This window comes from Rhagoletis zephyria, unplaced genomic scaffold (genome assembly GCF_001687245.7).
Source record: "Rhagoletis zephyria isolate East Lansing unplaced genomic scaffold, Rhagoletis_zephyria_1.1 Rzeph_scaffold_00079, whole genome shotgun sequence".
Classification (NCBI taxonomy): domain Eukaryota; kingdom Metazoa; phylum Arthropoda; class Insecta; order Diptera; family Tephritidae; genus Rhagoletis; species Rhagoletis zephyria.
The window spans coordinates 517,474-589,562 of NW_016157163.1; the positions used below are offsets into that span (position 1 = coordinate 517,474).

The 72,089-nt window shown below is 35.9% G+C and overlaps 4 protein-coding genes across 7 annotated transcripts; 3 read left to right on the forward strand and 1 right to left on the reverse strand.

Annotated features, from left to right (window-relative positions):
- The first annotated feature begins 30,708 nt into the window (after positions 1 to 30,708).
- On the forward strand, positions 30,709 to 52,530 carry LOC108373279 (ankyrin repeat and SAM domain-containing protein 1A). 4 transcript variants are annotated; one of them, XM_017629152.1, is made up of 15 exons: positions 30,709 to 30,952; positions 31,030 to 31,380; positions 39,755 to 40,177; positions 40,246 to 40,900; positions 40,966 to 41,386; positions 43,667 to 43,746; positions 43,807 to 44,175; positions 44,247 to 44,439; positions 44,517 to 45,696; positions 47,640 to 47,884; positions 47,945 to 48,235; positions 48,428 to 48,584; positions 49,643 to 49,840; positions 50,926 to 51,057; positions 52,012 to 52,530. In XM_017629152.1, exons 3-15 carry the CDS (start codon positions 39,836 to 39,838, stop codon positions 52,168 to 52,170), a joined length of 4,422 nt encoding a protein of 1,473 aa, XP_017484641.1. In that variant the 5' UTR covers positions 30,709 to 30,952; positions 31,030 to 31,380; positions 39,755 to 39,835; the 3' UTR covers positions 52,171 to 52,530. The 4 variants fall into 4 exon arrangements, with proteins under 4 accessions (XP_017484641.1, XP_017484650.1, XP_017484634.1 ...); XM_017629161.1 differs by having other exon boundaries at positions 30,709 to 30,833; positions 30,948 to 31,380; XM_017629145.1 differs by having other exon boundaries at positions 30,709 to 31,376.
- A 6,421-nt stretch (positions 52,531 to 58,951) lies between these two features.
- On the reverse strand, positions 58,952 to 60,128 carry RpS3 (ribosomal protein S3). Its single transcript, XM_017629201.1, has 2 exons — positions 59,980 to 60,128; positions 58,952 to 59,691 (listed from the first exon to the last, which is right to left on the reverse strand). Exons 1-2 carry the CDS (start codon positions 60,007 to 60,009, stop codon positions 58,987 to 58,989), a joined length of 735 nt encoding a protein of 244 aa, XP_017484690.1. The 5' UTR covers positions 60,010 to 60,128; the 3' UTR covers positions 58,952 to 58,986.
- A 2,376-nt stretch (positions 60,129 to 62,504) lies between these two features.
- On the forward strand, positions 62,505 to 64,835 carry LOC108373315 (tubulin alpha-1 chain). The gene is made up of 2 exons (XM_017629189.1): positions 62,505 to 62,638; positions 63,333 to 64,835. The coding sequence occupies exons 1-2, from the start codon at positions 62,636 to 62,638 to the stop codon at positions 64,680 to 64,682; spliced, it is 1,353 nt and encodes a 450-aa protein (XP_017484678.1). The 5' UTR covers positions 62,505 to 62,635; the 3' UTR covers positions 64,683 to 64,835.
- Positions 64,836 to 70,790: 5,955 nt separating this feature from the next.
- Positions 70,791 to 71,763, forward strand: LOC108373357 (enhancer of yellow 2 transcription factor-like). Its single transcript, XM_017629237.1, has 2 exons — positions 70,791 to 71,015; positions 71,110 to 71,763. The coding sequence occupies exons 1-2, from the start codon at positions 70,960 to 70,962 to the stop codon at positions 71,333 to 71,335; spliced, it is 282 nt and encodes a 93-aa protein (XP_017484726.1). The 5' UTR covers positions 70,791 to 70,959; the 3' UTR covers positions 71,336 to 71,763.
- Positions 71,764 to 72,089: the final 326 nt, after the last annotated feature.

Below are 72,089 nucleotides of genomic sequence, written 5' to 3' on the forward strand. Positions count from 1 at the left end.
CCAAGTCTAAGGAGGCACTCGCCAATTGAGACCAAGTCGTAAGTGGCGTACAAAGGCTGCAGCAGCATATCAATGCGCGCATCCAAGTGTTCACCCAGCTCGGGTGTGTGTGTGTATTTACCAGCGCCAATTGGCCTCCTGCGAAAGTGTGACAGTGGCGCAGAAAAATCGCTGTCACCTTGATTTATGAATTAAATATGCAAAGCAGCGATATCGTTCATCACACAACAATGGCAGCAATAGTGACAGCAACGACAGTAGCGCAATGGCGCAGCGCCTAGGCACATAAATAATAGCAGCAACAGCACCAATTGTTGTTTACTACTTGTCGCTGTCAGTATTGATGACCTTGTCATTCGACTTGGCTTGTGGTGTGAACTATATACATTTTTTTTGCCTGCGGTACATGACAATTGCATGATCAAATGATGGATATATCGTACATTTATATATGTACATATGTATGTTTATAAGTATTCCAGTGAATTTGGTTTGCAGTTGGGTGAAAGGAGAGTTGCGAAATGTCAACTTGAGCATTCAATATCAGGTAAAATGCAGTTGATCAGAAGTTTTGAAGTATCTATCTATCTGTCTATATACTATATAATACGCGAAGGGACTTTTTGACCAGGACAAAAGATCTGCACGTTCGCTCGATTTTCAAAAGCGTCAAATTAAAGCACTTGGCTTGTACAAACTGGTTTTATTTTATTGAAAGGAGTTGCCACCTACAAAAAAATTGCATTCGAATTATTTTCCTTTTCGGAAAAGAGTTGCCATCTTTTAAAAAATATATTCAAATTATTAAAATGGGTATCAATCGAAATGGTTTTTAAAAGCTTTGTTTTTTAAACTAACAATAGAAGGGTTACCACCTGCTTAATAAATCAAATTCAATTTGATTTAAGGGATTTAACCAGGTAAGAGAAATATTTATCACCATGTGCTAAACGAAAGGGGTTTCACAAGGTAAAGTTTGAAGATTTTTTGAAGAGGATTGCCACCTGTTTGAAATGGCTAACTTAAATAGTTAACTTATAAACAAGTTATATGAAATATCAAAATATCTAATATCTAAGAAATCTTTAGTTTGAACACTAGGAATATTTTTAAGATGTTGGAAGAGAGTTGCCACCTGTATACAAAAAATAATCTTCATTTTTATCTTTATACTCTATCGATAACAAAACAAAATCCATGAAAATATCGATAACAAAACGGATACAAATATCGATAACAAAACCGATACCAAACTCGATAAAAATATCGATTGCAAAATCCATAAAAATATTGAAAGCAAAATCTACAGAAAAAACCGGAAACAAATTCGATAACAAATTCGATAAAAAAAATCGACAAAAATATCGATAAGAAATCATTAAAAATTCCGATAAAATTGGCGATAACAAAATCGTCAAAAAAAAAGATACCGATTACAAAAAAATTAAAAAAGTCGATAAAAATATCGATTATTACATCGATAGGTTCCGAAATTATTGTTAATAATATCGACGGAAAAACGATAACAATATCGTTTAAAATATCGATTACAAAAAAATTTAAAAAAATCGATAAAAATATCGATTTTTATGTCGATAAGTTCCGAAAATATCGATAGCAAAATCGATATAGATTTCTAAGTAATGCATGGAAACTTTTTATACGCTTTCGTTAGAAAATAAACCAATTTTGCTTGGAACAAAACAACATTCTAACTGCGCACGGGCCACTCGCGAAGCCTTAAAATTAAAAGATGATATATCCATCAGAAATTTCTATAAATCAAAAAAAGTTCTGCCATATTACAAAATATATATTGCAGTTTGTGATTAATTTACAACATCGTACATTGATAGAAGAATATTATTTCTTATTGTAATACTCATTTGAAGGGTATGTTGCAGTTTTGCAATAGTATGCATTCAAGGGTTAAAGACCTTAGTCCAGATGTGCGATAAAGTTTTAGCTTCTAATTAAGAACTTATCGGTAAAGGGTGATTTGAAATTTTGATGAAATTAAAAGCCTGCACTATACGAGACTTCTTCACTCAGAAACGGCTGCACGGTTTTAGAAGAAATATGAAACTCGCATCGCTTATAACTCTGACTTATATTTAGAATATTTTCAAGGTTTTTGAAATTCAATTTTGGGGAATTTTAACTCCAAGCGAATTCACTAGTAAAATATATAATTCGAGGGGTTCTTTTCATAGCTGTATTGCGCTCTTATGCGAAGTAAAATAAATTCAATCAAATTATGCAATACTGGTGTCATTGAGAGAGAAGAGGGTTGCCACCTGTTTGAAATTGAAATTTCGCACACACGTGGGTTATGACCTGGATTAAAAAATATACTACTTCCTTAACCGCTTTCCCGATCAAAACCAAATTTGGCACACATTCCCAAGGATGGATGGTCTTAGACACAAAATAATTCCGATAAATCAGACTCAAAATAATTCAGCCTAAATACCTTAACTCGCTTAAAAAATACGCCGCTATAAAAAGTGGGACCAAAAATAAAAAATATAACATCCTTAAATCATTTTTCATTTTGTATAAAAACGTGGGGTGCAAGCCGCAGATATAATCTAGTACCTAAGTACACTGGCGGACATTACAATAGACTCGCCTTACTTTGAAGATTTTTGGCTATATTTCCATGGTTTATTTTAAGCCTAATATTTTTTTTTATAAAAGCCTGGCTAGCTATACAACAAACACCATATAAATCGTCTTTTCAAACTTCACACAAAAATTATAAAAAATTCGACAAATTTTCACCAAATTTTTACACTCTTTATTCAAAATTAAAAAAAAAAACACCATAAAAATCCCCATTTTCAAACTTTATACAAAAATTCGAAAAATTTTTAAACTTTTTATTCAGAACTTTTAGAAAAATTTCTGGTGTGTAGTTTTGTAGCCCATGAAATTTTAGGGTAATAAAGTGCAAGTTTCAAGTCGCTAGAAAATACAGTTGATTTTTGATTTTTTTTTTTTGTGACGATGCTGGGCATTCTCTTCCATATAAAAAATTTTCGAGCACACTTTGTATTGGAAAAAAGTTCGTGACACCGTCAGCAAAAAAAATATGTTAAAAATCTACAGTATTTTGTAGCCAATTGAAACTTGCACTTTATTAAAACTGAATGGGCTACAAAACTGCATACCAGAAACTTTTCTGAAAATTCTGAACAAAAAGTTTAAAAATTTTGGTGAAAATTTGTCGAATTTCTATAATTTTTGTATAAAGTTTGAAAAGGGGATTTATATAGTGATTGTTGGATAGCTATCCAGGCTTTTATAAAAAAAATTTAAACATAAAACAAACCATGGGAATATAGCCAAAACTGTTCAAAGTAAGGCGAGTCTATTCTAATCACCGCCAGTGTATATAAAAATTATATCGAAAACTGCTCACTCAATTAATGGCCATATCGATTTCGTATTTCGTCACATCAAATTTCGCACAAAGCGGAAGACAAAACTTTATAACTGTTCTTCTAACGGTAACGATTCGAGTGCACAATTTTCGTTGTTATGCTTTCTTTTATTTCTTGTTGTTGTTTTATTGTCATAAGCTCTTCCTGCTGCCAGTATAGTAATTACTGCACGTCCATTTCAACGTCCAGCGATCGGACACTTTGGAAAATGTCATCATCAGTGCATGAATGAAAATGACAGCCATGGCAACAACAACAAAAACAACTACAACCTTGCACAAAGAATTATACACCAACAAAATCGTATAGAGAACCATGACCGAATAACTATTGGTGGGCACGAACATTTGAAACAATTACAAGTATTAAATACCTGCATTACTTGCCTTCAACTGGGCGGCAGGTGGAATCCGAAAAACGGAGAAGCGGCAAACATGGGGAACAGGAAATTGCCGGCATCACGAAGTTATAAGGGCATCAAATGTTGTTCGCGCAATTCCATTAGGAATAAGCATTCGCATCCAAAAAAAAAAATCAATGGCTAGTTGTACTTAGTCTAGAAGATGTGTGCTCGCCGGCTGCCTGAGATAAGCATCTTTCATTTAAAACTAAACGCGCACGATTGTGCCACACCAAACCACGCCATGCCACGCCACACACTTGTCCACAGTGCCACTGTAAACTCTATTGGGGATCAGTTGGTTTGCTATGGTCGCCTTTGTCGCTGATCGCTAAAGAGTAGGCTTCTTCAGGAGGCCGGCAGCTGACTTAGTTAAGAAGTGCCTTAGAGCTAACAACGATTCAGGCTACTCTGTACCTGTGCTCTGGGCTATTGCACTGGCTACCTTTCAACTTTTAATGGTGGCGGCGCCTGTTGGTTCATTGTTGTTCTATTGTTGCACTTGAATTGTTGCAATGACTTAAGTTGCGATTGTTGCCGCAGCATCGTGCACCAAATGTCCACAAAAAGGAACAGTTAACAGCACAATGTTGCAGGTAAGACCTTAATGCATCTATATAGATATATGTGTATGAACCTATGTACATACGTACATGTGTGCAGATAGATAAGCATTGCTTTCTTTGAGATGCGGAAATATTGCTAGCAACTTGCCCAGTTAGAAATGCTGAAGTACTAGCGCCCAACTGGCACAGAACAGAAGCCGTTAGTTACTGTTGTTGGCATGGCACGACGTTGTGGTCACCGCTGCTGCTGCCGTAGCTGATGATGATGATGATGAGGACGGCGACATACAATGCACGATGTGCCTTACAGTGTTCAAAAATAGCGCTCAGCTAAGTTAAATCAACCGCCGTAGCTAGGTGAGTAGAGATTCGTACTATTTACTACTTCTCGGTGGGACATAGTTTCAATCCCAGTTCTGCACAACATGCTAAATTTTAGAAAAAGAATATTTTTACAGCTATAGCATTGAAAAGACTACTCGTAAAAAAACATATCATTAACTTCCACCCGACCGTTGCTGTAGATTCGCAGCTTTCTCATCCATTCTGTTTCATAATTTTGGGCGCAGGGAAAAGAGCTTCGAAGCAGTCAGGGCGAGACTTGAGTGTATCGTGCAGTAAGGCACGCTTCTTGTAAAAGGCGACTATATCCCTAGTGAGCCAAATTGCAGTATTGGGAATTAGAAGGATGACGCGAAGAATACCATCTGAAAATCCGAGCATCTTGCAAGAAGAGCTGAACTATACACTAGCAGTACGGCAAAAATGTAAACCATATGATGGATGAACTTCAGTATTACATAAACTGCAGGTGGTATCCACACAAGTGAAAATCCAAATTCATGGACTCAGGAGGCCCCAACGATCATACTAAAACCCACCGTGTAACCAAGGGAACGCATGCTGAAAGAGAAGGTAACGGAGTTGGCTATTCACTCTTCTTCAGAGTCGAAGCCGAGCCCACTACTTGAGCCTGGAAGCAATTATCGGCAAGCGACCGCCGGCCTATCTACATTTTCCAAGAAGAGGAGGAAAGGAGGTGGTAGCAGGTGGCGAAATGCAGACAAAACCTTCCACGTGTCTGACGAAGATCTGCCTGCTTCCGCACATGCCAAGGTACCACTGTCTGCGCAGGTTCTATTTGTCGGAACTAACACAAAATAATGCATTGGGAAAGCAACACTTATAGTCTACATATATGCCGTGCATTGTAGTATTTTCGTATTCTCTTTCGCTCTGATTTAAATCAATATTTTCAACGAATAAATCTGAGCAGATTGTTAGGGGTTTGCCGTTTTATCCACTTCAAGGCAGTAAGGACATAAGGGGGTCGCCATATATGTCGATCACAGTCGTTTGTTTGTGCCATAAGAAGTAAATAACTACTAGGATGAAAAGTAGAAGTCGGACGGCGTCTGAAGTTTGTGCGGAGTAGGCTGTTTACACTTTCTGTCCTTGAAATGAAGGCAGGGATGGAGCAAAGTAGTCTTGCTAAAGCTGGCTTCTTTCGCAAGGATAACCCAATTACAACCGGAGTGTGTGGCTGAGCGAGTATCCATGAAGCTAGATCCAATTCTGTCAACTTTCAGTAGTATCTCCGCCGGTAAAATCCTCGTTGCTAGTGTATGGGCCGAATGTTCCATGCAACCATAGTGGGACAGTAGGCCAAATAAACCGACAGCTCTCTAAGGCTGCTACTTATCTTAGATCAACGTCCTTTTTGACGAAAGCTCGCTCAAACTGAGCACTTTTCTTATCACTTTTGTGAAATTCTGCTGTCAGAATTTGGCCGCTGGAAGGCTGCGCTTCAGAGGAAAGAATGGATGGAAGCACGGCAGTAGTGCGTCTAGGTTTATTTCTACAACAAAGGAAAAATTTTGAAAAAAATGCCGCTTACGTCTTTTTGGCGGTTAGGGCTCGATATATATTTTACTTTTTAAAACAAACAAAAACTAAAAATTTTAAGAAAAATAAATTTAAAAAAAGAAAATATATATCGAGTAGGTTAAATGAATTTAAACCAATTAAAACTAAAAATTTAATTAAATGAAGAAAGAAATATGGGTAAAATTAATAAATTTAAATAATTATTAGAAATATATTTTTCTTTAAAAAACTGAAAAACTTAAATATTAAAGAAAATTATATTAAATAAGGGAAAAAATTAAATAAGTTCCCGAGAAATTAAAAAATATATATATATTTTTATTTTTAAAATAACATAACATAAAATTCAATAATAAAAAGAAAAACAATTAAATCAAAAAAATAAGAAAAGATTAAATAAATTCCTTAAAATTAAATGAAATTAAAAAATATATATTTCTCTTTTTAAAACAGCATAATTTATAAATTTAAGAAAATTCAATAAAAAAAGAAAAACAAATAATTGTAAAAAAAAGGTATCAAATAGATTCCTAAAAACTGAATGCAATTAAAAACATTATTTTTTAACAAGAGAGACCTAGAAACAAAAGATTGTATTGAATTTAAAAAAGATAAAATAAAAATTTAAAAAAAGAAAATTTTATATGAGTTCCTAAAAATTAATTGAAATTAAAAAATACCCTTTTTTAAACAATAATATCTAAAAACTAAATTTAATAAATTTAGATAAAAAAATTCTGAAAATATAAAAAATATATTTGAACACATATTTTTCTTTTTAAAACAATAAAATTTATATAACTAAATTAAAAAAGAAAAAAAAAATGAATGAAACTAAGAAAAAAATTCGCTGCTCGAGGACTCGTCTTCGGAACTCTTCAAACTATCTTACCCACGGGCAAAATACATTTAACTACCTGTGCCAGAATTTCTCTGTTCAGGACAATGCGCCAAACTTAGAGGATTCACTACAACATATATGAATGCCTCTCACATGCTAAGATAAATTTGGTCTGACTTGAATGCACATAATTGAAAACATCCACGACCCATGGCATGGTTGTGGTCTATGTTATACCATATGGCGTCCATTGCTGTCAAATAAGTTAAGGGCTTATTTTTCCGCAGCACGCATCTAATTTAAAACACTGTAGCAATCGCCTTAAGCATATCGCCACCGTTGGACACACACAGTAGCCCATGCATTGCTGCCATTGCGGCAATCACTGCCCGCCAGAATTTCGGCTGCGGCTGTTGCTCCTACTAAAAAAAAAAGCCGACTGTCAATGATATTACTCGCTGCGATTGCTGCTGCTGCTGCTGCTGCATTTCCACCACTTCAGGCAGCTATACGACAGACAGACAGACAGCAGCTGGCGGCTTAATCTTGCACCATTTGCTACTGTTACAGTTGCAGTTACAATTGATAGGCCGTTTTTGATGTACGACTATTCTGACCGCCTGCTGCCCGCCCGCTGCCCTCCTATTCGCTATTGTTGCTGCTGATATCATTGCAATTGCCATTGCTATTGCCACTGCCACTGCCACTGCTAGTGCTAGTGCTGCCGCATTGGCTGTTGTCATTGCAATTGTACATTTTACATTTTGTCGCAGTTGACAGTTGACTGCAGTTGGTCGTAACCCTGCCCTTGTCATTGGTAATAAAAAAGCAAAAGGAAAAAAAGCCGTAGCATATTAATTATTAGTTTCAGCTGGCTGATGGTGGTTACAAGCGTTCTGTGCACACACGACAATTCATACTTTTATATAGAGAAATAACTGTAAGCGCAATAGAAATTCAAGACATTGCCCAACTGCTGCTATACATATATGTATGCATGAAAGCTTCGACACTTACACACAAATATATGTACATTAGGGTGCATCACTCCACATATAAAAAAAAAAAGTCGATACGATTTTTCCGTCGGAATTATAAGGTGGGTTATATTTTGAGACTTCTGCCAAAATATTTTAGAACAATATTAATATTTACGTGAGTTGGGCCGTTTTTTTCTTAAATGAAATTCTTTAAAAAAAAAATCCAAAAACACACACCAGCTGATAAAAGAGTTTAAGATTAGAAGTGCTGCATACAAATATTTAAAAAATTTATCAGCGGAATCAAAATAATGACATTTTTACAGGTATTTTCAAATCGTTCAAGCTCAAGTAAATCTCAATGCGTTTAAGAAATATATTTATTTCAACGGAAGTCTTAAAATATAATAAATTTTACAATTCCGGTTGACCGCAATCGCAACTTTTTTTTTGGTGAGGCATCCTAATGTACATTAAAACATGAAAACAGTTGTCATAATGCCGTTGCCGTGATTTGGCAGTCAGGCAAGCATTGACTGCTTGTGCAACCTAGTCCAGCGAAGAAAAATCGAATGCAGCTGCTGAACTTATCACTTTTTTGCAAACTTTTGTGGGCGGCTTCAATTTCAGCGTGAATATTTTTGAACGATAATTTCTTCGGGCGCAAACGACATTTTCACTTTGGGGATTGACCAGAGGGCAAACTTCTTTGCTATTTTGTATATGTAATCACGTATGTATGTACGTATGTGTGTACGAGTTTTTCTTAATAAAAAACAATTGTATTCTCTCTTCCAGGTGTAGGCTTGGTAAGGACCGCAGAGACCGTTTATTTTTCTTTTACTCTTTGTTCTCTACGCCAGTCGTAATCTGACATGTGCCTACTAAATCATTGCTTTGCCTTTGCTTTTTCAATGCTAGTGCCTTGAAAGGAGTCGTAGTAGGTCGGGAGCCCCGCAACGATTTTCCATGTACTCAGGTATGGTTGCCCCTTACCTCAGACTGGCGCAGGCCGAACAGCTGTAGAGAAAGTGCTTGAGAAAGGCTTGAAAGCCGCTCTGGCTGTCACAGTAGAAGCCTACCCCTTATATACTGTATCTCATTGAAAATTGGCATTTGTTAAACACGAAAGACATTACAGTCATCTCGAAGAAGTAAACTACTTAAAAGGATATTTCAACGCCTCTTAATATAACTACAGCGATTTATGAACGCGAGAGGTTATTTCGGCTTCTCTGAATCGGAATAGGAATATGAATATGAATATGAATATGAATATTATTATGGATATGATTATGAATATGAATACGAATATGAATATGAATATAAATATGAATATGAATATTTATATGAATATGAACATTAATATGAATATGAATATGAATATGAATATGAATATGAATATGAATATGAATATGAATATGAATATGAATATAAATACAAATATAAATATAAATATGAATATGAATAGGCATACAACTGCGATTACGATTACGATGTTTCACATCAAAAAAAAATGTATTTGTATTTTACTTTACCTACAGCTTGCTATAAATTTGCGCGGTTTATTTTCGGAATATCAACTTTTTTTTTAATCAAATTTTGATCGCTATTTTTCCTGATGTCTGACCACCCACCTAGCAGCTATGTTTCTATTGTTTGCGAAAAACACGCACGCAAGCATACAATGGATGCTGGAAGTGTACATATGTCAGCTAGATACATACATACATACATACACATGTATAAGTCCTCATACATATCTTCATACATATATTGTACATAAGTATATCCATTCAGACATTTCTGCCAAATATTGTCATTTTATGCTAAACTTTGTTGTTGTTTTTTTTTTTTTTTTGTGTTACAGTTTTATGATCTTTATTGCTCGTTCGCGGTCAGAGCATTATGCCATTATTGCTGTTCTATTTGTTTAGCAGTTTTTGTTGTTGTAGCATGTATTGTTTTACCCCATTTTTTTGGTCTGTGTGCATTTCATGTTGTTGACTTTTGATTGTCGTGTGATGTTTCATGTTGTTGTAGTCGTTTCTTTTTTTCTATTCTCTGTCAATTGTCTTCTTGCCCATTACTGTTTGTTTGTTTGTTTATTTGTTGCTAGCACAAGTGTCCCTGTTATTGTAGTTGTTTTCATGGTAAGCATTTGGTGCCTGCATTATAGTCATCATTCGTCTGTTCCCGCCTCTTGTGCTATGTTCCAACATTTTTGCCAAATCATGTTCGCAGTTAAAATTCTTGCAATTTTTTCCACTATGGCTCTTGTCGCCAAATAGCCGCTTTTATTCTTTGCAGAGACACACATACATACATATATACTATGTATATACCCTGCAGTAAAATTTAGAGACAGTCTCTTAAAGCGCTAGTTCCGCTCTACACATTTCAGAACCATCTCTGAACTAGTGCAAAACGGCTGCAGAGAGGGACACTTGAAACTCTCGGTGTGTTAGTTGCGCTCTGTTGAGAAGTATGTAAATGCACAAATTCTCACTTCTCGTACAATACGAAAATAGCTCAGCGGGAAGACCTCCGACTCTAATCTCGTTGGTCACGAGTTCAAATCGCGGTAGAGGCAGTTGTGATTTTCAGATTTAATAAATATAAATTGTTGAGTGCCGCTTAAAAATTAAAGAGAAAGTGATCAAATTTAATAATATAAACATCGAATAATCAGATTTTTTTTAATAAAAAACTTATTGTCGCAGATCTGTCCAAAATGGAACCAGTTTCGAATAGAAAAATAATCAAATAATCGAGTTTTAAAATTTTTTCTCAAACAAACTTACTGTCCCAAAACTGTCCAAAATGGAACCAGTTTAGAACTAGCTCGAAAGTTCTGCAGAGGGGGGCAATTTCCACTTCGTAAGACATCGCCATGTAAAAAGAGACAGTTGAAAGCATTGCTTTGGGATATATCGAGAACCAGTCCCGCCTCTTAAAGAGCTAGTTCTGCGCTAGTCCTGAACTATCACGATTTACTGCAGGGTATATACATGTATAGTAAATAAAAACAGTAACAGCAAAAACAAAAGCAGATATAAGAAAAACAATGCCTCAAACTATCAACTCATTTCGATAGTTGTGAACTGAACTACATACATTGCGATTGCTGTTGAGCAGTTTTTTTTTTTNCTTTGGGATATATCGAGAACCAGTCCCGCCTCTTAAAGAGCTAGTTCTGCGCTAGTCCTGAACTATCACGATTTACTGCAGGGTATATACATGTATAGTAAATAAAAACAGTAACAGCAAAAACAAAAGCAGATATAAGAAAAACAATGCCTCAAACTATCAACTCATTTCGATAGTTGTGAACTGAACTACATACATTGCGATTGCTGTTGAGCAGTTTTTTTTTTTCTTTTTAAAGTGCTTGACATATTTTCTATAACAATAAGATTTTTGGTCTATATCTATATATGTATGTATTTTTTTGCGTACGTTTTTTTTTTTCGCCCACAACAAAAGTGCCAAAACAATCGAACAAGTAGTGCAGAAAATCGATTGACAATTATCAATGGGCGATTTGTCAGCTGCCAGGTTACAGCAGCTGTCAATTTCTTTAAACTAGACTGAGCGGAGAATATTTTTAGGATTTTTTTTATATAATTTATCATTTTATTTTTTATCGGTTTGTTCTTTGTACAATGTATCGGTTACAGTCTTAATTAAGATAGCTGAGATCAATGTTATTTAAAATTTACATATCCAACCAATTACTACTTCTTTTATTGGCTTTTTCATGCACGAAACGAAAAGCTTTTGGTACATAAGAAATTTTTATAAAGAAACTTTGCATAAAAATCGACTTTATTTAACGATTTTTATTTGTTAATCTCAAGTTGAAACTCAGCGGAAATGGCTGGTGGACTGATGTTGTCAGTGAGGATCAGCAAGCCATCAGAACCAGCCATACACAGTCGGAGTATTTGGGGAGAGCAGGCAGTCAGATGTAAAGTCGAGTGCGAAATTGTCAAGGTTTCTTGATCAGACTTTACGGGGCTTTCAAAACTTTTCCCCAAAGCCTTCAGTAGGCCGAAACGGCAACCTTCTTCTAGCCGAAGTACAGGATATTTCTCAGTTACTAGAAAAACATGTAAAACGATAAGCGAGCGGTGATAGAAACGAGCACGACATCAGATTCAGAAAGGCAGAGCTCTTAAGCAGGAGCCACCCTTGTGCATGTTTCCTACAAAAGAAAGGATATGGACATATCCAATGAAAACTGGAAAGAAGTCAGCATCTCAGCTGTATTTCCGAAAGTTGTCAGACTATGCCTTGGTCCATCCCCGACAGTACGGTCGGCGTCTTTATACATACAAGTCCGCAGTCGTCTGCAGGGAGGCGCTAAACCAGAAGCAGTATATACGAAGGATCTGGTACCACGTAAGTGAGCCCGTGTCTGGCTCCCTTCTGAGCCTTCTGGCCGGATAGGAATGCATCCCCGCACTTGCCTTTGCACAACTGTAAGGTTGTCTGATTTGGGAGGTCAGAGGAACCGTATTACTATGCGCTGTACTATAAGCGTTGGTAGTGCTAAATTCGGAGTCCCTCAGCGGCCTTTCTGAACCTCTAAGAACACATAAAGAGTTCACGCGGTTTAAGACGCACGTCACTGTTGGGAGTTTAACTTTGCCTACCTAGGGTCCCGCATAAACGCCACCAATAATGTCCAGTCTCACATTGGGAAGAAGCGAAGGGTAACGCTTGCCAAAAGGTGCTACTTTGGGCTCGGTATGCAATTGAAAAGATGGGCTTTGGGGGCTATCTGCAGATTTATTCGACGCAAGGTCTATGGCTCTATTCGCGTGTGATAGGAGTACCGAAGAAGATTAAATTACGATCTTTGAAAAGATACTTCGAATCCGCATCCATGGGTGGACAACGAAAGAAAGGAAGGGTCCAACTGCAGTGGGTCCTCTCTGCATTCTGGTTGTATAACTGGCGCAACCTCTCAAACGAGAGAGACAATTGGCGAAGTATTTTGGTGCCGACCAAAACCGGCGAACCGTTGTAGAGCCAACCAGGAAGAATAAACGATGACGACAGATTTGTGGGGATGAAGATCATGCAAACAAATCTCCAAAACTCTATAGCCGCATGCGTAAACCTTCGTAACCACCTTGCGTAATGCGAGGCTGATGTAGACTCATAAACATCGATATCTCTGAGATCAGCACATCCTAGCTGATGTTGCATAAAGATGCAACTATATCAGTATCCTTCATGCTTAACAACAATTAACTAAAATCATTTACTTTCTAGATCTGAGACAGACACCCGTTTGCAGCCGCACCTCATGGTAGAGCGACGCTGCAGACTTCAGTTGTCCCTTAAGCTGTATATGTGAGAGGGGCTCCACAGAAACTTCCTATCTTTATGCAATGTCCGAAACTTCGCAAGGGTTTGTTACCGCATACGCAGAAGCTTCATTACGCCCCATATCACTCCCTATTTTTGAAGAGTAAACATCTTAGCTCTCGGCATGGGTAAAATTTGCCTTAATCCAGCAGAAAATTAATAACTGTTTCTTATGTGTACAAATGAATATTTTTAGACAATTTCAGGACCACTAGTTTAGGCTTATTTCGGAACCTGTTTAGGACCATTTCGAGTCCAATTCTCGACCATTTGAGCTTGTCCAGAACAATTTCGAGACCGGATCGGGTTCATTTCGGGACCTGTTCAGAAGCATTTCGGGACTGGCTAAGGTCTATTTCAAGACCGTTCCGGATAACAAATAATACTATTTCAGGACTATTCCGGGAATAATTCAGGACTATTTAGGACCGTTTCTGGATTTGTTCGAAATACATTCGGGACAAGCTCACAACTTTTTCAGAACCTGAAGTGGGCCTTATTCAGGATTATTTCGGGGTAGTTAGAAAGTAGTCTTGAAATGATATTGAAATAGTCTTGAACTTTTCCCGTGTTCTGAGACCGAAAAAATATAATAAAATGGAATAACATTAAAATTTAATTTCTAACCTGGCCTACTTATTTAAGCGGGTTACTAAATCACCTAAGGATTTTCCAAGCTGTACACATCACATTTTTTCAGTGCCTAGTATTCAATCACGCCTTTTTCATTTTATTTTACTCCAATTTCTTTCGGACATTTGTTTCACCTACACAAATTTCATTGAATTAGGCGCTGAGTATTCACGTGCGTTAATTGATTTGTTGAAATTGCGTACGGCTATGTTGTTTCATACGTAACAAACCAAAATTATTTCGTTCTGGCTACTTAAATTCGGCTGCCAATAACAGCTAGGCCGCACCGCACTTGTTTTCACTACAAAGTGCGACTACGTGCGCCCTCGAAACCTTGACTACGTACTTGATAAAAGCGCCACAGCATTCAGCAAACCAACTTTTCTTCCATGCGCTGCCCTCAGTCCTCCGCTGCCTGCGCTCTGCCTAACGAAAGACTTAAGCAACAAACTTGCAAAAACGCTTACAATAATGCTTAATATATAGGCATATGTACATATATATATTTATAAAGCCCTCTATGTACATGTATTTGACTGTTCAAGGATTTGCTTATTATATACATAGGTATGTATACATTTGCTTTTGTGTTTGTGCTTAATTTTTCATGGATAAAATTATTTTGCACGCTAATTTATCTTTTAACCGTGCAAAATTTTAGTTTTTGCTTGACTTGCAGCTCTTATTGTGTTTTCCCACTTTGTTATTCTTTTTTTTGGCAATTTAAAAATTTTAATTTAATATTTAATTATAAAATAAATTTTTTGGCAATATTTGTTTGCAAAAACGTTGCTCAACTAAAATTTTTTGTTTCCTGCTAACCTATTTTTTTTACAACAAAATTTTTAGCATTACAATATTACTTGAATAAATATTTTAGTATAGTCACATAAAAGCTAATCAAAGTAGGCAAAGTGTAAAAATATTAAAAAAAAAAAATGCTGCCTGAGATTTGCTCAGCCCGTTGACATATTGTCCATGGCAGCTGGTAATGATTTATTGTAGTTGTTGGCATAGGATATTCCGAAAGCCTAAAAAATGTTTGCATGCATATGCAAGCGTTTACAAATTCCAGGTAACCTTTGTGTCCTACTCCTGCTTTGCAATAGACAATGAAAATTGCTTACGATTATTTTGTAACAAATTGATTTTAGCCCCAACAAATTTTTTATGAAATTATCCAGCCAAAATATTTGTACATTCACTTCTGTGCGGGATTTTTTTATTTCTTTGCGACCATAAGCCGAAATGAAGATTTCTTTCTTTTACTTGGGAGGCATTTTTCATCAAGAACACCTCTTCTTTGTTGTTAAAAAAAATCACATTGTTATGATATAGGTTTTCGTAATTCCATATCGTCCATGTTTCTACGCCATATAGTTAAAGGACTGACAAGAGCGGAGTTTTGTAGAGCACGAAAACAAAGGTTTGCGGGATTTTGGAGACTATTTCAAAATTTTCGAGACTGCTTTGGGACGTCAAGGAATTTCGACAATATATCGAGATTTTAGAGACTACTTCGGTATGTTCGGGGCTACTTCGCCATTTTTATGACTTTCTTAGAATTTTGGAGATATTTAGGATTAACGGGATTGTGTGGACTATATCTGGATTATTGGCACTATTTCGGGATTTTCGAGACAACTTCGGGTTTTTAGGACCTTCGGGATTATTTTGGTATTTCCGAGAATTCTTCGAGGTTTTCGGGACTACTTCGGGATTTTAGGAACCATTTCGATACTACTTCGAGGTTGCTAGATTTTTTGGATTTTCGGTACTGTTTCGAGGTTTTCAGGACCGCCTCGAGATTTTTAAAATTTTAAGACCTATTCAACAATTAATATTGAGCTCGAGGCCGTTTTTTAAATGAAAATTTATTGTGGAAAAGCAACAATAATTTGAAAAAAGGACGAGCACACCTAAAAGTTAAACATTCTAAAAATAGAATTATTAGCAAAAACCAACAATACCAACAACCACATGATCAAGTGAATTGCAGCGGAATAGCTGCGCTTGATTGTGTTGGCATAACAAAAATGAAAATGGTGGAAAAAAGCAAACGATAATTTACAAGGCGTACTTAGCACGGTCCATTGGCAACTGGCTGAATCAGTGGGATCGTCGGTTTGAATCTTACTGAAAGAAGTCTGATGAGGAAATGTGGCGATTTCCGAAATAGCTATCACTTCTACCATTTTTTCAAATTATTGTTGTATTGTTTTTCATTAAAAACGGTCTCAAGCTCATTAAAAATTGTTGAATATAATTGTTATAAAGGCCATAAAAATAACAAAAACAAATTTTAAGACCTATCGATAAAAATATCGATAAAACTATTGATAAAAATATCGATAAATATATCGATAAATATCCTCATATATCTCTAAAAATTTCGATAAGTAATCATTTAAAATTTCGTTAAGTAACCTATAAATTTATTGATATCAAAATCGATAAATACAACGGAAATTCCGAAATAGTTCCGAAAATAGTCTCGAGAATTACGACATAGTCTCGAGGATACCCAAAATAGTCCAGAAAATCCCGAAATAAACTTTAAAATTCTGATTTAGACCGAAAAATCTCTAAAATTCCGAGTAAGTCTTTAATTTAAAGAGGAAAATGGGATTTCAGCACAGCTGTTGCATTTGAAGACTTGCATTAGGGTCAATCCATGTCAACTCGATCAATGGTTAGAATCAGCCATTTTTGATTTTGGGAACTTTTCTTTTATCTTATTACGAAGTTCTGCCAAGGGAAAAAAATATATGTTTACTATCGAAAGGTATGCAAAATTTTAAATTTTACGATTTCCGGAATTTTACAAATTTATTTTTTGAATACCCCAAAAACTATTATAGTTATAAAAATGGTTTAAAAGCTACTATAAAAATTTGGAAAACGAAAAAAATTTACGGATTTTCGAAATTAAAAAAATCGTAAAAGAGACATTTTTTAAAAATTTAGCTGAATTTTTTTTTTTTATACAACTCATCTAACTGATATTAAAAGATCCCCAAATTTCCAAGATTTTTTTTAAGAAATGGGTTTTTGAACTTTGAAAAAAAAAATTCAAACTCCAAGTAAAGTTATGTTAAAAAATTTGCATTTAATTAGAATTTGTTTATAATCCAGAGTTTACAATAATTTTTTTCTATGTTTAGAAATCAGTATCTTTAAAAAAACGCATCATTGAGAGGTATTGTTTAAAAAAAGTTTGCCAAAAATCTATATAAATTGTAGCTTTTACGATATTTGAAATTTCCCAATTCTTTATTTTTTGGCATTTTTTTCAATATATAAAACGACGAGATATTCAAAAAACCAGCTTGTGAAATCCCTGAATTTGGGAAATTTTGAATTTCCGAAACATTTTTTTTTTACTTTGGCAAAACTTTGTTATGTGATAAGAGAAAACTTCTGACCAAAGTTCATCCAAATCAAAAGTGCTCACTTCCAACCATTGAGCGATTTGAAATGGATTGACCGATATGTGGTATTTGTTAAACACTCATATACATACACATGTATGTTTAAATGCACGCAGGTACTGCTATCCTGCTGTTTAACTCGTAAATCAAAATTTTAGCTTCAAACCATTTTAAATTGTATCCAAATTTTAATAAAACACAAAAGATTTATCACCTTTGCATAACAAACGGCAGAGTAAATATTTATAAATAAATGTATAAATAGTACAACAATTTCAGTAAACATTTATTAACTCGATTATAGTCAAAAGGATTTGTGTAAGCGCCCTGCGGCTTATAGGCAATTTGATTTACGTTGCCACAAACTGTTGACATTTATAATAGCAACAAGCCTTGGTATACAGCCTTTACTGCTGCTGCTGTTGCATGCCACAGCACAAATAATAAAAACTAAGCCTTACGGAAGTCGAATAAACACAAAATTAATGCATAATGCATAATTTACATAAATTTTCTGCGCTAGTGCATGTACACATACATAGTTCGTAATACATTTGTTTACATACTTACATACATATACATACATATATGTACATACATTCGTTAAGTACCTTTTTATTTATGCGAATTTAGAGCATTTCGTTTTTATGTTGTCGCCGCTTGAAATATATGAGCAAATTCAATGCAAATTGATTATTCTAATTTAGTGTTTAAACAGCAATGGACATTGAATGCGATTGGTTGCATGTGGCATATGCGCATAAACTGTGCCACACTCACATTAATCATAACAAATGTCAATAAAGCACCGTTAAAAAATAAATGCAAATCACACACAAATATGAAAAGAGGCAAGAAATACTTATGTATATTAAGTGAAATAATGGGAATCATGCAATGCAGGGTGGTGCAAGTACAAATATGTATTGTTCTTTCAAAAATACTGAACATATTTTTTTCATTTCATTTCGAAACGTTGTAAATCTCAAGTAGTCAATTTTCTTTTTTTTTGCGGATGCTTCAAAAAAGGACCAAGAAAGGTGTCTTCTTCTCTTATATAGCACCATAAACGTTTGTTGGTATGGGCAAAGCCTAAAAACATTTCCAATTGCATACTGAGAGACTTGTAGAGCGCAGTCTTTGTTCGTCGAGAGAGAGCTCTCCTTAAGAATTAACTGCTCAGTGCAAGGTTTCATCTGTTGAAAAGCGTTATATTTCGTCCGTTCTCTAGACTGGCATTGTTGTTGGTGTTTATGCTGGACGAACGAAATCTTTCACTACTTTAGAAAGGCGCCACCCAAAGGCGGGTACACCCCAATGTCCCTTGAAATGTTTACAATGTCGCTGACGCCTTTTCCAACGCGTCACCGCGTGAGCTCCCAGTCCCACTTCTAAAATTTAGTCGCTTTTGGCCTTCTGCATTTAGCTACAGAGAGTTAGGGGTAAATAGAAATATGCAGCTGATAATAACGTCATCCGCGTAACCTATACGCAAAGCTGCTCTGTCTTCCAAGTCCATTAGTAGTCAAATGCCGGCATCCGTAGAAGTGATAGAGCACTTTGGGTCCTCAGCACATCACAACACTTCATCTAGCCTTGGAGACCCTATAAATTTCAGAATAGGTGTAGGGAGTGCATGTGTGTCTCTCTTGGCACTCTCCATTCTACGTCAAACGGTCTCACACTCAAAATAAAGCTGCAATGATGTCTCCTTCCCAGAGTTATAGAAGCGACATATTTACGTCACACGACCAGATTTCTAGATTGTTCGAGTGACCTCCGCCTGTAATAAATTTGACGTCGTCGAAGGATGTGTGCCGCTTGACTACTCTCCAATAATTCCACCGAAGGTTGACCTCAGCACACCAACTAATCACAAAGACTTCGGTTTGGAAAATGCTTGGGAAGGTTCCTCCGGGCACAGCTTCGGCCTGCCCCAACTTAGGAGTCTTGGAGCCGTCTACTATTACCCTATTCGTGAATTCTCTGGCGAACAGAACTAAAGTGAGCTGGGAGCCTAATTTGTGCCTGTTCCTTGATTATAAGACCGTACCTTTTTTTTTGTTGAAGGAGACAAAATCAGACTTAGAAAGATTGATATTTAGATCTGCATTCGTACACCAACTTTTAAGCTAGCTTAAGTCCTCTTTGGACGATGCCGATGTTTGGAGAGTGCTTGCGTACTTCCCTCTGGTAAAAATCACTATGCCATTCGCTTACCCTTGACAGCGAACGTCCTTTTTATAGAATACCTGTAGGAGTTCGTCCACCACTAAGCTCCACAGGAGAGGAGGTAACATCCCTCCTTGAAGGCGATAAACTTGCTTCCAGACATCGCTCAGGTCCTTGGGTGTTAGCTGTTACTCTACTTGTTTGTATTAAGATTTATGGATTCAATTTTACTTTCATATAAATTCGTCACTGATATCGAAGTCATTGTCCAAAAACTTACTTGCTCTCTTGCTTATTTTTGCATCACCCTGTATAAGAGATCAGAGTTCTGTCTATGGGTGCAAATATAGTTGGCCGCAGGCGGTAAGACAAAAACCAAACGATTGTACTTAAACACAAGTTAAACTAAGGTTTGACGCTATTGCTTGCTGTTGCACACCTGTTGTCAAAATATTGGGCCAGCTGTAGAATTTGGTTGTTTGCCTTTTTGTTTTTGTTATTGTTTTTGTATTCATACTTGCTACAGTTTAGTTTCCTTGGCGTTGTTTTTGGCGATCATTTAACCTTTATTGTTTCAGAATGATTCTGGTTGCATGCATCTGTGTCGCAACGCTTTGATTCTACACACACAGACACACACACACACACAAATGCTTATATGTGGGCATTTGCATATAGTCGTACGTAGTTACTTATTATTATTATTGTTATTTAAATCTTAGCTTTCGGCTTTTTTGCTATGCAAATCTGTACTTAGCAGGAAATTGCTCGCACAGCGCGGTAATTTTTAGAAGATTGGCCAAATGTTGAGGCCAGCTGAGATTTGGCTTACCTTGATTATTCACGTGTTCTTTTGCTAGTTAGTGGTTATGATTTATGAGTTCTCTGATTTTTGCAGTTTTACTAGCTTAGTACTTAAAGCTACAGGCTTTCTCTTAAGGTCAACAGACACGTCGTGGGATTGACATTTTGGAAAGGAATAGCATTGTCCCGTCAACGGCGTTATAATGAAGCTATATAAGAAACTATAATTTAAGTTATATATCTGTGACCTGAAAAGGTTTTTGTTTCCCTAAGAAGAGCCCCTTAATCATCAATATCCATGCTTCTCTAATATATGCTGAAAGGAGTTCTGTGGTTTATTTCCTAATTCTATGGGGTTCAGCTGTAGAATATCAGATCTGTCGTTTAGCCTTCCTCAGGACAAAGCTAGCTGTGGCTAGAAAAATTCAGTCAGTATGACAACCATGCAGGTATCGATACCTGTATTTGAAAATGGTATCGTAAGGAAGTGTCGATACCCGAAATATATCGGATCTAAAGTATCGATACCTACTCGTATTGGTACTTTTGGCTATGAATGTATTCCGTAAGAACTGATTAAAATTTATTTTTTTAAGTATTAAATTAATCATCATCTGTGAATCCTAAACTCCGAATAATAAATGATAACTAGTGAACCCGCATGGCGTTAAAACGCCCTAAATTTTAATTCAAGAACTATTGCAAATGTTAGTCAGAAATCCTTGTCAAACTAACATCTTCTTATGTCTCTTTCGTCTAACATTTACATGATATATATTTTAATTAAATTATGAATTAGGTTGAATTTGATTTTTCAAAAACGTGGCAACCCTCCTAATTAAAGGTCAGATATAAAGCCTTTTAAAACCCATTTCGATTGATGTTCATCTTTTAGTAATCCATCTATCTTTCTAAGTAATTTGAATGTAACTTTTTAAACAGGTGGCAACTCCCTTCAAACATAAATATTCAAACTAAAGATTTCTTAACACTCTTTCGTTAGATACCCGTATTTTAATATTTCATATAATTTTTATATATGTAAGTTAATAAATTCAACTTTTCAAACAGGTGGCAATCCTCTTCCAAATATTTTCAATCTAAAACCTTCTAATATAACCTTCATCTGTCATTGTGATACATATTCTATTAAACTGATGAATTAAATTGAATCTTATTTTTTTAACATGTGGCAACCCTGTAAATATAGTTCAGAAATAAAGCCTTCTCAAACCTATTTCGAGTAGATAGTTTGAATTCAACTTTTATACGGGTGGTAACTCTCTTTAAACACCTCAAAATTTCTCTCAGTGTTAAAACTATAGATTTCTTAACACTCCTTTGTTTGACATAGTTTAATATTTCATTGTGAATTCGCCTTTTCAAAAAGGTGGCAACCCTGTTCAAAATATTAACAAAATTTTACCTTCTTAGAGTTTTTTCGCCTCGCGCCCATATTTATTTCTATTACCTAATTCCTTTAATTGAAATTGAATTTAATTTTTCAAACAGGTGGCACCCCTCTTACAGTGTGAATTTTGCGTTATTGCCATTTGTGTTATTTCACAACCCCCTCCCCCCCCCCCCCCCCCCCCCCCCCCCCCCCCCCAAAAAAAAAANCAATATCAAAGAACAAGAGATAGCGAAATGAATTTAAAAGCTTTTGAGGTAGGGAATTCAGGAAAAAATTGTGTTGTTTGGTAGACATTGATCTTTAAAATGATTTTTCAAAATAAATGTTTTAAATTGTTGCCCTTTTTTAGCCTGGAACCCGTATGCAATGAAGTTTTTAGAAAGTTTTGCTGTTCGTATTTCAGGGAATTCATTTGCATTGTCGCAACAGCCGAAAAAGTATTTAAAAAGTTTATTAAATTTTTTTTTACATATGTAAAAAATACAAAGATTTTACTTTGAAAGTTATTTTAAAGTTCTGGTTAAATAAAAAATTACCTTGACCTCAAAAGTAGTATTTTTCTTCTTTTGACCTAATGAACTTAAAAAAAAAATAGATTTTAAATCCATTTTTTACTTGTTTTGTGACCATTGAAATGGATTCCTTAATGCAAGAGCAGCAAAAAAGATGTGTTAAAAAAGTTCTTTGGCTACTGGTTTCAGGAAAAAGATGAACATCTTCAATATTTAAAGGCCACTTCGAAGGTCAAGGTAACTTTTCTGTCAAATTGAACTATTTTTCCAGAATTTTTCATCTCAAATGCTTTAAAACACCATTACATTTATTTTGCTACCTCTCGTGTTCTCAAGATATTTGAAAAATAGAACACTCTGCGCCGCATTAGACCGACTTTGCCGCTTCATCGATCCAAACATCACAAAACCACAATATGTGTGGAAACATGGACTTAAATCTAAGCACCATACCTAAATATAATTTCTTTGCGGATGAACCGAATGCGTCTAAAAATGTCAGCTGCTTTGTTTTATCCGGAGATTGGACTTTAACAGTCTATTGGCTAAGGCTCAATCCGAAGCAGCTGCAATAAATAGCTCATTCTTAGTAATCAAGAGGAAATTCTTACGAATGACTGAGTCAATATGAATCAGCCTACAAAATTCCAAGGAATATCTGGCCGCACAATCAAAAAAAATAGAAAACCTTTTAGAGTCCGAGATAGATATTAAGAGCGACGGCTATGGGTCACTGGCCACTTGGTGAACATGCTGGGGAAGCAAGGATGGCTCTAGCATATAACTCTCGATACCGTGCCTATTACCTCGAAGGGAGTAGACAAACAGTCTTACATTACCTTTGCGAATGCCCAGCACTGGCACGTAAAATGCATGGGGATGCTAGGCAAATTCTTTAGCCGTCCAGAATTGTTCTAAAACGTTAGTACGCTAGGAAAATATGGCTTCCAAAATGGAGCTTTCTTATTGTGTTTATTTGAAAGAAATACTAGTTTTTTAATTAGGAAAAACCCTTGTTTTCTACTTAATATATTTAATAGGAAATAGAACTTTTAGTAGAAATGATTTTTGTTTTTTAATAGTGAAATCCTTTGAAATCTGAAAAAGGAAGCATTTTTAGTTTACTGATCATTATTTTAATAAATAATTTCTAAGCCACTAGTTATCTTATTTATTTCTTGTCACAAGTTATTCTTATTATATCCTAGAAGAAATTCTCCACAAAAAATAATCAAATGCATTAAAGTAAACCAAGCACCAGTTCCTCACACGCAAGAAAAGTGACAGTTTAAAATGATTAACTGTACATACTATTTCACAAAAGATTAATAAATGACCGCAAATCAATAACTAACTTGATTACTTGCCACATAATGTTGTCTCACATTGCGATAGCAATAAATCTTAATTGGCTATGAACTTGAGTAATTAATAATAATCAAAATTGTTGATTTCGATCATTTACACCCGGGTGTGTCCCGTCGACCAATCGACCAATCGACAACAAATCAAGGCGGTAGCAAAAAGAAAATATGAATTGAAAACGAAAACGAAAACGAAAAAAAATAATGATTATACCCACGACTATCGGCTTACAAGAGCTAAGAGTTTGATGACAATTTATGCTACTTGCTGTGGGCAAAAGAGTAACAAAAAGAAAAGTGCAAAAAAAAAATGCGAGGAAAATTTTTGCTGTGGCCAGCTGTTGACAATTCTTAATTATTTCAAAACTGATCGGCCAAAGCATTCCCACAATTAAATGCGCAATCGAAGCGAATAGAGTATGCTGGTGCCGCGCAGGTTTGGCAAGCCAATTGCTTGTGGCATATACATACCTCGAATCGTACCGCTGACCACATTGCTGGTCGTGTGTTGTTGCAGCATGCCACATTAACTGCTCTGCCACTGATACGCTAAACACGATTTTGTAGAACAGTTTTGGTGAAGTTTCTGTTTTTTTCTTTTTTTTTTTTTACATGCAATAATCACTTCATTCAGCATTGAACCATTTAATGGTGCTTATGGTGGGTGAAAAATGCGCTAAGCCTGTCATAAAACTGACAAAATACGAATTTGCAATTCCTGCGGGTGTTGTAAAGCTAGAAATGTAGGTGATCATATACATACATACATACATATGTACATACAAACTCACCACCGTATAAACTAGAACTGACTCATTTTACTTCACAGTCACTTTTTTATGTCATTACTTAGTCATCGTAGGAAAATACACTGGTTTTTAACCGCTTACTGTCATCATTTGTTTGAATTGAATATTAAACACAAATGTTTAGGATGCTGCCAGCCCGAGTTAACAGTTAACCCGCGAACCGGAATTGTGTGGAAAATTGCTTTCTAGGTAATTAAGTAGTAAATAGTGATTTGGCTCGATTTGAAAAATAATCGAATGGAGCTTGACTACGTAGCCTATGATTATATTTTTTCTATGCTTGTATCAACAAACTGAACCTAATTTGCATAAATTGCACATTGCTACAAAAACATAAGCACGGAATAACCCAGGAGAAAATTTGTAACTGCTGTGAATTGCAAATTGTGTAAACCAGGAGAAAGTCTGTGACATTTCCGGACTAGTTCAGGACCATTCGGGACTAGGGGTGATCATTTCGGAACTATTTCGGGACCTGTTCAGAACTAATTCGGAACTTATTTGGGACTATTTCAGGACCATTTCGGGACTAGTGCAGGACCTGCTCAGAATTATTGCGGGACTAGTTCATGACTATTTGAGGACCGTCTTGGTACTAGTTCTGGCCCATTTCGAGCCTAGTTCAGGACTATTTGAGGACAGTTCGGAACTAGTTTGAGATCATTTTCGGGATTAATTAAGGACCATTCGGTACTTTCGGACCGTTCCAAGACTTGTACGTGGCAATTCCACGATTTTTTCCACCCTTACGCGGCCTATTTCCGAAGCGGCTCTTTGAGTACTAGAGAGAAAGATTTTGTGGAATTCTTACGGTTTGATTTTTTATTTAAAAAAGCGGGTTCCATGCCCGGCGCACTACCCATCGCTGGGATGTTTTTTTTTTTAAATGCACATTTATATTGCGAGACAGATGTCCATTTGCAGCCGCCTCAATTTGTAAGCAGACGCTGTAGACTTCAATGAACCCTTTAAAACGAATAAGTCGAACTGCTCGAACGGAAGCTCTCTCTTTCCTCCATAACACATTGCTCTGCACGGCTTGGTTATTGATTCTCGCAAATGGGTTGCTTATGTTCTCCAGAGTCTGCGAACGGGAACGCAAGAGTGGGCATTGAGTATGGTTTTCCAACTATAACTGTATACCCAGAAGGACGACTATATCCCATTGCACTCAATAAAAGCTATAAATAAAATAACTAATACTCTGGACTTAAAGTGCATGCGAAAAAAGTACGTCAAACTGCGAAAACCGTAGCAAGCTCTTATTCTATAAGTATAAGAGTAATTCATGAACCATTTAGATCTTTATCTACAGGCAATTTAATTAGTAATTGGAAAGTGACGTTTATTACACCCATTTTTAAAAGTAGAAACAACAAGTAAGAAAGTCTAAGTTCGGGCGGAGCCGAACATTAAATACCCGGCGCAAGTATTAAATATATGTTTCTTCACCTTTCNGATATGAGTAATTACAGACCTATCTCCAAGCTTTCTACTACCTCTAAGCTGTTTGATTAAAGCTTAATTTGTCCTAACCAGCATGGATTCATCCCTGGTAGATCAACTGTTTCTAACTGGGCTATTTTCTCAGAAGACTGCTTATCAGCTTTATAGAAAGGTTTTCATGTCGATGTCGTTTATACGGACTTCTCCAAGGCCTTTGACAGAGTTTCGCATTTAATACTAGTTAAGAAATCAGCGCACCTGGGCTTGCATCCCTCCTTTGGCTGAAGTCCTATCTCTGGAATCGAAGGTTTTTAGTTTTAGTATTTTTTTTTTTTTTTTTCAATTCAAAGACGTATTCTTTTATCGCGTTGGTAGCATTTGGGTCCTCTGCTATTTGTCTTGTTTATCAATGTCATTCAAAGCTATTTTTCATACACAAATTTTTTTACTTTATTCTGACGACCTTAAAATCTATTCGATAGTTTTTAGAAAACTCAAGTAGTTTCCCAGGGGATCAAGTACCTCATCGATATTTTGAATAAGTAACTAAAGACAAAATTTATTCACTTAATCTGTTAAACAAAAAGTGCTAAGCAAAGCCATTTCATTCTCTCGCTTACGGTTTTTAAAATCCGCCACTGATTGTGCCCCCTAGTACATGGCTACAAGTAGGTACTACGTATGACTCACTAACTCACTTGACCACAAGAATGTCGATGGCATTTACATATTTATTCTATTTTCCATACAAATGTTTGCTAAATATTTGTTTGCTTTTTGTGCTACCAACATTTTTTTGTGCTTACTACTCCAACGCCTCTCTAGCTGTCCGTCTGTTGTGCAACTGGCAATGGCGTTCATGCAATGCGAATGCGATTTTCGAATGACTGTTGCAATTAACGCCCCCAATGGGGCCAATGAAATCGTGGGGTGCCGCTTTTTCATTTTTATGACGCCTCAAACTGACAATTTCCGTTACGGAAAATTGCTTGTTAGTGTTATGTCGAAATAATTTGGCAATCATGTTTTGTGTGTGTTTGTTTTTTTTTTTTTTAATCAAGGCGCCGCTATAGAAATTAATTAGTTGTATTTGCAATTGATGAAGCAATTTGGCGCATAATGAAATGGAAATACCAGGCCTTATTTTGTGGGTTTTTTTTCTAATTTTATCGGTAGATAGTTAGTCGTAAGAAACTGAATTGTACAAAACCTTGATTGAATTTGATTACGATTATACGCAAACATAAATGTTGTAATAAGCAGTATAATGAATATTTCTTTAGTTGAGGGGGGTCTTGAAAGGCATACTTGATCCTAATATAGTTATACATATATGTATATGCACATAACTAAACATACTTTTCAATTTAGTATTAAGCAACAAAATTCTTGTCGTCCTCGTTTGGAAACCATTGTCACAAAAGGGTTAAAGAGCAGGAGTAGCATGCAGCTACAAGTACTCAGAGAGCGCATTGAGAACAAAGCGCATGTCTAGACTCTAGATTTGACAGAGGAATGTATGCAACAAAAAAACAGAGTTGGTGATAATCAATTAATAAAAAATGCCGCCAGATAGCGCTGTAGTCGAGTTATTAGAAAATTCATATTTACGGGCAAAATTTTCAAAATAGGGACCTGCTTGGTTGTACTGTCTTTTTTAAGTCGGTTGATATGAAATAATTTAGAAAAAAGTATGGTAATAAACGCAGTGGCGCACAGTGTAGAAAATTAAATTTTTTTTTGTGTTATAAAATTTAGTTATTTTTATTTTGAAGAACGTTGCTAAGGTCAAATTAAATTTTGAGTCAAACAGAACTTAAGATGATCTTCAAATGTAAAATTTTTCACTTTCGGCCTTTTTTTTACATAAAACTAGGCGGCAAATAACAACAACAACAAAATTAAAACAAACTTAAAAAACAATTTAAAATTTATTTTTCAGTCCTTGCGACCATGGAAATGGATTTAATGACGTAAGAACAACAAAATGTATGTTAAGAACTTTTAAAAAAGTTAATTTCATGCTGTGTTCAGGTCAAAAAAGAACAAATATAGATTTTCAATTTTGGTTTCTAATTTTGAAAGTCAAGGTGATTGTTTTATACAGCTATTTTTATGAATTCTCTAACTCAAAACCTTTAAAATACCGTTACATTTATTTGGGTGTCTCGGTCTCGTTTTCGAGATATGTATTTGATATTGTCTTCTTATTTCTGATTTTGTCACAAAGACCTAAAGAGAAAAAGAGTTTTCCGATCGAAAAATTGTTGGTGTAAATATTCACAACGTTGTCGTAAGTGTAGTATTGTTGTATGTCGTAAACTTTAAACGCCTAAAAAACATATTAAGGGGATTCGCAAATTACCATCAAAATCATATTATGAATTTCCGCAGTGTTAAAAATTGCTGGCTGTTAAGCTTTTTAAGGCTATTTAAGCTTTTAAAGTTTACGATATACAACAATACGACACTTACGACATCGTTGTGAATGTTTCAATTGATTTTCCAGAATTCTAAACCAATTCTACGAAAAGGTGTTTTCCCCATATATAATACATGGAAAACTTCATGGGCTTTGAGACATTTCTGATATTATATATTTATATTTTATTTAAAAACCAAAAAATACGTGTATTCTTTTTTCCATTTTAAAAAATTTTAGGGGGTGAGAGCTTAACATTTTAAACTTTTTTTTACCGCCCTACTGTACATGGTAAAAAGACTTTAGGCCTTGCTGCCTATTAATGATACATATATGTAACTCAATCAGATTTTTTCTATTTAATTAACTATTTCCCTTATGCCAACAATCATTTGGCAACCCTAAATATATTTCACTTGTACATCCCCAATTTAGAACATACTTGTAAACAAAACACTCTCGCTCTCGGCCAACTGCTGTCATTCTTGCCATTCGTAGCGCGTGCTCTCGCAGTATGTGTGGGTGTTGAAGTAGCGCCACACGCATTTCCAACAAACACACACACAAACAACCACATGCTCAAGCAAAAGGAAAACAACAACAACAGCGTACGCATGTGTTTGGAGCGCGCCCCAAAACGTCAGCGCACTTGCCACCAAAAGCGGAAGAGCTTCATGCTAACGCTGCGCTGTCACTGTCAACATTACTCTCAGCATACATATGAATGTGAGTGCTTCCATATGCATGCATATTTATGTACTAGTATGTGCCCTGCAGGCAATGGCCCTAGTTTGTAGCTAACGATTAACTAACTACCAGCCGACTAGTGGTAACTATTTATTAACTATTTCCTTTGGCCGTAGGTAACAACTTTTAAATGGCGATGGCCTCAAAATTGTGAGAACTGGTCAACTAACGGGAAAATGTTCCTTAAATTCGGTCCAGATTTGAAAAAAATAAAAATGGGGGCGGGTAGAGGGGCTTTTTCCGATTCTAAAAGTGAAAACCCCAGACCGCGGAGGCTTATATTTAAAAAATTATTAACTTTTAAAGTTACACAATTTTCCATACAAATTTCCTTGATTACATGGAAATTTTGGAACCCAGCTGTTGGTGCTGCCAGATGATGAGAATAGTAAAAAAAAGTCGCGGGTTTTTTAATGAAAATTTTTACTTTATATGGAAATACTGTTTTACATAAAAAAGAGTAGCAGGCGAAGTATTGATTTTAATAAAAATGTTAATTATTAATCGAATTATCGATTTTTATAAAAAACGTCGTAGGCGCGATTTTTTATAAAAAATGTTCATTATTTATAGAAGTATTTATTTTTATAAAAAACTGATTTACATAAAATCACCCGCTTTTTTATTAAAAATGTTCATTATTTAACGAAGTTTTGATTTTTTAAAGCGCCGCAGACATACTCATTTATTCCCTAATTTTATCGAGATTATTATGAAACAGAAGTTTATTGTTAAATATCCCTTCATTTTAGTGTAGCTATTTAATTTTCGAACATCTGGTAGCACCTTTCTATTCACCATTACAGCCATTTTGATTTGTTTGCTTATTTACTTTGTTGAAGAAAAGTAATGAAATTGTTAAACGCGTTTTATATTGTTAAAAAATGAAATAAAATACATTTAATGTATACAAAATACACATGAACATTGCAAAGACGTATATTTATCAAAATATAAGTGTTAAGTGCTCTTTTTATATGAAAATTTCCTGGTGAAACTGCAAAGAATTTAACAAAAAATGAGTTAAATACTAATAAAGTGAAAAGAGTAATAAATAATGTAAATATATACGATTCTTAACATCCAGGCTAAGTTTCATGACAAAATTCGTGATAGTTTTGTGAAAACACCCAAAAACCGATGTAATGGAAAGCCAACCCTTAAAACTTGGTTATTTATCGAACCTTAAAACTTGGTTATTTAACTAGAAGTTAATTATTTTAATCAATTGATATTTTTTTCTGCAGGGTATGTTTGGGGATTTGTGCATATGAATACATATGTACATATATAGTATCTCATAGAACGCACCGTGGCGCTGCGCCGCTGAGATACTCAATCACTTAACCGTGTAGATATTTACTCATTTGCTCGCTCATTCACTCACTGACACGCCAAGCTGGGGCAGCCAGAGACTCCAGTGGAGCAATCAAGATTCAGTCAGTTTCAAGAAGCGTTGCGTTGTGTTATAAGAATATCAAGAAATGTGCAAGCAAATAAAATTACTCATTAGATAAATGTGAATTGCTGCAATGATAATGGGGGAAAAGTGAATAAAAAATGCAATAATTGAATGATATGTACAATGTAAAAAACGTGAATTAAATTAATGATTTCAATTGAATTAATTGAAGTCCAAATCGGCTATAGAGCAAACAAAAGCTTGAATAATTTGTGATTTCTTTCTTCGTAAGCGTATGTGTGTATACATGAGTATGTATGCATGTGTTTGGGTGCGCGTTTGGAATTGAAGTACTTGAAGAAAATCTTTCCTAGCTGCCTACTTGCTGTTGGGATACACTTTTGGGTGGCAGCAACGACGACGACGACGGCAACAACGACGAAGCTAAAGCGCTTGCAACTTATTGTAACTGTTGTTGTTTTTGTTGCGCTTGGATTCTCTGGAGTAGTATAAGCAAAAAATGTGTATGTGCCAGAAAGTGAAACGAAAACGGGAACACGCCTTTTAAAGCCAGCCAGCGAAGCCATCAGCCACCAACACGAGCCACAAGTCACCAGCTAGTAGCTAAGCCAGGCGTAGCAGGGCTGAACCGATAACTGCCAAGTATATACTACGTTATAACAAAAGCGAGGAAAAGGAATTTCAAGCGCAGCCTTAAATGGTAGGTTGGCCTAGAAAAGTTATTTGCGAAAGTCGTTTAGCTGCGACATTCAAATCACTAATAGAATAAGTAATATTTAGTTAGTTATTTAAGCTAGTACATATATGTGTACGCATAGAATTTATGGATGTATAGTCAGTAAATTAGGGTCGTCCGAAAATTCACATTAAGATCAGCTTTTTTTTTGAAATTTTCTTGCAGTCTCCCCAAGAACGAAAAATATCGAAAATAAGGTAACCCGTATTTTTTCTTTTTAAATCGGGCAATATATAATAAAAAATAAATTTTTTCTTTGGATTGCTGTAGAATCGTTAAAAATAAATATTTTTTGGTGGAATAAGTATATTTTCCTTCATAAATCTTCAAAAAAATAAAATTATGTTGCATATTTAACCTTAAAATTGTACTAACTATTTTTAAATAACGCGCGAGATGTGCTTAAGCGCTTACAAATTCATAAAATAACAACGTTTTTATAAAAAAAAAAAATAAAATTATCGGTTTTGAAAAAGTAGTTGGTAAAACTTTAACTTTTAATATGCATCATACCTTCAGGTTTTGAAAATCACTGCAGAGAAATATTCGTATTCAATCAAAACAAATTAGTTTTGAGCGGTGCTATAGAAATTCTAAAAAAAAATTGTCTTTTCCCCATGCGAAATGTCTCGAAAACTTCGAAGCTCAAAACAACGAGTCTCCTTATTTTCTGGGAGGCAACTGGGAAACAAATTCTGGACCACCCTAATGTACATATGTACATAAAACGTAAGTACATACATTTGTTTTGTTCATATTTCTATTTCTAATTAGTTTGAGGTATGCAAATAGCGGTTTGATTGTTTTTGTAGCACATTGAGTGAGCCAGAGTAGCGAGGTTTTGCAGTTATTTGCATAAAAATTTGCAAGTACTAAACAACAAAAACAAATTCAGGCAATTGAATAATTAAAGTACCAGGCAATATAAGGTTTGACCTTTATATGCCCAGTGCGAAAAATACTCGGTTACAGTTGCTATCTCTTAATGCCTTTAAGATACCAAAAAAAGCATCTATGTATAGAAGTAGAAAGTATAGAAGATTTCATTTATGTAGGCTAGGGTGCTGCACAAAAAAAAGTTGCGCTTTTTTCAACGGAATTATAAAACATGTCATATTTTAAGACTTCCGCTATAATATTTGGGGAAAATATGAAGATTTACATGAGCTGGACCGATTTGAAAATACTTCTAAAAATTGCTATAAAACAGGTCAAAGTGAGTTGCCAGGGAACGAAATGGAAGAGGTCAAATTCAGAATTAAACATTGCATTAGAACCAGAGACTACATAGTAGAATGAAGATTCCGACCAATAAGAGTGCCGCATTTCGGTTTACTTCTGATCGTCATACTTATCAAATAAATCCTACTGGGTGCGTTGATAACGAACGCATCACCAGAAAACAATTGTTAAAAGCTGAGCTGCTTTAGTATAGGCAAAAAATGCTCAAGTCTGTTCTAAAATAAATCGTTTCCTGACCTACCGCTTGACAAGAAGTCGGCCCATTACTCCAAGGGCGTCGCCAGGAAGAGACAGCTGCCCGGATTAGCTACCTCGCGCGTCGGAATTGGCTGTAGGGTAGCTTGGAAAGATGCGTACTACTCTGCATGGCACCTTTTCTCCTATCAACGTGCTACGTTCAAATGAAATTTTAATAAATAGGACTTAAGGCAAAAGGCAAAGAGCAAAGAATCTAGATGAAGAAAATAATAAACATAAATCTAAAAATAAAGATAAATATTAAGAAAGAGATGATGATGGGGCTACCGGTAAAATTAAATATGAAGATAGACGAAGAAAGATTAATATACATATAGGTAACGAATATTTTCGGGATTCTCGGGACTAGTTAGGATTTTCAAGACTATTTCGGTGCTCTCGGGACTATTTAGAACTTTCGTTATATTTATCGATATTGTTATCGACAAAAAAATCGATTTCGTTATCGATATGTGTATTTATTTTTATCGATGTAATAGTCGATATTTTTATTGATATTTTTATCGATATAAAAAACGATGTTTTTGGTACATGTATTTATGAACATATTTATCGATATTGTTATTGATATATTTACGAACATAATTATCAATGCTGTTTTCGATATAATAATCGGGTTTGTTATCGATACTTTTGTCGATTTCGTTATCGATACTTTTGTTGATTTTTTATCGATTTTGATATCGGTATTTTTATCCATTTTGTTACCGTTTTTTCGATATTTTACCGATTATGTTATCAATATTTTTCCCCATTTAGCTATCGGTATTTTACCAATTATGTCATCTATATTTTATCGATTTTGTTATCGATATTTTATCGATTATGTTGTCGATATTTTTATCGATATTATAACGAAAAGGGTAGAGGTAGGGATAAATATAGAAAACAGATAAAAATATAACCTTAAGCCTATAAGATTATATTAACTAGCCTATGTATGCATATGTATTTACATTAGGATGGTACAAAATAAGTAAAATCGTAAATATAATGCTCTCACCCCCTAGGATTTTTATGTATCGAAAAAATATACCCCTATTTTATAATTTTTAATTCAATAAATATTTTGAGGTCGCTCAAAGCGCTCAAAGTTGTCCGTGTATTTTCGAAGAAACGGTATGGAATTCTTGAAAATCAAAATTTTTCGATCTGAAAACTGTGGTTCACTTCAGAAGACTTCCAATAACAGTACCCAATTGTTTTTTATTAACCATTTTTTAATACTATAGGGGTTTTATTTATCCCCGCATTGCAATTTCTCACATTTTGTGGGAGTTTTGGCGGACAAATAAAATATAGATAAAATGAAAAAATAGTTAAATAAACAATACCCAAATTAAAATTATTATCTTGAAGGAAAAGCGGAATTTTCCAATCGCAAAATAAGGATTTTCGAGAATTCTATACCATTTCTACGCGAAGTGATCTTTTTCCCATATAAAATACGTGGAAAACGTTAAGCGCTTTGAGCGTTCTCTAAATATTTTTTGATTTCAAAACAAAAAAATACGGGTATATTTTTTTCGGTATAGAACAATCCTAGGGGGTGAGAGCATGAAAATTCCGACTTTACTTTTCCACATGCATTTTTGGACCACCCTTATGTACATACCTACATATATTGGTTATGAGACAAACTAGATACATATGTAACATAGGTTTCACTTCTCCAAATTTACTTTTTTTTTGGTATATTAACCTTTGCTCCTGGCTACGCCCTCGGCCCATTTCAACAATTTGTCTAAGTTTTATTATTTTCCATTATCTACATTCTGGCAAATATTGTTTCATTGCATTCTGGGCCCAGCCCTTTTATCCTATTATATTTTAAATTATTCCTTCCCCGGAAAAGCCTTTCATGCATCAACTGTCGCCAATGGCATTTTATTATCATTCCGGGAATTTTCCGGAAAATTCTACCCAAATATCGGCAAAAAATGTTGTTTTCTCCAATTTGCAAATTTTATGGATGCTTTTCTTTTCTTTTCTTGATAAACAGAGAGCTGTAGCTATTTGCGTGTGACTCTGTGACTCTGTGATGCTGAGTGTATGTGTGTGTATATGTGAATGCGTTTGTATACCTCCACACTCTAGGTCAATATCCTTTGACCCAGTTCGAACAATGTTTTTCCGCATCCGAATGCGGTTTTCACGCCGTTTCTCAACTTTACTATCTATATTTAAATCTATATGTATGTAAGTAGATTCGCCACAACCGATGTCAAATTTTGTGGTTATACGTTGCGCACATTTTCGAGTAATTTCATGTCACTAAATATTTTATGACATCAAATTATTTGCGCTCAAATTACAAAACCATTAGTTGTTCGTGTCTAATAAATCAAAATTACCGTCCATTGCATGTTTTCGCCTTCGTCGTCACAGGACATTGGCTTGCATACGAGTGTCTGTATATATATATTGTGTGTGTGTGTGTGTGTGTGTGTAGTATGTAAATAAGTATTTAAACAAGCAGCTGCTTGACTGCGCTTCGACGCAATCCTCATCGTCGTCAGTAGCCTGGCCAGTCAGTTTGGCTGCCTGCCCGTCTGCAAGCAAAACAAACAACGCTGCAAAGTATGCTACAGTTATTTGCCTACTCCATTTTTTATGCAACTATCTATTTACCAGTCTGACAAGCTGTTTGACTGACATTTACGCTAACTGAATGGCTAGCAGAATAGATGACTGACTATTCGGCTATTTGTCCATTCCGTCGTGTCTTCTGAATGATTATTCTTATCAAAACATGCACAGCGCCATCTGTACACACGAATACAGTTTGCAACTCTATACTCTCAGTCTCTTTTGACGCTACATGCGCGCAGTTGATAGCATTTTTGTTTTTACTTTATTCATGGCTCTCTCTCTCCCTCATTTGCTTTAACACTCGCGCGCCTTGTTGTATGCCACCTTTGACGTTCAATACCGCCAGAGCCACCACCGCCGCGCTAGCGAAATTGTTCGTGCAAATGTCCACTTGATTCTAGCGTAGCGTAGAAAATCATGTTGTCACTTTTATATGTTGGCTCGTGTCCCATTGTCTGTCGTGTGTTGTCGTAGCACATTTTTGGGAGTTGTCCCATTGATGATGCCTCGCATTTGTTAGCCTAGCTCATGTGTTTTTTGTTGTCTTTTAAATGGTTGTTTCTGCTTTAGTTGCAGTTTCCTTTTTTTTTATCAAAGAACACCTAACCTACCTTCTGCTTGATTTGAGTATGTTTGCGCAGGTTGTACGCACGACAAATATGTGCATATATCCACACTACGTTATGTGTATGTTCCCTATAAGTATGCTTGTATTATGCATATATGTAACTTAAGCGCCTTATTGTACGCTACGTTGGCAGAAATCCTTTTTGATGGAAAAAGCAACTGATCTAAAGGTGTGCTGATGTTATTATTTTTATATGATCTTAATCGTCGTATCGGTTGTAGGCTTACTAAGTTTGTGTGTATAGGTTTAAAGTACTTCATATATACAATAGTCCACTTAAATACATACACACAGATATGTATATACGTACAGATTTTCAGCTACATATATACATATATGAATTTAGCTGAATATTTTTATATTAGGGTACATCACTATCTATAAAAAAATCGGTACTATTTTTCTATCCAGATTATAAAATGTATTTTATTTTAGGACTTCCACCAAAATATTTCGGAAAATAATACGATTTGCGTGAGCTATACCAATTTGGAAATATTTAAAAAAATTCAGTTTTTATAAATGAAATTAGTTTCAGTGATACAAAAGCGTAAGCTTAAAAGTGAAACTTACGTTATTTATCTAGTTTGTCTCATAACCAATAAATGTACATAACTACATACATACATACATATGTACATCTGCTTTTGCTTAAGGTTATATTTTTTGTCTTTTTTCTATCTAGATCTATACCACTACCCCTATTTGTCCTAATTACATTAATGTTATTCTGTTTTTCTTTACCGTCATTTTTTCTTTATACTCTATCAATAAAAAACTCGATAGTAACATCCAAAATCATCGATAACAAAATCGTAAACAATATTGGTAGCAAAATCGATTAGAAAATCGATAAAAATATCGACAACAAAATTGATAAAAATATCGATAACAAAATCGATAAAAATATCGATAACAAAATGGATAAATAATCGAAAACAAAGTCGATAAAATATCGATATCAATATCGATAACAAAATCGATAAAACTATCTATAACAAAATCGATAAAAATAATGATAACAAATATCGATAGCACGTTCAATAAAAATATCGATAACAAAACCAGTAAAAATATCGATAAAAAATATCGATCACAAAATCGTTAAAAATATCGATTACAAAATCGACTATTATATCGATAAGTTCCGAAAATATCTATAGAAAAAACGATAAAAATTTCGACAACAAAACCGTTAAAAATATCGATTATTATTTCGATAAATCCCGAAAATCGGTAAAATCCCAAAGTAGTTCCCAGACGTGTCTATTTATATCCTTTTCTCTATAATTAACTTTATTTTACACTGTAATCCCCATTTCCATAGCAAGAGATGATATCTGCTTACCCACCAGATCATGTGACAGATGATTTCTCCACTGATGCAGATCGTACTAATTTCCTGGACTTTGATGAGTCGATTCAGGTTAGAAGCCTTAACCAAGGCGCCCCTGCATACTAAAGGAGAATCGATCTAAACACAGCTGTGTAAGTCGAGCTCAACTCCCACTTTTTACCTCTTGCACGAATATAGGGCTACGGACGCCTTCTCATAACGCTGGAGTATGTTCTTCTTCCAGCTCAGTTTTCTATCGAGGATGATGCCTATGAATTTTGCTATATTCGTAAAGCTTATAAGACGTCAATTTTGTTTCGGCGGAGTCAGTGGTGGTTTCTTGTATCTTCTCGTAAAGAGGACAAGTTCCTCTTTCTCCGAATTGACGCGAGATCTCACCGACTTTTACTGTGATCAACCTGCACAAGAGCATCTGCCTTTATAAACTACTTCAGAGAATCGTCCACCCTCCAGTCCCCTCAAGGACTCTGTTATGGCCTCTGAATTTATGTTCTTGATGTTTAGAAGGACTCAATAGGTTTCAGAAATACTTTGGCGGAAGTATTTCAATATAATACACTTTATAATTCCGGAAGAAAACTCGCAATTTTTTTTTTTTTGGGAGGCACCCTAGTGGAGGTATGTATATACATATATGTATGTTTGTATAATAAACACATAAGTAGGTTTACCTTTCTCCACACTTCACTTAAATAAACATTTCTGAGTTGTTGAGTTGTTAATAAAGTGAACTTATTTACAATAGCACGCCTACAAAAACAGAGCAACATCAAATGTAAACATTTTTCGGACATACACATACTCCTACACACATGTACTTCAAAATGCCATAAAAAAAAATTCACGCGTGCCACTTTATTATTTTTGGTCGAGTTTTTTGTGTATTTGTTTGTTCCTAAAATCTACATATTTATGTCTTTCGGTATGTTAAATATTTAGTTACTTTGTGGCACGCAAACTTTTATTTTTATTAAACACTCATCGCTTCATCAATGCCACAAAGAGTGTGATATACATACATACATACATATTCACCTATGCTGTGTTATAGTTTTGTTCTGCAATCATATTTATTTTCGTCCGCCTAATGGGTTAATTACATATTCTCTTGGCGCCTTCTGCGTTGCAGACAGCCTTTATTATCCACAAGGGAAGCCTATAGACACACCCTAAAAACAAATATTCTATAATGAATTAATATTTAGGGAGTTGCATGCAATTAATTGATTGCCGACAAGAGTTTTAGGTGATTCTTAAATTATGCTACAGCGAAAACGGGCACTAAATTTTTAGGAATATATGTATGCAACGGTGTATAAGTAGAATTGTATATTTACATATGCATTTAGAAATGAAATGGAATTATATGCACCTAATTCGTTCTTCGAAAAGGGCTTCCTTTCGAGAATACTGCCGTGGTATTGATAACTTGAGTCAAATAGCTAGGCTGGTGAAACTGCACAGAAATGATCAGAGTTCCCTCAAGAGGTCTGATACCTCCTACGCGCAGATAAGGGTTGAGGCTCTACTGACGAAAAGAGAAAGATAATGGTTACACATTTCCCTGACGCGATAGAAGAGGGAGGGTAATACGAAAACCCCAACTTCAATTCTGTGTCTTACGATGCCAAAAGATATGCAATTGAAACCTTTCATAGCTGTGGAATAAACTTTCAGAGCTGCAGTTTTTGTGTCCAGCCGTACGCCCTAACCAGACGGGTGGAGCTTCTGTATTTTTTAGTTCATATCATGGTTCAATCGTAAGTGATGTGCGCCTTCCCCACAGAGGTGGATCAAGCAAGCACGATAGCTCTGGCGGTAGTAAGCAAGAGGCCCCCAATTTGTGAGAAGGCTACTAAAACCGGCTTTCGGTTTGGGCCGAGATGAGAAAGCTTCGCCAGTTGGCCTCTCTTCTTTGCGGATTTGCGCCAGTTATTCATCCCAAGTGCGGTAATGCTGCACTTGTTCCTTCCATTTAACTCGTTTCAAGAGAGATAATGCCCATTTTGACTGATGCGGATCGTAAGGAAAATTGTAAAAATAATTTCCGTATTAGGCGGCCTTGGATATGCAACTTTGAAGGTTTCTTAACAACGTCTGTTTCCAATTACATTCCGAAAATTGCGAATACATACATACGTTTTACGCGCGGTAGGAAGTCTTGGGTTTTATCCGTACCAATAGTTATCAGAACTAATGTTGGTATCTCGTCAATCATTGGTTTAAACTTGCTAATCCAACTAATTGTTTTATCTTTACTTTCAGGTTTGAAGCCTATTTACTAACTTTCGCACTGCAACATCAACAATCAACACACGCACATCAACTTAGTAGTTACTAGTCATTATGGGTAAGGACCAAGAATTTCTGGACGCCGCGCGCAATGGCAACATCAGCTACATCGAAAAGGTGCTCAATCAACGCGCCAAACGCGCCGGTCCATTGGCCAGCTTGCGTCGTGGACCCGGCGTCAATATACAAGACAGCGGCGGCTACTCAGCGCTGCATCACGCCTGCCTGAATGGCCACAGCGATATAGTGCGATTGCTGCTGAACAATGAAGCTTCGCCGAATTTACCGGATTCACGCGGCTCATCGCCACTACATTTAGCTGCTTGGGCAGGTCATCAGGAAATAGTGAAAATGCTGCTGAGCCATCCATACAAGCCGGCGCAGCCAAATTTGCAAGTGAGTACAAACGTATATACAAATGCGTGAGTAGATGTTTTCTGAAGCACTTTCTCTCTTCTCTACAGACCATCGAGAATGAGACGCCATTACACTGCGCCGCGCAGCACGGTCACACGGGCGCACTGGCGGTGTTGTTGGCACACAATGCCGATCCAAATATGCGCAATTCACGCGGCGAAACGCCTCTCGACTTGGCAGCGCAATATGGTCGACTGCAGGCGGTACAGATGCTGATACGTGCGCACCCCGAACTCATCGCGCACTACAGCGTAGCAGCGATTGAGGGTGTGTCCAACAGTGGCGGTGGTGGTGGTGGTGGTGGTGTTGTGGGACAGCAACGTCCAAAGTCACGCCATTCATCGCCACTGCCACACTCTGGCTCAGTTTCGACGCCTTCGCCTTCATCGCCATCGATCACCTCCTCGCCAGCGACGCCAACGCGAAACATTTTCCCGCACACCTGCCTCCATGTGGCCAGTCGAAATGGGCATAAGAACGTTGTTGAGGTGCTATTGGCTGCTGGTGTTAGCGTTAATCTGCTTACGCCATCCGGCACGGCGCTGCACGAAGCGGCATTGTGCGGCAAGGAGTCGGTGGTGCGTACGCTGCTTAGAGCAGGCATAGATTTGAATGCAACCGATGCGGAGGGACGCACCGCTTTGGATATACTAAAAGAATTTCCACCGCATGTGACCAAGCATATTATTGCAGTCATAAATAGTGAGTGCAATTGGCTAAAATCGCAGACACATCTCTCTGAAATCCTTTCTCACAACCACTTTCAGACTTCCGCAATCAAATGGATGTGGACGATAATGATGAGGTGGTGGTATTCCGTCATCAGCACCCACCGCCGCCACCACAGCGTCAAAGCAGCAGTCTCAGTCACTATCAGAAACAGCAACACAACAATCACTATCACTTCAATTCGAACAATCATTTACTTAATCACGCACATTCACTGCAACAGTCTTCCACCTACACCGGCAATAGTGGTGGTGGCGGCGGAAATGGTGGCAGTGCTGGTGGTGGTAATAGTAGTAGTAGTGGTGGTAATAACAGTAAACATCGCTATGGCACAAATTTCAATGGTGGCAAATCACTGGATAGCGGTCTTCAGCCTGACCATTATGGCATCGGCGGACGCGGCGGTGGCTACTACGAAGTGAACTCGCCAGTCCACAGCACCTCCAATAACTCACAGAAGTATGTTAATAGATTTATTTTAAGATATTCGCTTACACTATGTAACTTTAATTTTGTAATTGTTTGTGTGCATGTTTGATGGATCGTGTTATATTTAATGCATTATTTTTCTATAATACTTTATACAATTATTTTGCTGTGATATTATATTAAATAATAATTCAATATATCTTTTTTTGCTTCATTCATTGTTTTGCACCGAATTGCATGTTCATTGCATAGCACACATATTTTTACACCCACACACGTTAATGTACATTTTTAACAAAAAAAAAATAAAAAATTAATTAATTCTATTTGTTATGAATAAAAACATGCATACCTTTATGAACATAATAGCTTTTCATGTTTCATAATTTTGGTCCGATGGTTCTACCAGAAGAGGAAGAAGAAGAGATGTACCTCGTAAAATGTAAACTTAAATGATCAAATGATTAAATGTCCGTCTGTTTGTACGCAATCTAGTCCCTCAGTGTTTGAGATATCCGACTGAAATTTGGTAAGCGCGTGTATTTTTATAATGCATCAATAATTTGTATACCATCATACAAAGACCACTGAGCAAATCACCAAGATCAGTGCTGATTGTTCAGATACAAGTTTTTGCGATATAACAGTGCACATGCTGATCATGCACAGCAGTGAAAATCATCTAGATCGGGCTTTATAAGGCATATCCTCCATACCACTAATTATTCAGATATGATTTTTTATAAATAAATATAACTCCTCTATCTATGTATTAGAGGACTGCATGAATTCATTCAAACTTCTAGCCAAACAGAGTACAGTATTACAAAAACAACAATATTAAAAAAAAACAACAAACTTTCGTACAAAATTCGAGCTTTTTTAAAAGTTCTATAAAATTCAATGCACTACAAAATTACATACTCAGAATCTAGTTAAAAAACTCGAAATTTAAAAAAAAAAATTATTTTATTTTTTTGTTATTTGCATAAGTTCTTAAAGCAGTGTCACTCGATTGGTACATTTGTCCAAATTTTTACATTTTTATATTGGGCTATTGGTACAAAATCAAAAAAAATTGGGACAATAGTTCAATACAGCAATCTTCTATTGAAAAATTTCAACAAATTATTTTTTGTGATCGTGATAAAGAAGGCTGTGTTTTCTTAACTTGTATTTATACGGATGTTGTTAAAGAATGAACTATAAAAGCTAACCAAAATTAAATTACAACAAAAATAATATTTTAAAACTTGTCAAAATTTGGTGCGGCTATAATTTTTTCGACTACTGTACATAAATTGACTATGGTTACTCGGCCGTGCTTTCATAGTAGCACAATGCCACAATAAGCAACACCTTCAACAAGAAAAAAAATTGTCATAAACAACGGTAAGTCCCGGTTACTTCAAACTCAAAATATTTCTACGAAATCGAATTAAAAAGCTCGAAAATTTGATGAAACTTTGTTATTGTTTTTAGAAGACGCTTTATTTTTATAAAAAAAAATTTAAATAAATAGTTAAAACTTGTCAATATGTGATTGTATTGATTAGGCATCGTACACCAAAGCCCAGCCATTTCCTCCCTCCCGCTAGTCTGAAGGCTTTCTTCGAGAGGTGTATATTTTCATAAAATTCCCCAACGCTTATTCACGCTTTAAAGCGTCAAAACCCCGCCGTTCGGATCCGGCATACAACTATAAGTCCCTCCATTTTTAGGAGCGAGGAAACCCGGCTTAAGTCTGCCAAGGTTGTATGCGCCAATCAAGAAGTATGGAAGACATAAATCTTGATTTCTCAAATAAACATTGTTCCCTCTTCGAAAAACGGTTAATTCTACACGTCTTCTTAATTCTTAGTACATAGTTCCATCTGGAAGATTCTAGCAAAGTAAAGTAGTTGGAATGATTTTGGACCCAGTGGTACAGATGGTAGTGCAATTCAATTGTTCTGTCTCTTCCCTATTTCTTTCTACGAGGAAATTACACCTGGAGAAACTTTTTTTTTCAGTTTACTTCTCTTGAAGACTATCAATATCTTTGGTTCGACGAAGTATTTTATTAATTTTCATTTATTAGCATCATACCAAAAAAATCCATACATATCACCGGCACGAAAATTTCTTGCATGTGAATCTGCTTCAATAAGTCCATAAAACTAAATTGTAAATGGACGAAAAATTTCACAAAAATACTTAATATTTTATAAAATTTAAATATATCACATTTACTTATTTTTTACAAATCTTTTAACACCTTTCACTACTTTACCACACACTTCACTTCGTGCACTTGACGTTTGTGTGTAGTGAAATGGGTGTGAGTCCATCATCGTCGATGAGTAGTTTTGAGCCAGTTTCGGTGTCACCACGTTCACGATCTTCAACGGGTAAGTGCGACATTTTGCTAATTCCTCTTTCTTTTTTTTATAATTCTGCTGTTCTATTAGGCGGCATAGTGGCTTTAACCGCCAACAATCCCATGCATATGAGTACTTTTGCACCCGGCGCGCCACCCAAAAAACCACCGCGACGCAATCTATCCGTTTCACCTACCCACTCAGGGCAGCAATTTAGTTACACCTCACCAAATCATCAGCAACACCAACAACAGCAATCTGCGCGCATGCGTCAGCAACATCATAGCCCATCGACAGAGATTCCTCATAGCGGCAGACATCAAAGTCATGGCAGTGTGGGTGGCATGAGTTTCGATGAGACGACACAGTTGCGTGATCGACAGAGAGGTGATCGCTTATATGCGAGTAGCAGAGAGAGTGCACGCTCGGCGACGGGAGCACTGCTGACATCGAGTTCAAGTAAGTGATTTTTATTATTGTTCTAAAATTGTTAATGGCTTTATATTTGCTGGATCGACTTCATCATTTAGATGATATGTTGGAGCGCATGAATTATAGCAGCGAAGAGCCTGCTGATTCCGCAGATGGCGTTGCTACCTCAAACTCAATGAAGCGGCCATTGAACAAGTCACGTGACGTAAGCACCGATATTATAAATTGCGAGAATCCGACATTGAAGTCGTATAATCCAAATCGGAAGCTGAAGAGGAATCGCAATAGTTGGTAAGTAGCGAGTAACTCGATAATGAAGGATGGATAGGACTCACTTATGTACGTTTCCACTTCTGTTACTCTTTCAGTTCTCTTAGCATCAGCGACACCAAGGAGAACAAGAATGGTGTCAAACCGCAGACGCCGCTAAGCCCGACCAACTATCAGCAACCGCCAACACCCGATCATCCACCACCCTCTTCCAGTCATGCCGAACGCACCATACATGAGCGCATACGCCCGCTCAGCATGGAGTATAAGCGACGCTCGGCGCTTATGCAACTGCAACAACAACAACAACAACAGCAAAAACATAGTAAAAGCATGATCGATTCAAGCACCTCGCCCGCCAAAAATTGGCAAACTGCGCTAATACCCACACCCACTTTCGATTACCCCGTTGGCAGCCTATCGCCTAAACAAAGCGCCAATGCCTCACCGACAACAACAATGTCTAATGCGCGACGCAGTGGCGCTGGCATACGGGGTTCCTCGGGTTCGCTTAGCTCCAGCGTTTCACTTTCAGATCAAAGCATATCCACCGATTGTGTTGAGGAATTTGTCGGCGATGCACCCTTTGCGGGCCTTTTCAAGGGTTCGAGTGTTAATTTACGACATGAAAAGCGTACTATGGGCAATCATAAGCTCGGTATACCACCACCGTCTGCGCGTCGTGTATCCGCCTCGGCTACGGAAGATGAACAACAACAAAAGCAACAACGAACCCGACCACCTATACCGACCAAACCCATTTTACCTGATTGTACCAAAATGCTCAAACCTTTGCCGATAGGCGCTAAAGATAACAAAGTATCAGCCGCTCAAGCGGGTTGTGATGAGACAGAAAAGGTGGCGGATAATACTAGTCGCTTAAGTCAAAGCGTAAGTATCTGCTTGGAGGGAGAGAATGTAAACGGAAATGACAATGATGGCGATAATGCTAAAAACGGCGCTAACAACAACGGTAATGACAATGACGATATCGATGCCGCTCTATCGACAATTACTGCAGCCACCACCCAAAGCAGTGGTATACTGAGTCCTTTTAATGCTGAAGAGGCGCGTAAGAAGATCTCAGAGATTATCGAATCCTTCGGTAGCGGCATATTAAATTCCACTTTGACACCAACAAATGACATCGAGCTGGAGTTCGATGAAACTATTGAGCCCATGGAACGACGAGAGTTAGCAGTGCGGCTAAGGAATGCCGGATTGCTGCATTTGGAACGCATGCTCTTCGAAAATGGCTATGACAACTTCAAGTTTTTGGTAAGTTTGTGTTGAGTGAACAAGAAAAGGAAGGTTCATCGGTTCTCAGAAATACCACGACAAACGGTAACTGCTAAGCTAAAGAAAAATTCCTTGTGCAGGGAAAGAAATAAAAAAAAAGGCAGATGTCAGTTCCGATGCTAAAACCGTAGCCTCGAAAAATCAGGCCAGCTGAAGAAAAAGTGTTGTGTTGTCACCAACTTATTTTCCTCTATGTAGCTAGGAGGGCGGGGATTCGGTACAATAATAAGTCTCACCACATGAAAACCCATCGGGCAGGATGAAGAACTGCGATTTTTCAGTGCTCAAGAAGATCCCTTGACTGCGTGAGGTCGGTCATCGTCCAGAAAAAACGTGCCTTTGCATATGTCCTTATTTCCTACTAGCATTCGCTAAGCAGGGACAAGGCCCAACTGTCTAATGGCAGTCCATAAGTTACCAAAGATACCACCACCCCCTCTTCCTTTCTTTTATCGGTAAATACGACTAGTGGGTACGTTCCATGGCCATCCGCGGCGCAGTTTCCTGCGAGACCTATATACGTTCAACTAGAAAGTAATTAGTGCAACCGAAAGCGAAGTCAGGCATTACCTGACACCGATGACACCGTGAGCGAGCGAAGGTCCCTGATTGTCGCTTGACTGTCAGAGTAGATCTTTATATCCTTTTCGGACTTCACGCATTTGAGCAGCTAATTTCGGCTATCCTTGTCTGGAAAATACTGCAATGATATGCAATCGCTTCGCCAAATCTTGCAGTATGAAAGGCATGTAACAAGAAGTTCCGTGTTATTAGGCGAACTTGCTATGTCTTGCGATATCGAATGTTGGAATCCGGAAGCCTAAATTTGAAATTAATAGAGAGCTTCTTGCAAAATAAGTCTACACCAACCGTTCCACCAAGCTTCGACCCATCCATGTAAAAGTTGATTTGTGCCTCTTTCAAGTGCCACTCTAGAAACGCAGGCATCCATGTTGATAGAGATATAGTCGAAATTTCCAAGAATACTTTCCAAGAGAACTCCGCGCTTCTAAGTTTGACCACAGCCCTTACCCAGCGATTTATTGATTCTAATTAAAGCGACTTCTTCTACAGTTTTCGGACTAGTGTAGTCCTCTATAGTGGCTTCCAAGAAGCCAAGAAGCCTTAACTATTGCTCCCCTACAACAGTAAATACCCACTGACGTCCTCTTTGCTCTTTATTAGGCTTCCACAACAGTTTCTCATCTAGAACCAATCCCGGATACTTACTTAACTCTATCAGAAATCGCCAATGAAATGCTTAGTCACCGGGTTCAAGTACCCTTGAATCAAATCATAAAGGGTATTCAGAAATATACATCTAGCTAAAAGTGCAACGTCATCCACGAAGACAATCACTTGGCAGTCGCGATTTCTCTTAGAGGTCAGTTGCCACCGCAATCCAAATCATCTCTGTTACAGGGCATGCGATGAATAAGCTTAAATAGGTCGGTTTCGACTTAGGGAAGTAATCTGATCATTGATCCCATAAAGAAATGATTAAAAGTACAGTGAAGTCTTTGGTGGTCTTGACCTTCCTACTATTCAAGGTTGCATGCTCGGCTCCTGACAGGCGATCTCGATAAATTCGGTCAATCAGTTTCTCCAGGGTTTTAGGCACATTGATATGAAATCCCAGGGAGATATGTGAGATCTTTTGCCGGTCTTTGATATAAACGTCACCCTGATCCCTCTTCAAGCCCTGAAGTTGATGGTCATATAGCCCTAACCCTGACAGAATACTCACCCTCACATCCGGTTTCGTACTTAATATTTTTAAGGTGACCGAAGCTTACGAAAATTCATTTGAAACTACAAACTTGTCTAGAAAAGAAAATCCGTTCAATTTTGGTAGACGAAGTCTAAGGAAAGAAATACTCATAGAATGTTACCGCTTCAAAATAAAAATCTTTCGTTTTCAGAATGGCGTTTTTGAGCCAAGCGACACCCAACTCATGGATCTGCCAACACCAGATGCAAATAAATTGATTTCATTTGTACGAACACTGCCCAAAGTAGAGTTTCAACCACAAATTATTGCAACAAATAACACAAGAGATACTAAGGCCATTAAGAATGGCGATGCAGGAGCAGAGAAAAAAGGTGTGGCAACGTTAAGTGAATGGCTGCAAAGTATAAGCCTGCCTGAATACATCGAATCTTTCAGGTACTACGTCCTCACATACATCTAAGATTTCAAAAACATTACATTTCCTCCACTATTTAGCAAACATTTATACAACACCATCGATAGTGTATGCGGCGTTTGGGATGTTGAGTTGCAGACTGTTTTGGAGATCAATAAGTTGGGGCATCGGCGACGCATACTACAATCGGTAGCCTATATAAGGCAAATACGTGAGCCAAATAAAAGTGGTGAGACTGATAACCACGAAATAACGAAATTAGAACCACCGGCGAATGGCGAATGTGGCAACAAAGAGCCACAACAACCGAAACCGGCACAGCATGCGCAGCCACAGCAAAGAACATCAATTACGGGTTATAGAAAAAATCGGTAAGAGTGGGTTTTGATAAGTATTGCAAAAACCTTGCACGGATTGCATGTATGATCCGGTTTCCCAATGGGAAAGCTTGCAATCCGTACACCGTCCAAGGGTTTGACAAGACTTAGTGAATCACCCCATTAAGTTTTTTAAAAGGTCTAACTTTTCGAATCTCTTTATCTCTCCTATCAATCTCCCATTAGGCCCGCTCCGCAACCGCCAACTGAAAAACCACAGCAACAACAGTTACAAATACGTGCACCATCCGAACTACTGCTGGGACTACCAGCAAATTTACGCACAAAATGGCGACATTCGGCGAATGTTTTACTCAACGAGCAAATCAAATACGAAGTTTATGTGAGTATATCTCGAACTGTTATATTTATTTAGGAACCTATGTATTTATTTTTCTTCCTTAATTTCTTAGAATTTTCTTTTAATTTCTTAGAGTTGAAAGATGTTCTAAGCCAATTTTTTATAAAAACTCATAATTTGACATGGAAAGCAATCAAAAATGTATTGTTTCCAAGAGGATTAACGTGCTTATTTTATTTCTTCCCGTTTAAATATATTCAATGAAAGATAAATTTGTTAAGTCCAAAAGAGGCACAGAAAAATCGATAGTCTCAAAATGAACACGAAATTTTTTTTAATTAGCATCGAGTCCTCCTGATTCGTATGGAGTTTACTTAGCTTTAAGCACGCAAAAAGTTCACAGTTTCCCAAAATACTTAAAGAAAATGGCTATTAAAAATTTTCGTCTCTTGTAAAATTATTAAAATGGACTTAGCATCTTTTCAATCTAAGCTAGTGATATATTATTTTAAAAAGGAAAAAATCTTTTTCTTTTAATTTTTTAACTTTTTTATTTTGCTTATAATTTTTAGATTTTATTTTTGGAAAAAGGAAAATATTTAATTTTTTTGTTTAATTTTTGGTAACTTCTTTTATTCTTTTCTTTTTTTAATATAGGTTTTGTCTTTTGTCAATTTACTATTCTTTTAATTTTTACATTATATTATTTTAAAAAGAAATATACCTTTTTATAATTTTAGTTAATTGTTGGGATGTTCCTCAATTTTTTTCCAAAAAGAAAATTTTTTTATATCATCTATTTTTTTTATCTTATTTTAATAATATTTCTTTTAATTTTTATTACTTTGAAAAGAAAATATTAATTTTTTAGATTTTGTTTATTTTTTTAAATTTCCTTGTCTGTTAATTTTTAGATCTTGTTTTGAATATAAGTATTTTTTATATCATTTAATTTTTATAACTCATTTCTATTTGTTTATTTTTTTTTTCTAATAATTTTTTTTTTAATGTCCTTTTAGTTTTTATTGTTAAAAAAAAGTTGCTAGAATTGACCTGTTAGAAAGGGAACTCGTCTGAGTTTGATTTTTAATTTCTTACAGTACCTGGGCTCAACGGTTGTGAAGGAGTTACGTGGCACCGAATCGACACGTAAATCGATACAAAAACTCAAACGTGATGACACTGCCGAACAGCAGAAAAAAAACAATCGCTCTGGCAATTTGTATAAGAAAAAACCAGCGCAAGTTTGCTTAGCTATATCGCATTTAGGCGTGGAGTTTATTGATGTCAATAGTAAGGTGAGTAAGTACTTATAAGAATTATAAATGTTCACATAGGAATGTAGAAATATGAACCTCTTAAGTAAATACGTACTCGGATATATCTTTACATAGGTATGTATGTTTGTAAGTGGAGCTGAAATCATTGTCGATAAAAATTCTAGTCAACACATCTTTCGCTCCCAACTTTTCGCCTCGGAGTGCTTCCGGTTCACTATTTCCAAACTATTTCCAAAGCCCAGTGGTCTTTACGGCCTTCACTGAAGACCATCGGCCTGTATGCATTAAGGTTTGCGCTTTTTAAAAATCTGTACTTCTGAGGTGCTTAAGGCCTGCTTTGGGAAGACGCTAGTTTGAGGTTCTTTGGGCTTCCCTGCTCTGCTTACATTTCCGAATTTCGGCAAATATGCCCTTGGTTTACTCTGCCAGCTGCTTTTAGTGCTCCTTTTTGTTAGAGAGAGTAGTGTGAGAAGAAAACTCATCCCAGCCAGAAGCATGGAGAAATTAGAATGCCAGCTCCCACGTCTATGGCCCAAGAGCTAGGATATCTGTGTCAATGGTAAATTACCTAAGCATATTTCAGGCAGAAGGTTCCGTCTAATTCCCTTGAAATTCCCTTGACAACTGCGATTGATCCTGAGCCGTAATTTTGCAATGGGTTCAAATACGATCAATGAAGCTCAAAAATCAAAAGAGAAAAGCGAGGAAACAGCACTAGCGGTACTAAATAGAACTACGCCAAGCAAAATTCTTACTGGGGATAGTCAGTCTCCTTAAGGAGAAATTAAGAATTTTCACAAGCATCTTACAAGACACTCTTGACTGAAGGGGCACTCGCACAAATAAGGCATTCAGACAAACGATCGCTGCTGCTTATGTGATTCCAGTCGAATGTGATGCCATTTAGATGAGACAAGAGAAAACCAAGGGCTAATGAGGTATCAGTATGAATAGTAAGTTCAAAAGTTCATCTCTGCGAGGTCCAGGTTTAAATAGGCGAGGAAATTTTGCTCCGAATTTTCTTATCAAACCATATATATAGGGTGGAAACTCGAGGTATTGTACTGTACTGTTATTTTGCATACTATTCTCGTATATTTTAGCACACAATTTGTGAACATGAAATCCAGAATATCAACTGCGCCTGTCAGGACTCTGATGATTTAAGACATTTTGCTTACATCACCAAGGAGCTGGATATACACTACTGCCATGTTTTCAGTGTGGAGAGTACGGTAAGTACAAAGCTCAAATCAAGAGCTTACCTCGTTCTTTGGAATTTTTTTTTTTTTTAATACTAATTTAACCCTAGAAATGTAAAACTTGTAAATTTTAGTTAATTTTTGTGTTAGCTCTCGGTATGGGTAAAATTTGCATTAACAAAGCAAACAAATTTTATCTGTCTTCTTGTGTATACAAATGAACATTTCTCTTCTAGTTCACTGCTATTTAAAGTCCATTTTGGGACCAGTTCAGGATTATTTCGGGATCATTTTAGAACCGTTGCGGTGCATGTTCACGACCATTTCGAAGCTAGTTCACGACAATTTTAGAACCATTTCGAGACGAATTTTGGATCATTGCGGGCCTAGTTCAGGGCCATTTCGGGACTATTTCAGCTACATTTCGGAACTAGTTTGGGACCTGTTCAGAACCATTTCGCGACTAGTTTAGGGCTAATTTTGGGCTAGTTCAGGATAATTTCGGTACTGGTACTCATACCTTTTTTTATATAGGAAAATGCGAAAAGCTGTTTTGGAATAACTCCACTAAAAATGTAATACTTTTCTAAACTTTTTTCAAATTGCTGTTACTCTATGATTTTTATTTTTTCGATTGAAAATAGCCTTTTTTTATTATTCTTACTTTTTCGATAAATTTTTGGTCAATACTTTTGGTTTTTAGTTTTTCAATCATTTGAGAACCGTTTATTTTAGATTTAATTTTTTAGATTATAAAAGATTTGAACAATCATAAACACGCAGTCTCAATTAAAACGGTTTAAACGGTTAATCGCAAAAAAACATCGCAAAATAACGATTAAATTTGACTGAAAAAATAAAAATCCAAATTTTTCGTTTAGTCTTGATAGAAAAAATAAAAAATTATTTTCGGTCGCCGATTTTTTTTTCCTATCAAATTTCAATAAACAATCCCAAAAACAATTTCATGAATTTCTTCCCATACAGGACTTGGCTACCGATATCATACTGACGCTTGGCCAAGCCTTTGAGGTTGCCTACCAGCTGGCTTTACGTGATGGCATTACACAAACCTCGGCAGCAGCCTTGAGCGGCAACTCGCTACTAAGTGGACCCAGCAGCGGTGAAGCAGTGACAGCTGAATAAATGAAAAGGCCAAAACAGGCATAAAATAAAAAAATAATAACAACAAAAACAAAAGATGTTAAATTATTTAGCTCAAACGAAAGTTGTGTGTAAAAAAAAAATTATATAAACAAAAAAGCAACAGCACAAATTAAATCTTCATAATCGCTATTTAGCAAAATTCTGAAATATAGAATTAAGTAAAACAATGTTATAGTGCAGAAATTACATAGTATTTATTACAATGAAAAAGTGTTGTTCAAAACCAAAAATAAAAAAGGAGCATGCAAAGAATTCTTAATTCACATTTTAAAGCTTTAAATACTTAAGTGAAAGGCATTTTAATAAATTTTAATTTTATTTATTAAAGCTTTTAGCAAATTTTGCATTGTTTTTAATGCTTGTAATTTAGTGTTAAAATTTTAAATGCAATTTTATTTTTATTTTTTTACATATAAACGATTTTAGCTGAATACACATTTCCGTTCCAACATCAAAAGTATGTATTGCATTTGCATTGGTCATGCTTTTTTTTCATAAAATGGCTGAATTTATAAAACAAACTAAAAATATACACCAATGAATTGTATGCTATATGGATCAAATTTTTACTAATATCAGTATGTAATTTTTATATTGAAGAAAACCGAAAAATTATTTAAAATTAATATTGCTTCCTATAATAATGAACTTTCATCAAAACGTTATAATCAAATTACTCTTAGAAATAAAGTGCTAAATTAAAACTTCCCACTTTTGCCAAGACTGAAAGTTTATACGATTATCAGTTAAAAGACAGTTATTAACGTTAACCCATAATTACACACGTACATACATACATAAGTAATAAATATATTTACAGTAACCGCTCGATAGCTCTGTTCGTAAGTATGCATTAAAAAGAAAAACGGTCTCATTTCAGACCAAGGCATGCACAGCTGCAGTCGACTGTAGAATAGCTGGTTTGCAATTATTTTCAATTCAGTAAGCTATAGCTGAAAGCCTGAAAGCGCATTGTACTCTAAATATCGGTACTTAGCTCCCACGAATGCATTTGACTATCGAGCAGCGTTGCCACAGTGTTTTTGTTTTTTTTTTTCTAACCAAACTTATTTCTTGTAAGAAACTAATTATACATACACACAGGGTGATTAACACGGTTTTTTTTATATCAATAGGCAGTTTTTTGAAATCTTGAATTTTCGAATATCGAATAAACCGGTTTTTGTTATCCCCAAAACCGAGTTTTTTCATTTCGTATAAATCTTGACTTCTTAATAAAACTTTCGAGTCTTTCGAAGTTTTCAAGGCTTTCCCTAAATAGTTTCAAAATTATATCCTAGGTAAATCATATTTCATTCCAATAAATGCATTTCGCTTAAACGTTTTTTTTTTTGTGTTTGGCCGAGCTTCTCGCGAGGGGCGACCGCAATTTGAAAAAAAAAAAACTTTTTTTGATGTGGCTGGGACCAGAAATTGAACCATGTATGCAAGGTTAAGGGCATGATTCAATTATTAAAGGTTTTGTAAGTAGCTATTTTCTAAAATTTGACACTCCCACCCACAGGGATGGTTTTTGGAAGCAGGAGAAAAGGGGGAAGAATTCAATCACACTTCCTAAAAAGTAGCGAAATTCTACAAAAAGGCGTCGATAATGGTGCATCGTGGTGTTTTAATACAAAAACGAATTTGATTTATTTAGTTAATTTAAACCAGCTTNTTGTTTTGGTTGAAACGAACCTTTAAACCTTTATAGAAAATGGTTGGGTTTTCGGTTCAGATCAAACATTTGTGGAAAATTTCGGTTCGGTTAACGGTTCAGTTAATTAATAGAAAAAAGCGGTTTTCCGGTTCAAAACCGGTTCGGTATCGTGTACATAAATTTAAAAATCACCGCAGTTTAAAATTTTTAGCGTTTTGCTAGTTTTTAATTTCTTGAAGTTTCCCCTTTTTAATAACTTGAGTGGAATTCCAAAACTTTTAAAACTTTGTGAATTTGAGAAATTTTAGTAAATCCCAATAAATCAATATAATGATTAATACTAGATTTCTGGAAATTTTTTATTTTTCAAAAATTTTAAGAATTGTAGGAATTCTAACAAATTTTTCTAAGTAAAAGTGTCGAATATACAAACTTGATCAAACGAAATTAAAAGTTTTCGAATGTTGAAAACATTTTCATATTTCGTCGTTTTTGAAAATTTAAAAAATTTTCGTAATTCTTGAAGATTAAAAAATTTTTGGACGTTGCTGTTTTCAAAAATTTCAAAAAATTTAAAATTCTCAAACTTTGTTATATCAACACAAAATTTTGAAAAGTTGGACAATTTTGGAATTTTTCAAAAATTATAATATCTTTTAGAATTCTAAGAATTTTCTATTTTTACACACAAGTACATAAACATAAGAATTTTTCGACAATTTGTGATGTTTCACATTTTTACATTTTAGGATAAATAAAATTCTCAAAATTTTGGAAAATATAGAAAATTTCGAAAATCTCAATAATTTTGTGCATTTCAAAATATTCTCATTTCACCAAAATTTCTAGAATCTCCCGGATTTCGATAGTTTTTGAAATTTCGGAAACTATCCTAAAACTGAGAAATCTCAAGAAATTTAATCTTCACTAATATATATTTCGAATGTCGTTTTTTTCTGTTCGTAAAACTCGAGAACGCCTGTACCGATTTTTTTTAAATTTCGGTTATAGGTTCTGGATGGGCTTCTCATTGTCTTAGGCAAAAAACAAGTTTAAATACTACCCTAAAAATGGAACTGCAGGACTATAAAAATTCTATGAATCTAACATACTTGCCCGCATAACAGCGCTGAGAGCGCCCTCTGCTGTTAATTCGTACGGAATGCAGCGGAAAGTGCAATGTAGACTCCTTGATAACTCCACGTGTTCTTTTATTTGCTCGGAATATCTTCATTTCCTTATATTTTATATATGTAGTTCTTTTACAAAAATTTTAAATTCTATTCAGTTACCTTAATTCTGTTACATTTCCCCTGAACAATAAGTATTGTCCACGCCAAGCGGGTCTGGCGTCCATTAAAGACTCGTAATATTATAAAATTTAAAATTTTGGAATTTTCGTTGTTTTCTGAACCTGCGAAAATATTCAAACTTGCTGTGACTTTCAACTGTGTAAAATAATACAAATTCGAAAATATAGCAAAAAAAAGTAAAAATTGAAAATTAAGTACATAATTTCGAAATTTTGAAAATTCAGTGATTTCGAAAAACTGATAGGCCTTCTTAAATAACTCAATACTTCGAGCTTAACACACAGCTAAAATTTCAAACTCAAGTGAAATTTGACACACTTTTTCCATGAATTAAAATTTTCAAAAGCATCCATTCATTAGGTTTGCTCCCCAAGCTTCTCGAAGTCACTAGGTTCATTCCTTATCTTTTTGGACTAAAATCTGAAAAGTGTCAAAATGCCAGAGTGTAAGCGCTCACTAAAAGAGAATAACAGGAAAAGTAAAGGAACGCAAAAAACCAAATTTTTAGTCCAAAGAATGGCAACAACAAAACTAACGTCAAATAAGAACAGAAATGTATGTACAAAACACATTCACACAAGCACAAGCACAATAAACACTTGCTATATCAATTATTTTTTGCCTCCTTCCAATCTCAATTCATTTCTTTTACTTCTTAGATTATTCTCACTTTTAGCGTATTCTTTAATTTCCGTTAATTTAAATTCAGTTGAGTTTGACACTTTTCAGGATTTTGCCAGAAAAAATTCTTCTGACTAAATCTGACTACTTCGGACTGATGAGAGTCACTCTCACTGACTGTTGCTCTCTCATTTTTGCTGTCATTTCCGAGTTAAGGAACGCTTTTTGGACTAAATCTGACTACTTCGGACTTTTTCTGACTATTTCTGGGAGATAAGGAACGCTCCTACTTTGAGTTACAGATGCACGCTCCGCAAGTTGCTTTGCACTGGCCTGGTTATCTGGTTAAACAATATTATTATATAGTGATATCACCATGGTTATCATTTTTAACTAGATAACCTGATAACCAGGCAAGTGTGAACAACCTCAGTGTATTTTATTTTCGTGAACTGGATAAAAAAATTTCCACATAACCACATATGTAGTTTTTCATTATACGGAGAACTCTACCCAGTAAAGGACCTTGCATCAAATTCGCTAAATTAAACTACCTAGAGCATGTAAAACAAAATCACGATTGCACTCTACAACCAAAAAAAGAATTACTTTATACTCTCTAAAAACTATTCGAAGCTCTATTTGCATGAGAAATAAATCAGTGTTGAAACGAACTGGATGCTCGAATTTTGACATGTCACTCAATGGTTAAACGTGTTAAAGCATAAACAGACGGCAGCGTTGATCCGGATCAACTCGGGAATTAACTGCAGTTGATCCGGATTAAGTCCGAGTTAGTCCGGATCAACGCCGTCGTCTCTTTAAGCTTTTAGATGTCTATTTAATTTAACCTTATTTGGGGTCAACTGGCCCAATCAACAGTATGCAATAAATTTGGGGTTTTCTCGTTTTATACTCGAAAGTCTAAGGGTGTTAAGCCAAAACTGACTGCCGATTTGGATACAGCACTTCAAAATACGTAAAGGTGAATGGATCTCATAAACAAAATGAGCGGGTCTCGGTGTTATTAAATAAAAAAATTGTATGGCAAAAAGCGTTTTATGAGTTGTAGTTGCACAAATAATTAGTTCATAACCGAACACGCAATAAATTCAAATTTTGATTGCAAAACATTAACATTATCGAGTGCAAAAGCAACATGCAAACGAAAATTATACGTATCTTAAAGTTAGTATTTTTATAAAAATTCCAATTTAAGAAATATGTTCACCGTCTACATAGATTAAAAAAAAATCCTTTCAGTTGAAGAAATTTGAAAAAAAGGGATTATTGTATAAGTACTTGCAAACGAAACAATTTTAGTAAATCAAAATAAATTTTATATACATACTACTTTTACCAAAAAAAAAAACAAACAAAAACGCATACATTTAAATTAACTCAAATCAAATTCGCTGTCTTACATACCTTTCAAAAGACCAAACTTAAATAAGATCTTAGTTATAATTGCGGAAATTTAATTCCAAATTGTTATTACCTTGTTAATGTTAAGAAAAAAGAAAAATCTAAGAAAACATGTTAGCTTATATTTATAGAAATAAATGTGCATTTAAATGTTCTAAAGACTAAAATTATTTCATTGTTGTAAAACACATATTTATGTTCTAACTGGGCTTGTTCGAGGCATGAAATAAAAGCGACAATACTGCAGCAGTGATGAAAATTTACATAACTGCTGCAAGTGCCCAACTGATAAAACGTTGTTAGAAATTCACAACGAACGTGATAGTTTAATGATTCGCGCAATACTGCGATTATGATTGCAACTCGAACAAGCCCACTCTCTAAGCTTTAGATGTACTGATTTTGGCTTATTTCGTTGGAAGCGTTAAATGGCATTGATTGTGGTACCTCTAAATTCCATAACATTTACAATTTATAAATTTATACCATATAACATATGTATATGCATACAAATGTATGTATTGATACAGACCAATTGAACCAACAGTTAAATTGTAGACAAATACATACATATGAGACTTTCTTTATATAAAAATAAGATTAAAAAAAAAATCAGAAAAAGTTAAGAATTGTTAATTAAAGACTTCAAATATGCAGTGGAAATGAACTAATATGCATTTAATGATAGATTTACCTACAAACAGGTTTACTTATACAGATATTCATGTTAAAACTGTCTTACTTATATAAAATATATACATAGGTACATAAATAAAGCAGAAGCTATCGAAAACAAAAAAATGCACATCATACATACAAACATATACCCCGCGTCAATCTTTAAACATACATACATACTTGAAATGCATAACACTATTGCCTACTAAACAAAAAAAAAAAAACGATAACACCAAACTGAACCCATTAACTTCCTCAACTGCAAAACAATACACTTACACATAAACTAATTACATGAAAATATATACCTACATATTCGTGAAGTTATATGCATAAAATAAATACCATAACATTGATAATATGTATTTCAAAGTATTATATTATTAAGTTTAATAAACAACTATTGAAGTGTTCTGCGTGTTTAAACAAGTTCCAGCAAAACGATTTAATAAAGAGAAAGAAGTAAGCAAACTTATAAATTCGATGAAGTATATCCTATTTGTATCTTTTCTTTGGTTTGAACTTGTAAAAAAAGTATGGAATGTTGGATAAAGCGTAGACGACAGTCGCCTACAAGTTAAGTGAACGTGACTGGTTCCAAACAATGAGTCCCTTCGGCTCAAACTCCCAAAGGTTTCCTGAAGTCATTAAATGATCCATCATCTCCATATAGAAGTTAAATAGCTGCTACTTTCAAGAACAAATACAAAAACCGATCTTTGTCCACAAATAAATCTGGGCGGTCTCAGTAACATAGTCCCGCTATCACTGCCTATCGGTGATTCCATGAAAAACTTTTTCTAAGATGGTTTAGCAAACATAATTGGCGTACCAATAATTAATGTTTTCTTTCCAAAATTAACAATTCAAAAACTGCTTTTATTTTCGTTTTTATAATGATACACATCGCAAAATAGACAACTTTCGACAATTCCACCTCCGCTCTTCTCCTCCTACTATGCAATAAACTGCAAGTTTCCAACTATAAAAATTTTTTCTAAAATTTTAGTTGTCCATTAAGGACGCCACATTAGATTTGTTTTTATTTTCTACATTTACTTGAATTTATAAAAGCAAATTTTTTTTTTATTAAAAATTTTACAACACTTTTGGTACCTCCGCCAATTCATCCAATGGCTTGGGTGGTGGAATTTTGTATTCTGTCTCAGGAGTCTCGTAGATTTTTTCTTCCTTTGGCTCCACAACCGACACGTTATCGGGCAACGGCTTCTTGGGGCCAATCTTGTTCTTAGGATCGTAAGGCAACATAATTTTCACCTTAATACCCAAAACACCTTGACGGAGCAATACATGACGGGTAGCTGTTTCAACGTAATCATTGCATGGGTCACCAGAGTGAATCATGAGTCCATCGACGAATTTCATAGATTTGGCACGTTGACCACGCAATTTGCCGGAAACAACGACTTCACAGCCCTTGGCCCCCGATTCCATGATGAAACGCAATACACCATAGCAAGCACGACGTACCGCCAAACCTCCAGTCAATTTGTAACGCAAAGATTCAGCTTGTGCAATAGCGCACAAACCACGAGTGGCCACTTTCTCAGCGTACAATTCGATGCGACCAGGCTCGAAATTGAAACGCTTTTGCACCATAGCGGTCAGCTCACGAATGCGACGACCCTTCTCACCCAACACTTGTTGTGTTTTGGTGGCCATGATGATAATTTCAGTGCGAGCAGGAGTAACGCGTACCTCCACACCAGAGTAACCATCTTCAGCGAGCTCACGAGTCAGGAACTCGTTCAATTCAGCCTTGAACATGCCATCGGCAACGAACTGTGGATAGACAGGAGAAAAGATAAATTACTAACAAATGCATTGTACATATAATGTAAATTAACGCTTATTGAACCAAATGAATATGGGTATCCATGGAGCATCAACATTCATACAATTTCGCGACACGAAGATACCCAGTTGACGTTTGCAATTTGAGGTTAGTTCCAAACACTCGTCCTTCAATCAGCATGCAGAGCTTTTGCTAGCCGGTAATTCACTTTCACTCAACATCACAGATATAAGATTAAAGTTAATAAATGAATTAATGCATCTGCAATTGATTACCTTGCGTTTTTTTGAGATATTTAGGCTCATTTTGTATCATATACGTCTCGCACAGAACGTGGTCAAACAGAAAGAAGGAGGCACCGCTTTACCAGCAAGATGGCAGTCAAATCGAACTGCTTTATCATTGCTTGAACTGCAAATTGAGTTATCGATAAATCCAAAAGCACCCAGTGTTGTATTAGCACAATCTGATTGTAGGGCAGAACTTCATACCAAGCTTCAAGCCTTAAGGTCCGGTTGTTCAATGCCTGATTAGCACAAATCGGAGGTAGAAGCTCCGGTTAAATACAACGACTGCTTTATCGATCACATGTAGTATGCATTATGTCGAAAACGTCGATAATTTTGTTTAACCGGCAAGTAGTAATAACCAGACATTGAACAACCGGCCCTAAGGCAGGTTGTTCAATGTCTGATTAGCACTAATCGGAGGTAGAAGCTCTGGTTATATACAACGACTGCTTTATCGATCACATGTAGTATGCATTATGTCGAAAACGTCGATAATGATGTTTAACCGGCCAAGTAGTGATAACCAGACATTGATCTAATCACCCGTTAAACATCGTTATCGACGTTACCCACACTGTGTTATATGCATGGAGTCGAATGCGTCGATAGCGATGTTAACCGATGATTAGTGCCAGCTTTGAGCAACCGGCCCTTTATCAGATTAAAATTAATCATGATTAACTCTAATCGGATTGAATTTAATCGAATTAACTAACTGATTTAAAAAATCAATCGATTAGTATCAACATTGTCATATATAAATGCATAGATTTCTTAGGGCCGGTTACTCAATATCTGGTTAACACTAATCTGCGGTTAAACATCGTTATCGACGTCTTCGACTCCATGCATACAACGTCGATAACGATGTTTAACCGGAGATTAGTGTTAACCCGACATTGAGTACCCGTCCCTTAAGGCTCTGTTATGCATACTTGGCATTGCATGCACTGCTATACCATTTTTACGTAGAAATCAAAAACCAACAGACTTCTACGTATGTAGTGCTGTGCGTTCGATAACCGATTACACGCGAGGCTCATTTAACAGATTTCTTATGTGACAGCTCTCAAGCCATGCCAAGTATGCATAACGGAGCCTTTAGTCGACGTTCAGACACGAAAACTTTTGTTGCGGAAACTCGAAGCTTGTAGGGGAGAGAGCGACGAGGAATGGGGACGGGTACCGAGTCGCCCGTACTCGGGAAACGCGCTTTGTGCTCTCGTTCGTCTGTGTAATTCAAGTTGGCGATTCACAGCTGACAACAACAATTGCGTACAAAAGAGTTTCTGTGTGTGAATGCAAAGGGCAACACCAAAAGAGAAATCGCCGTTAATAAGAAACTCGAGTTTCCGTGTTTGAACGCAGACTTATTAAACTAATGCATTTTTATTATAAAAGTACACTGGTTTTGTTTATAATAATCCCTTTTGTCCATAGGCATCAACAATCGCACTTGTTGGCAAACACTTGGCACTTACAAACACTTTTTATTAAAGGATACTTTCACACACAAGCAACTCTGTATTTTACACATGCACTGAATATCATATATTTTACACCTTCATTTATATATTTTCTAAATTTAATTATATTTTTCCAACCACTTGTGCAAAATAATCACCGAAATTCACATTTGCCGCTTTCTTAAAGCACAAACAGTCAACGACGTAGCGTAGACGTAGGTTGACGCAGACACGACTAGCTTATGGGATTCGCATGTTAACGAAAACTCACCACCGCATGGCGGTGACGTTGCCGTTGCTTCTCTCTCTCTCTATCAACAGTAAATTTTATATACTGCTACGTACGTCAACCTACGTTTACGCTACGTCGTTGACTAACTGAGCTTTTATGTTTTGCTAGTGTTTTCCGTATTCGCGGCGAAAATAAAAAATCTGCCGCGGACAGAGTCAAAACGGAGACGAATTCCAGTTGCAAACGTTACAGGTACGGTCAAAATCGGCGCGGCACATTTTGCAAGTAACGAGTTGTCCCTTCTTATAAATTTACCTTCTTTGATGGGTTTACGTTCTTTGGTTATGGTAGGAAATTTTGGTAGGAAAAAAATTTATCTGTGGTAACACTGATACCAAGTCAACTTCTATATGCGATTATCGCTTGTCAATAAATCGCCTAATGCATATGCACCTTTATACATCGTAAAAACTATCTTCGTTAAGTTTCTTAACAATTATTTATATATATACATATTATATTGCCGATTAATAGTTAGTTATTTCGGGATGAGGTGAATACAACACAAGCGAAGAAAAATTGAGAATATACATTCATGTGTCCATATTTATATGTAAATAAATCACAATTTTTTTTCGATTTTTGTGAAAAATCAATAAACTCATGAAACACATCCAACGTGCTTACGAAACACAGCGTTATACCAACCTATGAAAATTAACCCAACGAAATGCCATCACTCAACGAAAATGTCTGCCAAGAAAAACGACGCGCAGTAGGCGTCGTCATAGTTTTGCTGAGCATATAAATAGAAGTTGCGAAGAAAATTTTCACTCATTCGATATCAGTTTGGGAAGCTTCATAACCGGCTACTCCGAACGTCGATTAAACAAATTGTCCAATCTTTTTGTGATTTTGTGTGTATTAAAACTAAAAACTCAAAATGGTAAGTTAAATTATCCAAAAATTAAAATAAGTGAAAATGAAAAATTGCAATTAAAAGGATGTTTAGTGAAAAATTGAGCTAAAGTTTGAAAATAGTGTTTTGCGACAACAGAGAAAACGTGATTTGATGACGTGAGCAGAGAAGCTGCAAACTTGAAAAGAAAAGGGCCTGCTGTCAAAAAATAAAATGTTTTTAATTTGAATGATTTAAAATGCAGTGCCGAATTTGGAAAAGTTAATTTTATTTTGGTTTATACGGTGGAAAAGTAAAGCATTTTCTAGATGTGTCGCCTATTTGGACATCTGCTACCGGTGACCGCACCCAAGTGCAGCCGTCGTTAGCTTCGGCGCCGACTTGGCGATTATGCGCTGCGTCACTTCATTTTCAAAGGAAAGAAAATAACGTATGTATGTATGTACGTGTAGGCGAACTCGTTTGTCGAAGCGCATGGGCGCTATTTCTTTGATAGGGGTTAGGTGTTTCTAGGCAGGAAAATAGCTACGTTCATGGGGATACTTAAATCAAAAGGTTTGTGATATACAGAACAATTGTTGTAGAAATTAGACAAAAAAAAATATATAAGGTCGCCCTACTTTCACTTTAGCCGATTTTATGTACATCTAGCCTAGATCTTCTGTCTTCTGTGATTTAATAATTAACAAACATTTCTTTTCTTTTTATTCTATTTTTACAGCGTGAATGTATCTCCATCCATGTCGGTCAAGCTGGCGTCCAGATCGGTAACGCCTGCTGGGAATTGTACTGCTTGGAACATGGTATCCAGCCTGATGGCCAGATGCCTTCTGATAAGACTGTCGGCGGTGGTGATGATTCATTCAATACCTTCTTCAGCGAAACTGGCGCTGGCAAACACGTACCCCGTGCTGTCTTCGTCGATTTGGAACCCACTGTCGTTGATGAAGTCCGTACTGGAACCTACCGTCAGTTGTTCCACCCTGAACAGTTGATCACCGGTAAGGAAGATGCTGCCAACAACTACGCTCGTGGTCACTATACCATCGGTAAGGAAATCGTTGATTTGGTTTTGGACCGTATCCGCAAATTGGCCGATCAGTGCACTGGTCTGCAAGGTTTCCTCATCTTCCATTCCTTCGGAGGTGGCACCGGTTCCGGTTTCACTTCTCTTTTGATGGAACGTCTTTCTGTCGATTATGGCAAGAAATCGAAATTGGAATTCGCTATCTACCCAGCACCTCAAGTATCTACCGCTGTTGTTGAACCCTACAACTCGATCTTGACCACCCACACAACACTGGAGCATTCGGACTGCGCATTCATGGTTGATAATGAGGCTATCTATGATATCTGCCGTCGCAACTTGGACATTGAACGCCCAACCTACACTAACTTGAATCGATTGATTGGCCAAATTGTATCTTCGATCACTGCCTCGTTACGTTTCGATGGTGCTCTCAATGTGGACTTGACTGAATTCCAGACAAACTTGGTGCCCTACCCACGTATTCACTTCCCACTGGTTACCTACGCTCCCGTTATCTCTGCTGAAAAGGCCTACCACGAACAATTGTCCGTTGCCGAAATTACAAATGCCTGTTTCGAGCCAGCCAACCAGATGGTAAAATGTGACCCACGTCACGGCAAATATATGGCCTGCTGTATGTTGTACCGTGGTGATGTTGTGCCCAAGGATGTCAATGCCGCCATTGCTACCATCAAAACCAAGCGCACCATCCAGTTTGTGGATTGGTGTCCCACTGGTTTCAAGGTCGGTATTAACTACCAGCCACCTACTGTGGTGCCTGGTGGCGATTTGGCTAAGGTGCAGCGCGCTGTCTGCATGTTGTCCAACACCACAGCCATTGCCGAGGCCTGGGCTCGTTTGGATCATAAATTCGATTTAATGTATGCCAAGCGTGCTTTCGTGCACTGGTATGTCGGTGAGGGTATGGAAGAAGGTGAGTTCTCCGAGGCTCGTGAGGATTTGGCTGCCCTCGAGAAGGATTACGAGGAAGTCGGTATGGATTCTGGTGACGGTGAAGGTGAAGGTGCCGAAGAGTATTAAACAACGAAATGAAGAGCGTATTGAAGAAGCATACCCGCTGCTGAAAATTATTTTTTTTGTTTAAGTTAAACAAAACTGATGTTCGAATCAAGGAAAAACGAATGAATGTTGTTTTTGACCAATGGACAATTTAAAAAATTTAACATTGAAAAAGAAATGAATGCACAAGAATACTAAAAAAGGAGCATCAAATAATTAAATGAAAATTGCATTTGAAACTAAAAAAGAAACTATGTTTTTTCCTTCTAAAATGGGAAGTTGTGGGGAATGGAGTCAAAATAGGTGGTAAAGCAAGGAGTATGAAACAATGGGAGAAATGGATTTCAAGTAGAAGTAGATTTGTACCGCTTTTTAAATTTTCAGCTGGCGTCCAAGTTCATTGAACTCGCTAAATTGTTAAATATAACGCAGTCTGCATGAGGCGCAATGCATTTTACGCTTTCTACTCTGAACGGGCATAGTAATAACGAATAATAGGCCGTTTTCTACTGAGTCATTTAAAATTAGAGTGGAAATATCTGCTGCTATTTTCATGCTTTGGTGCATTAGGGCGTTGCTTTGCTATATCTATGTAGTTGTAGTAGGGAGTCGACGTTGGCCCCAATAGGTTATAGAAATAGATTTCACCATTTTTAGAATCTAGAGGAATACATGCACAGATTTTGATGTGCCCAAAATGGAGCTGCCTTGGGAGCTTTTTATTTACTGGTTAATGAACTACGGCCATATTAGATCAACTTTTTTTCATAAAACCATTCGTGGCGGGCATCGCCTCATTTTCAATGAATCATCTAGTGAGCTCGTATTGTGTGTCCATATTGCTTTTTGGAGTTTTTACTACTACATACATATGGATATGCATGTAGATATGTACATATTTATGTATAAATGTGCATTTAAGAAATATGTGGGTATGACGATTTGTTTTTATTTTTTTCCTTTTTCGTTAAATAAGAGATATCATCAGCAGAGCAGCCAACGTCGACATTAAAACACCAACGTTTTTTTTTTGCGGTGATGTCATCAACAAAGCGAAGAAGTTGTGTTGGGAAATGGATTCGTGTTCTTTTATAGATGTTATTGTTGTTGTCAAGAATTGATTAAACTACTAGCTATGTATGAAAGTAAGGCGGTTTTACCTCATACATATTCTTTATTATAGCTACCTAGTAGTAATATTCATGTACCTATGCGTGTATATTGGATATTATGGCGCTGGGCGAGGTCATCAATATTTAGGCAACGGTTTCTGTGCAAGTATCTATGAAATGCTCCCTTATTTACCAAACACATTTTTGGAAATACATATACAACAAATGCACATACACACATATGTACTATGTACATACATACAGTGGCGGAAAAATTAATAAGGGAAGCACATTTTAAAAAGGTTTTGCTGTTTTTCTTTTGTTTATTTGATGACAATAATAACATCTATAAAAGTTTAGCTGTTTAAAAAAAAAACAGTCAAAATTTCAAACCTTGTAAAAAGTTTGGAAAATTCAACAAAGTTTCTCCAAAATTTCGCCATTTTTGATTAAAATTTTTAGAAAAAAAATGTGTATATATCCAGTTTTGTAGTCCATTAAATTTTAGTATGATAACGTGCATTTTCTTCCATACAATGTATGTACATATGTTCGAAAATTTGTTTATTTATTTATTTATCGATACGTCGAAGAAAATACGGAACACCGTCAGCAAAACAAAAATAAAAAATCAACAGTAATTTTTAGTAATTTCTAACTTGTACATTATTGTACTACAATTGAAGAATACTCAAAAATATTCTAAAAATTTGAATAAAATTGTGAAAATTTAGATATAATTTTTTTGAAATTGCGAATTTTTCAAAAAGTTTTAAATTGCGACTTACATATATGTGTTATGTTCTAGAATCAACTACATACATATGTATGTACGTAAAAATAAAAAAAAAATACGAAAATAATAACCACCAAAAAGATTTTGAATATTTTAAACCTACATACCTACCTACCTTAAAAGATCCAAAAAATTCTGAATAAAAAGTTGGTTGATACATTTTTTTGTAATTTGTTGAATTTTCGTGAATTTTGCACAAATTTTTTGAATTTGACTTGTGCGATTTTTGTTTTTGAATTATAAAAAAAAATAAAAAAAATTAAGAAAATAACGAAAAAACCTATCACCTAAATCATTGTGAATATTTTAAAATATCTACATACATACATATGTGCGCTATTTACGTGAGCACCTCTGTATTTGTTGCGTTTGTATATACCACATCCTGCGCAGCTGTCGCTTAGTACCCGGCATGACTCATTTTTTGCCGTATTGTCCTTTTCCTCCACTCTACAGAAACTCGCACACATACATACATATGTACATATTGCAAGTACTGTGCTTATGGAAATCGATATTTTTACCGCATTCATTGGAAATGTGTTAAGCAAGCCTTTGTATAAGTTAAGGAGAATTGCAGGTGCAAACATTTGTAGTAATTAAAGTAAATTAAGAGAAATTTTTTAATTTCATTTTAATGATTTTGCCCTCTTTAATTTTCTATCACACTACTAGTAGATTTTTGTTTTTTTTTTGAAAAAATATTAAACAATCTTAAGATGGAGCTATGTACTACCAGGCGGCCGCTCGTTTCTTTCAACTTTTGACATGATTTTGCTTCCATTTTAATTTAGTTAAAAATTAAGGAAAATTAAAAATTTAGTAAAAATATAAGCACAGCTAAGCATACATATGCACACGAGTCCCTATAACATACATACATATGTACATTTCGATACCCTCAACAAATCGGGCATTTTTGGTAGCTTTCGCACTCTACTTTTAATTTCCAAGGAAGTTTGAAAGGAAAAGTGACATTTTAAGGTGTTAAATTCGAAATAAGTGAACATCTGCCATTGCCGTTCATTAACTCCTACATTGTTGGTTTATTTCTTCTTAACAAATGTGCTTGATGATGATTTGTATGTTTGTGTGTGTGTATGTGTGTTGGCTGCAAAGCGATCGCTTTCGAAAGCCCACAGCATACTCAACCTGGTAGAGTCTTTAAACACAGCGCCAGCATTTTTCCAACTTTGAAAATAGATTCACCAAAATGGCGACGTCAGCGAAAATATGTACATACATCATACCTACAATATTTATTTACATACATACATACATATGTATGTATGAAGGTATGTATGTATATCAATGCATTTCTATGCAATTAGGGCTAATATGAATGCAAAAGTACACATTTTTGTACTTGAGAACAGAAAAAAGATATTGAATAGGAAGTTTTAGACGAAATCTGCAGATAAAGCAAAATAGCCGCAAAAGTAGTCTAGTGGTGCTGGAAAAAGTCTAAAGTGGTATCTAAAGTCAAAAACAACAGAAAGTAACTACTGTATGTACATTAAGGCGTGCCACCAAAAAAAGTTCAGCGTATGTCAGTTTTATTTGAATGTCGAAAAAATATTTTGGATGTAAAATTGTTTTTATGCACTCTCTAAAAACCGCTAAATCGCGTTTTTCGCTATTTCTTATTTGCTATCCGATTTTTTATATTTTAATGTCACCGAAAAGCCATCGCTCAGGACTAAAATTGAATAAAGCCTAACCCTTTTTAGCAAGGTCGTCATCGTTTTTCGCGAGCTATTGGGTTATTCTATAAAAATAAAAATCTAGGGATAGCAATTCCAACATTAGTGAAGCTATAAATTAAAACGGTTTTGAAGGCCAATTTAATGGACAATTATAGTCCTCAGCGAGACCTTTACAGCGACATAAAGATATAAAAAATCGGATATAAAATAAGAAAGTTATAGTAAAAAACGCGATTTAGCGGGTACCAAAAATTTTTTTTTACACCCAAAACTTTCTCTCGAGATGACTGTTTAAATAAAACTGACACGCTAAACTTTTTTCTTTCATATGTCGTGATACAGCTTAATGTACATACATACATATGTATATATATGCATGTATGTACATATTTGTGTACCAGCATGTACTGCTGGCGTGCTAATAGCATAAAATCGTTGAGCTGGAAACCAGTTTCCGAAAAAGCTGTCCATGTATGGATAGCAAGGCGGCCGGCTTTGAACAAGCTGTGTGAGCGGCGGATATTTATGTACATATATTTTTTCAACCCACATTGTCGCTATTAGTCAGTATGTACATACATATGTATACTATATGTACATATGAACATATAAGAAATGTTGTTTTCGTGGATGGATGACGTTATGAGCGCAGGTTCGCTACATTTAGCGCAAACAGTTGAAGCCTATCAACAAATTTGGAAGCCATACTTTTTTTGAGCACACCTCTAAAAACTTTGTAATACATATATTGATGTACATACATACATACATACATATGTATTTATGCCGTTCAGTTAAAGTAGCTTAAGTCACTTAAAGTTTTTATTAAGCTTCTATTAAACGGGCATCTTGAACTGCACCTATGGCTAATTAAACGTTAAAATATTGTTTGGGAACCCAATGAAATGTCGCTTTAAAGGGAAGAGGGTATATCTCTTCTTAGGCTATTTTATTTTAACGGCACGGATATGTACATAGCAGACTGAACTAGCTAAGTATTTAATAACGGGAAGTTAAGTACTTTAATTACGGCAATCCGCATCGGGGCTCGGAAGAAAAATAAACATTCGAATGGTTGTACGTGTGCATGCATATCTAGACATTCTACCCACATACTTCTGTATTTAGGTACCTCATGCAATTCCAACAGCCACTCAAAACAATTCTCTAACAGCAGGTGGGCAGTCTAGTCTGAGCAACAGTCTGGAGGATTTACATACATACATATGTAGGTGTTGTTTAAATCATTTCATATTCCATATAAGACAACGTTAGACTTAATAAACATGAGGTAATTTTATTTACAAAACAAGATTAATTTAAGTCATTAACAAAAAAATTGTACGCTAACACTCCACTTTTAATTCTTTTTTTAATGAAATCAGTTTTTAAATTGCATCTATCACGATTTTAGTAAATTTAACAACATTAGTTTTGAAACCTATCAGCTAAAAAGCATTATTGGAAACCATTTGGTACAGAGAATTGACACATTGAGCATAATCGCTTGTGTCTCGAACGTCTAACTTCTACTCTGTTTTTAGATTGGTTCTGAAGGTGGTGGATAGTAACATGGAACTGAATTGTTGTGCCATTTACTAACAGTAATAGCTCAAGAAACATTACACAATGATATCTTCGCTAGTCAATTAGTGGTATTTTGTAATTACTACCTTGAATGAATCATCAAAAAGGAAAACATATTATATGAGCCGTTTATTTTGAAAGTGGCATAATTGATTGCATGCCGTTTGACTTCGGTAATTATATACATGCCGCGTTGGTTATTCGCTCAACAGCATCAACTAAAGGTAAAAAGTTTTGCCATTAGTTTACGGCGGTAGACAATTTACATATGCATTCAGCACAAGAGGTAGGAATTACTTATGTATGCCACTTTCCAATAGAGTATTCAATATTAGAATATTAATTTAAACAAAAGAAGTACCTTACATTTCAAGCGCCCGCTCAAGACGAGCACCGCGTACATCAAATATTGCAAGAAGGCAGTCAGTCGTAATTACTGCAGCTCGTTGGTTCCAAAGTATTTAGAATATGTAGGTGTAAACATTTACGATAGCAAATAATGAAATGTAAATGTAGGCTTTCGCTTGTTTAACAAATTTTGTTAGCGGAAGGAAGTGTTGAAAATCAAGAGATTTTAGGTGGGATCAAAGTGTCATATCAACGGAAGCGGCTACTGCCTTGAATATCGCGATTATGACAATTGCTGCAATGTGAAACTGCTTTATCTACAAATGCTGCCACTAAGTACGCATTTGGGAAACATAAATCAAAGAACGTAAATGTATAAGAAGCGACAACTCGTTACCTTGAAAATGTGCCGCGACGATTTTGACCGTATCTGAAAGGTTGAGATAGAGAACGTAAATGTATACATTTACATACGTTCTTTGATCGTGCCGATGTGCACTTCGCTTTAATTCGACCGTTTTAGCTCCAAATGGAAAGTTTCCTGGCTACACTGGCCGGAAGAATTGATGTATCGAACGGCAAATATCGATGTTTCCAATGCAATAATGGTTTTACATCTCTAATTTGGAGACGTAAACAAAAGCAGGCGTTAAAGAAGAATAGCTGAGAAGATTAGCAAATGAGCGGTGATTTTACTAGTTATTGAAGTTCCACAAAACTCAAATTTAAATAGAAGTTCTCGCAAAAAAATGACTTTAACTAAGACTGTAGATCAAGCAACCATCCTAAGCGGTGATCGTTCCAAGTAAGTACTTTGATTTTTGCATACAAGACCGGCAATGCAATGCAAAGTAAATATATTTTAATAAATGCATTTATTTTAATTATTCTGTCTTTAGGCTAAAAGATTTGCTTTGTAATCGTTTGGCTGAATGTGGCTGGCGTGACGAGGTACGTCTAATGTGTCGCAATATAATCAAGGAGAAGGGCAATAACATTAAGGTAGAGCAACTGATTGCCGATGTAACGCCACGCGCGCGTGCCATTGTTCCCGATGCTGTCAAGAAGGAGTTACTCATGAAGATCAAGGCTATTTTAGCAGCTCAAGAAGGCATTGATTTGTAAATAGGAAGTTAAGCGCGTACCTAGTGCTGCTTCCACTTACTATTTTTTATACGTATGTACATAACGAAATAGTATTTATTGTAAGCATGATTTATTGATGATTGCATAATGCGCAACTGCTGAAATTACTGATAGAGTTAAATTTTTATTTAAAGATTCAAAATTTTTGTAATTATTTTCTCCCTGTATAGACTCAATTTTTAAGCTCAGTAAATTTCCTAAGTGTATTGATTTAGAAAAATGCATTTTTTGCACATGCAAATTCATTTTAAACTTAGATAAAAAAAAATAGGTACTTAGAATATATTGTGCCGCTAAATATTTGAGCCGATCACTCAGTTTTGAAACTTTCAACATTTATAGGTACATATTTCTCTTTTGCCGCAATTTAATACTGAGAATACGTATGCATATTTTCTTACCTGCAATTGCTGCGTTACTTTGCTGCGTTGGATTGTTTTCCAGTTCTAATTTCCAAGTCAAACTTCCAAGTTGCTAAATAAACTTTTTGCAACAGCATTAACATACATTGTTAAGAAATCTGAGATGTCTGAAAAACTTGGTTTTTAAAATTACAAGAAAAGGGCTAACTGAGCTAACCGCCTTAGCGATTCTGGTCGAATCCAATAAACGCCAATTGAAAATGCCAAGTGAGAAGGCCAGGTCCTTCTGCACATAATCGATCCGCGTTGTAATTTTCCGAGTTGGAGCGTGTGCATTACACATAAACCCCCACAACCACGTTAAAGCCGCT

Excerpts from the sequence above, each read along its gene's own strand:
- LOC108373279 (XM_017629145.1), top strand. The coding sequence starts at position 39,836 with ATGGGTAAGGACCAAGAATTTCTGGACGCCGCGCGCAATGGCAACATC. Across the intron at positions 40,901-40,965 it reads TATTATTGCAGTCATAAATA|ACTTCCGCAATCAAATGGAT; the intron begins GTGAGTGCAATT and ends AACCACTTTCAG. Across the intron at positions 48,585-49,642 it reads AAATCAAATACGAAGTTTAT|TACCTGGGCTCAACGGTTGT; the intron begins GTGAGTATATCT and ends AATTTCTTACAG.
- RpS3 (XM_017629201.1), bottom strand. The coding sequence starts at position 60,009 with ATGAGCCTAAATATCTCAAAAAAACGCAAG. Across the intron at positions 59,692-59,979 it reads ATATCTCAAAAAAACGCAAG|TTCGTTGCCGATGGCATGTT; the intron begins GTAATCAATTGC and ends GTCTATCCACAG.
- LOC108373357 (XM_017629237.1), top strand. The coding sequence starts at position 70,960 with ATGACTTTAACTAAGACTGTAGATCAAGCAACCATCCTAAGCGGTGAT. Across the intron at positions 71,016-71,109 it reads CTAAGCGGTGATCGTTCCAA|GCTAAAAGATTTGCTTTGTA; the intron begins GTAAGTACTTTG and ends TTCTGTCTTTAG.